This window comes from Lissotriton vulgaris, chromosome 3_1, assembly GCF_964263255.1.
Source record: "Lissotriton vulgaris chromosome 3_1, aLisVul1.2, whole genome shotgun sequence".
In the NCBI taxonomy this organism is placed as follows: domain Eukaryota; kingdom Metazoa; phylum Chordata; class Amphibia; order Caudata; family Salamandridae; genus Lissotriton; species Lissotriton vulgaris.
Window position 1 is genome coordinate 594,139,351 of NC_141689.1, and position 72,089 is coordinate 594,211,439.

Sequence of the window (72,089 nt, forward strand, 5' to 3'; positions counted from 1 at the left end):
GATCTCAACAGTATCTTGTCGAGGACTATAATGAAGTAGATGAGGGTTTTCAACAAAATGGGTACTAGGACAGCCATGGACAAAGAGAGGGAGTAGTATCAGTTCCAGTGGATCAGAGTGGGCCTTATGTCGCAGTAGCAACATCAGGTGTAGTCGAACCGTTTCTGTTGGATACTGGTGCCGCAAAAAGTTCTATCATTCATGCGAAACTCCCTGGCGCACCTTTGTCTGGCTCAACAAATGTTTCCGTAGGTTTTTCAGGCGCCCCTGTTTACAACCCGATATCTGGTCCTTTGTCTATTTCTGTTGGACCGTGCCAATTGAAAGCACCCCTGATTTTGACGACAGGTTGTAATGAAAATCTGCTTGGTTTAGATTTGTTAAAACGACTATATGCGACATTGTACTGTTCTCCGGAAGGAGTACAACTTACGTTGGGTAAAAATATCATCTCTCCGATGTACTTGTCAATGGATGCACTCCCGCCGGAGCTACATTCACTCCCTGATTCTCTTTGGGCGACTGGTCCTAATGATGTAGGCCTCCTAGAAATTCCACCGTATGTGGTAACTTTGAAAGCGAATGTGAAATTTCCAAGAATTCCCCAATATAAAATATCTAGTGAAGGAGAGCGTGCACTTTTATTGATTGTGCAAGATTTGATTAAGAAAGGTGTGGTTGAAGAAACTAGAGGAAATGTCTGTAACAGTCCTGTATTGCCGATTCTGAAACGAACTGATCCTACAAAACCTCCAGTGTATAGGTTTGTCATAGACCTTAGAGAAGTTAATAAGATTGTAGTCCCGCAGTTTCCTGTAGTGCCAGACATTACTGCCTTGTTAACATTGATTCCTGCCACAGCCACATGGTTCTCAGTTATTGACCTAAAGAATGCCTTTTTCAGCATTCCGATAGCTGAAGAAAGTAGGGATATTTTCGGCTTCTGTCTAGGAGGTCGCAGTTTCAGATTTAAACGCGCTCCACAAGGCTATTGTGAGAGCCCATCAATTTATAGCCAAGCATTAAAAAGCCAGTTAGATTCTTTTGTCCTTCCTCCAGGTTCTGCCCTAATACAGTACGTAGACGATCTTTTAGTGGCTGCCGATGACAAGGAAACTTGCAAAGCAGCTACAATTTCCCTATTGCATCATTTGTCTAATTTGAATCACAAGGTGTCTCCTTCGAAAATGCAATACTGCTGCCAAGAAGTGACCTACTTAGGTCATCTCTTGTCAAAGGAGGGAAGGAAGTTGACCCCAGAGAGAATAAAAGCAATTACGCAGATGAGTGTTCCACGCACACAGAGAGAAGTACGTGCCTTCCTAGGTATTACCTCTTACTGTAGGCAGTGGATTCCAAATTTTTCTCTTTTAGCGAAACCATTGGTAGCTTTGACTGGGAAAAATGTTCCGAGTCCGGTGCCATGGTCTGATGAATGCCAAGAGAGTTTTTCTGAATTACGAAAAGCATTGTGTTCAGCTCCTGTATTGGGTACACCTGATTACAGTAAACCATTCACGCTCTACGTTCACGAAAGAGAAGGTTGCGCGTTGAGTGTTCTGACACAGAAGTTTGGTGATAAACAACGCCCTTGTGCGTATTTTTCATCAACATTAGATCCGGTAGCTAGAGCGTTACCTAGTTGTTTGAGAGCTACAGCGGCAGCTGCGGCTTCCATTCGACAATCTGCTGGTTTGGTGATGAACAATATGCTAGTGGTCATGGTTCCTCATGCAGTGGATACACTCATGAACCGAACGAAGACTCAACACCTTACTAGTGCGAGATTATCTGGTTACGAGCTGACATTACTAGCGAGTCATATTCAGATCAAAAGATGCAATGTATTGAATCCGGCAACATTGTTGCCGACTGATCAAGAGTCGAGTGATTCCGAGCCACATGATTGCTATTTCAAAACGGAGGAAGAGACAAAAGGACGCATCGATTTGAAAGATACTCCCCTATCAGATCCGGATGGTACACTGTATGTGGATGGGTCATGTTTTAAATTGGAGAATGGTGATGTGACTGCTGCTTACGCAGTAACGACTTTGAAGACGATTGTGGAGACTGCAAGAGTGAGTCAGAATTCTGCCCAAGCTGCAGAATTAATAGCTCTAACGAGAGCGTGTGTTTTAGCTGAGGGAAAGAGAGTGAATGTGTTTACAGATAGTCAGTACGCATTTGGCGTGGCCCATAGTTTTGGCCGGTTGTGGAGAGAAAGAGGGTTCATTACGTCCCATGGGACTAAGATCCAGCATGGTCAGCTAGTTAACGACTTGTTGGAATCTCTAACCTTGCCGACTGAAGTTGCGATTGTGAAGTGCAGTGCTCATAAAGCAATCACGGATGATGTTGGTCGTGGGAATGCCTTTGCTGACGAAATCGCTAAACAGACAGCTAGAGACACAGTGAGCAGAATGTATGTTGCTACGTCTGCAAGATGGATTGCTGAGTCTGGAATGTGTGAGGATACTATGGAAAGTGTGAAAGAGATCCAGAAAGAAGCGACTGAGGAAGAGAAACGTGTATGGAGAGAAAGTACGGGCAAGTTGGACTCGAATGGATGTTGGATTGATTTGACAGAACAGCAGCGTTGGATGTTGCCCGATGCATATGTGCTTGCAGTAGTGACGATGGCGCATGGAGTAGCGCATATAAGTTCTAAAGGGATATGCAAGATGTTAGCTCCGGTCTGGAAGAATGAGGGAATCAGTAAGTGTGCAGAGAGAGTGGTGAAAAATTGTATGGTGTGCTTGATGCATAACCCTGGCAAGGGAACTCCAACTCCAGCTGGCCATTTCGCACCTCCTTCCTGCCCCTTTGAAGTAATTCAGTTAGACTTCATTCACATGGAACGCTGCAACAATTTGAAATATGTCCTGGTGGTAGTTTGTGCTTTTTCCAGGTGGATAGAAGCATACCCACTAAAGGACAACACTGCCCTATCTACTGCCAAAATTCTTCTCAAGGAATTTTTCCCTAGGTATGGAATGCCACGGATTGTATGGTCAGATAACGGAAGTGAGTTTATAGGGAAAGTTATGCAGAGTGTGTGTGCCGGTTTAGGATTGAAACAGAAATTTCACAGTGCAAACCATCCCCAGTCTGCTGGTTTAGTCGAGGGTTACAATGGCACCCTCAAGCTGAAAATAGCCAAAATACAAGCATCCACAGGTTTAGCTTGGCCAGACGCACTTCCCTTGGCCTTGTTATCAACGAGAGCGACAGTACATTCTAGAATAGGACTTAGTCCGTACGAGATAGTCTTTGGTCGCCCGGCAAATATCTGGGGTGTGCCAAGGCCTAAAGAATTTTGCTCCATTGAATATCCTATGTTGATAGACTACCTTTACGACTTGACTGCTAAATTGAGTCTTATTCATCAACAGGTTTTCGATGCTTTTCCAAAACCTCCGGAGAGTCCAGGGCACCAGCTGAAACCGGGTGACTTCATTGTAATCAAGAACTTCGCGAGGACGAAGAACCTTCAGCCAAGATTTGTGGGGCCTTTTCAGATCTTACTGGCAACGAGGACAGCAGTTCGTGTAGCTGGCCGCAAGCACTGGATACACGCTTCTCATGTTAAGCGTGTTCCTTTGCCGCTCCCTTATGACGACTGGGTGAAAAAGGGAATTGGTGCCTCCGAATCTGAAATCACACCGAAATTCATCTCTTTCAGCGATGCCGAATTGATTACTGACACTTCAAAACCTGACTCTCCTCCTGAAAAAACTCCTTTGAACATTAAACATTTGTCTCCAGCATCAGAAGAAATTTCGTTATCTGCGAACTTAAACTCTGCAACAGCTGCTAGTGATACGCTATTTTCCGATCAAACAGTACCAGCGAAGCAGAGATACAACCTAAGAAGCCATAAAATGGACAAATAAAGCAGGCAACTGCATATTGTGATTTTGATATATATATATTGAACTTTTGCCTTCAGCCAGGAAGTTTGCTATTGTTTATTGTTTTTCAAATTGCCTTGCCGTCTGGGTAGCCGTAGGGTCGTGGCTGTGTGCCTAGTTTGAATTTGCAGGGGTCTGACACAAGGTCGATCTTTCTGTTGGTTCTGGGAACTCCCAGGGCTGATAGAGGCATTTTCATCTACGTACACATCATCAGTGGTCGCGAGCGGATTGTAGAAGATGGAGCTTCCTGCGCTGCAACGAGAAAATATGATTTATGTTCGCAGAAACAGACTTAATAGAATCCTTCATAGCAAATGCTTTCTGATGCAATGTGCCATTACATTTTTGATTGTTTTAGCAACATTGGTGGGTGGAATCGTATTTAGTATAAATTTGATTTTTGTACCAGTTACTACAGTACCTCCCCTTGATCCTGCTATTTCTACTGTTTCTTCTATACACTCTTTTCACTCGTTTCCAGAACATGAGCAAGCCCGACGCTCAGAATTCACCAACAACACTTTTGTACAGCTCTTGCACCAACACCAACTGGTAGTTAACACTACAAACTGCTGGGTGTGTGGCTTGATACCCCACACTATGGATAAAGGTATTCCATATCTGGTTTTGCCTTACAGCTATAATGGATCATTTCAGGCCTTCCAAACCATCTTTGCTTATGCCCTTGAAACCTATCCTCCACGTCCACCGCGTTCCGCTAAATATAACTCTGCCAACAAAGCCTTAGTCCAGGGAATTATTGACATGGTCAAGGACGTCAATAATACTCCATCTTACCCTAGAGACGAATTGCGAGTATATTTAAGTTGGAATACTTCAGAGTATCGCCTTAGTTTAGGAGAAAGCAAGCGTAAAAGCTCAACTCCAATCTGGGTCGTACCTCACCGAGGTCAGGTCTGTTTGCAAGGTAATGGGAGAAATCCGAGAGCTCAGCTAGGGAGGAGTGAGTGCGTAGAGACTTACGTGTTTCCGGCTAACTCTTCCCCTGCCTTCCTTACTGCTAGGGGTACCTACTTCATTTGTCGAGACAGAGCTTATACATGGTTGCCTGCCGACTTTTCAGGATCATGTTATATTGCTCGATTGTTGCCTCCGACATACACTGCTTCATCTGATTACCACAGAACCAGAGTAGCGAGAGGTGTCTTCAGCAAGGAAGATACCGCTGGTCAGGAAGCTGGAGACTTCTTCAAAGGCTTCCTTCCGTTCTGGGGGCCTATGGCCAATAGTAGAAACATACGTCAGCTAACACGGGTAGTTGAATCTACTATTACCGAAACTGCTGGTGCCCTTAGCAATCTGACAGCTGAGCTTCAGGCGGATAGGCTCATGACGTTGCAGAACCGTATGGTTCTAGACGTTATACTTGCAGACCGAGGTGGGGTATGCAGAATGATCCAATCGAGCTGCTGTGTCTTTATTCCTAATAATGCTCCAACAGTCTATGAGGCGATCTCTAAGTTGCACAAGATTTCAGATTCCATACATATAGACAAGGGAAGCTGGTCCTTCATGGAATGGTTTTGGACTCTGATATCAGCGTGGGGATGGAAGGTTCTGATGGTCATTGGTGTCATCTTAGTATTCCTATTCTCATGTTGTCTGATTATCCAGTGTGGTCCTGCTCTGTGTAGTCTTTGTGCTGCAACTTGTCTCAGAAAACCACCTGCGTTTGGAGAAAAGACACGAGAAAGGATGATGATACAACAGCATGTCACTGACCTGATGAGCATAGAACTAGATTCTGACATAGACTGAGTAATTGCCTATGTAAGGGCAAAAGGAGGGTCTGAGGTTCCGTGACGACTTGAACCCGTGTTTTCAAGTTTGACGGAAATACATAATATTGGTATCAGTGAACCGCAAATGATCCATTTAGTATATCCTGGTGTTTTCGCTACGCTACGAGCAAGAGCACTCCTTCTATTGACATATTTCTAATCTACCCACGGCATCCATCTTAGATCATGGCCGCCATTTTGTGATTCTTGCCCTCACATATGCAATAGCCTCTGATCACTCCATTTCAATTAAGGACACGTAACCTTAGCCGGAGATTCACCTCTTTCATGACACGTGCACCTTAAACCAGATCACGCTGTAGCTGCATGACTCGACAAAGGCTACCTCCTCTGCCCGAGGCCAGCCCTGCCAAACTGGTCTTCGTGTCCATTGTACCTGATCATGATTAGGCGGCCGAAGCCGGTAGCCTTGCCCATTTACAACCCACAAACATCCCTTATCCCACTTTTCTATCTTCCACACCTGGCTCTGTTTCTTTCTTTCTGAATCTTTATTAGGGGGAGGTAACGAACTTTACGATGAGGCGGTCCGGGTCCTGAATGCAATATTGACAGGGAATTGTGACAAACTAGTGGGAACCCCTCCTTTCGCAATATTTGGCCTCAGATATTATCGACGGTTCCTGTGTAACACCAAATATTTATTGTTTTAGACACAAAGGTTTTGGGAATGTATTACATGTAAAGAATTCGCCCCCAGCTTAAAATTTCGTATATAAGGAGCAACCCGCTTTGTACAATTTGAACAGGCTCCTAGTTACTGCCCGTGTGTAGTATCTGTGACTTCTGTGTCTCTGCAGTAATAAACCTTTGGTCTTTGACGCCACCATCGAGAAGCCCGTGTTTCTGTTCATTTGTGCACCAAGGCAGGTGGGACTCCGGGGTCTTTGGGTGTTGTTCCCTGACACCTCTGGACGGAACCAAAAAGTCCAGAACTCCACCCCCCATCAAGAATCATCCTACAGTCATCTGTTGCTGCTATAACGGTGGCATCTGTGCTGTGATTGGGTCTAAGAGCATGAGAAACTGGTGTTTGGTAAGGTGGTCAGAGAGACATTGGTGATGGCTTCCACCACATGGTAATCTATCACCAGTAATATTTTCACTATACATGTTAGATCCAGTGCACGTTTCAGTAATTTTATCCTGAGCTCATCTCTGGTAGCAATGGCAAAGGGCAGACATTTTAACTTAAGACAATATGTGCAGCATTTTGAAGTACCAAAACAGGTAAAAAGTTGAAAACATACCCCAATAAAAATCTCATTCCAATTTTGAAGTCTAGAGAATAACCTAATGAATAAAATGACACCAAAAATATGATTTAAAAAAAGTTTAAATAAAAATAGCGACAAAAGCATTAAGGGCCAACCGCTGTCTTCTGATCGCTCTTCACTGGCACTTAGGCGCGATATAAAGCTGACTGCGATGGCATTTTTACCTTAAATCCAAAAATCTTCACTGGGCCAAAGCAGAAGGCTGTGATTGAGAAGCCTGATAGCCATTGGGCGAGGTGCCAATAAAGCCATCGATTTTTTGTGGTAAAGTGCAGAGCAGGACAAATTCAGAATTCACACCCAAGCAAGGCCAATCACGGCCAGATACTTTTGGCATCTTCGCCTAGTGAAGATTTCTACATTCGGATGTAGTCACTTTTTTTTGGAGCAGGGCAGGCCTGCAAGCTGTAGCTGAACAGGGCTCCACGAACTGGGAACTATTTCCGCAATATCCTGATGAAATGGATTTTTTAAGGTGGAAAATCTCCGACCATGAAAAACCTGAATCATTGGCCCAAGAGCATTGCCTCTTCACAGGATAGAATTGTTAGGTTTGTCCTAATCTTCCAGAAGCCTGTGGAGCCAAAACATTTCCAGATTTCTATTTCCAAACCTTTAGGAGAAGTACACTTTGACACAAGCAAGGGTCCCAGGACATCAGGAACATGATTTGGGGGTCACAACGTAATCCAATAGAGGCCACCACCAGGGTCAAGGGCAGGACCAGTTAGAACTGGTCAGCTGTGCTCTTCAGAAATTGGACTTATAGCAGCTTATGAGTCCCTGTAACTTAACATAAGGTCAGCTAACCAGCCCTTGGAATCCACTTCTTTGTTATGGGCATAGGTGGGAGCAGGTTCAGCTTTTCAGGTCTCTTCACTAGTCGCAATGCAGTCCTTTTATCTTCTACAGGGCCAGTAGTATTCTGAAGAGGGGGCCTAATAGTGACACATTTATGTCTGGCACTGGCGTCTGGGTGGGGGTGTCTCCGAGTTACTCACTAGCCAATAGGGACAAAGTTCTTAGGAGTTGCGGTGTCCACTTTTGCAGCAGTTTCTGGATGGTCCTCCTGTAAACAATGCAATATTGCCCCTTACTACCTAAATCAAACATGGCAGAACCTTTCTTGCCCTGTGAAGAGCTCCTGTGCCCACCCCGAGGTGTAGCCAGGGATATGAGAAAACCCTCCTTTATGGTAGCTTCAAACAAGTTCTAGGGGAGGTTCCTCTCCCGTAGGATTGGTGCCTGGCTGATTAGGTGCATAAAGGAGGGATCACCCAGATGTCAGATAACATTTGCCTTTAAAGCTAAGCCTCTTTGAAATTATTTAATTTCCTGGGCACAACCCAGCAGGCCCTCCTTGCAGAGGAACAGACTACCGCCCCACACTGAAGGACTTTGTCTCACACCTCATCAAGGGGGCTATTCAGCTCTTGGGTGACAGCTGGAAAGCTCAGGGGAATGGGCATCTATGGGCTTTAGAAACGGAAAAGTGTGACTTTTTAAAAGTCCCCTGTCTAAAATCAAAATTTACCAGTGGTTTGTGTTTATAATAAATATTTGAAAAAGCCCAAGGATTAACTTTGTAGCTGTTTCCTGGGCAGAGATAACATTTTAAAATTATGTATCCCAATGATTTCCTTTGCAACAGCTAATCCTTCTACAATGAAAATAGCTTTGGGACCTTGCCACTGTAGCACATGTTTAGCATTAAACGTTTCCATGTCATCCTTTTAAGTACCATGCACCCTCCCTTATGGGCACTAAGGATTACTTATGGGTATCTCATTATTATTTTAGGGTTCAGGCCTGTCACATGTGATTATTTCCAAAGGTCGAAGTTGCAGTTTTAAAACTGCACGGACAGGCTGCAGTTATAGGCATGCAGACAAGTTTTCACTGTCATTGTAGTGGGTGGCACAATAGATGTTGCAGTCCACTAGTAATATTTAATATGAAGACCCAGGTTACACTTGCAATAGTAGGGACTTATAGGTAAGTTAAATATGCCATTTATATATGCCAGAGTGAAACAACCAGCAGCATCAGTCCAAAAGAATGAGGGTGAAAATGTAAAAAGAGGTATTTACCTACACTGTTGATTCCTGTTTTTTGGATCATTGGGCCACGCATTTCCATAGAGAGATTAGATAAATATGCACATAATGTAGAATCCAGAGGCAGTTCAAACATTAGAAATATCGTTGGTGTTCTGAATGAGTAATATTTTTTTAACTGGGTGCTGCTAAGAAGGATGAAAACCATTTCCTGTCTCCACTTGATATTTAACTACCCTTGCTTCCTGAGAATTTTCACATTATTGTTTAGGCTCATTCCATCAGACATGTATGATGTGTGGCAACACCCCTTCTTGTAAAGAACATCAAATGATTTCTGCCAGCTGCTGTTTTGAGTCTTGGTGAGTCACAGGTCTACTGCAGAACAGGCATTTTTAAATCACATTCCTTTTGTCTGGCAGGAAGTCTGACCATTACATTGCAATTCACGTAGAGGTGAAGGCAATACTGTTTTTGGGTTGCTCCTTGTGCTTTGCTTCTATTAATACTTGAAAGTCAATTTATGGATCTTCAGCATTCTATATATGCTGTGAATTGCGTTGATTATGTGTAATGGGACATTATGTTAATGGTGGCATACAGGATATTACTGATGTTTTGCACCTGTTCTCTTTGTGTCAGAATTCAGACTTTCTTGTGGTGTATACTAAGTAAATTTCCCTTTGACATAGTACTTTATGGTAAACTGGAGTGGGGTTTTAGCTTGGTCACTCCAATGCGAATAAGTGTCCCGAGTTATTTTATTGATTGGTACTGACCACCTGAGAAGAATTTCATTGTCGTCAGTGACTCGTTTTACCTTGGGTGAGCACAGCAACATTCCATCAAACAGAGGTGAGCATGTAGCAGGTTAGACATTTTCTATCGGTCTTATAGGCATGGAAACATTTCTGACAGTAATGCTCTTCATATTCTGGTATGTGGATGTGATATAAGTGGCAATTGCTGCTAATGGATGAATGATGGATATATAAGCAAATCACTTTAGTAAATCAGGTTTTGTTGTGAAAATGTAACCATTGTCATAACCTCCATAACAACATCAAATAATAATGTTATAAAAATGCACTCAGTCATTTGTTTGTAGCAGATACATGTGTAATATGTTTGTCACAAGCTCCAAACACAAAACAGGAGAGACAATGCTTAATCCGTCAGATGTTTATGCATTTAGTGGAACTCAGTTGGGTTGTTGTAACTGTTGGAGCTGGCCCTTTTTGCAGGGTTATCCCCACATTTTTTGCCTTCTTTCTCCTATATTTTTGGACCTGTTTTTGTTAGCTTTAGGACTCTGAGGACTTTATCACTGCTTACCCGTGCTAAAGTGCATATGGTCTCTGTCTATATTGTATTGGAAATTGGTTTATCCATATTTGCACACCAGGTTTCTCAAGGCCTGTAAATCAAGTGCTACTAATGGGCCTGCAGCACGGATTGTACCACTCATGTGAGTATCCCTGTAAAGATATATGTGAACTGCCACTGTAGTGTCTGTGAGTGCAGTTTCAAACTGCCATTTCGACCTGGCAAATTCCTCCACTTGCCAGGCCTAACCCTTCCCTTTTAATACATGTAAGGCACCCCTAAGGTAGGCCCAAGGCAGCAGCCCCATGGGCAGGGTGCAGTGTATGTAAAAGGTAGGACGTGTACTGTTGTGTTTTACATGTCCTAATAGTAAAATAGTGCTAAGTTCATTTTTCGCTATTACAAGGCGTATATCTTATATAGGTTAACATGGGGATTGCCTTGAAATATCTTTTTAGTGTCATTTCCCATTGGGAGCAGATAGAGAGTTAGAGTTTGGGGTCGCTGAACAAAGCAGCTTGAAGTTTGATCTCCAGGCAACCGGTAACCAATGTAGGGCCCTGAAGGCAAGTTCTGAGACTTTAATGATAAAGAAGCCATGTGCCTGGAGTCATTGATGGCTGTCTTTCAGATTTCTTCAGGAAACGCATGCTGAGAATGACACTCAATTTAGAGAAAAAGGTCTGGGCAAAAGAATAAGCAGATCAACAAGCTGCAGATATGGAAGCAGGAACCGCCTGTAATGAATCAGCGTTGATCATAAAAAGCAAGCAAACCCACTATTGATCGCCAACGAATTCCGCTCTGCTGGAGTTCACAGAGTAGTGCCTACTCTGCTTTCCACGTAGAGCAGCGTTTCCCAAACTGGGGTCCACGGACCCCCAGTGGTCCGTGACACATTCCCAGGGGGTCCGTAGGCAGCAGTTTTAAATGCACAACAAAGTTTCTTGTATAATTAGCAGCTTTCGAGCAACAATAAAAGTGTCAAGATAATGCCAGTGATTAATGTACCTGCTGGAGAGAGATGAGTTTTGTTCAATGGCAGCTTTGACTTAACTAATGTAGCACAAAATGTTAATAGGCCTACTGCAAGGAACGTTTAACATGCATTTTAAAAAGCAGTATTTTATGTGCATAGGTCCGTGGTTACTGCTTTTGTCACAGAGATTATTTTGTTACTTCGCACTTCATAAGTGACAATCGTTATATAGCAGAGGGACCTGTAAACTGTGATCAAAGAGCTACTTGAAAACTGCATGGTACCAGTTAGTAGCGTATGCTTTTTTCCTCAAGTCATTCATTATCCTGATGCTGCTAAAAAGTTTTTTTTGGGCGGAAATACATTTTTAATGTTAAAGTCAGTGCTAGCCACTGTGTTATGTTCTGAATCCTGAGTGGGTGCTTTTCCAGACCAAGCACTCTTTTAAAATGCCTACCAGTATGAATGACATGTGAATACTACACCTTGTAGTCCCCTTTACCGTATGTAACATTTTCTTTACACTGATTTACATGTATGATTCATTGTCTCTATATGTGTGTGATGTAAATTGCTCTGACATCCTACAATGGTATGAGAGATGCTATAAAACAAATGAAATACATGTGACAGGTGGCTATGGAGAGATGAGAGGCACTGTTGGAGGGTGATAATAATGGAATCATTAAAGAACCCCAAAAAAGATTGTCGCAACCTGGTGCATAGTAAGGCCTTCATTTACTATTCATTAAAAGTTAATACAATTCAATATATAATGACAAATGTTTTGTAGCATGCACCATTGTTTCCTAAATATTTTGAGGGGGAGAGCCTCCCAAAGCCCTCTTTGTAGTGGTCAGGCTCACTCCCCGCACTTGGGTGCACCGTGTGGGGACTGGTTTGATAACATTTGCCAGGGCTGCTTTGGGTTTCCAATATGGCCCTGGCAGGAGCAGGAGCCTCTTACTGCACAATAAAACCAACAATTTTAAAAGTTAGTCACAGAGATGCAACACCATCCTTCCCATTAAATGTTTTCCTTTTTTGCAAATTCCTTCAATATAAAATACTAAGGGCCCGATGTACGACCCGTCGCAATTTTTTTGGGACTTGCTAAATAGGTTTTGTGACTCGCTATTTGGAAGGGACATTCCCTTCCAAATAGCGAGTCTCAAACCCATGTACAAATGTTTTGGGACCGCAAAACCCTCCCAATTACCACTTCCTTCAAGTAGATGGTAATGCATTCACAAATGGGAAGACACCGAGAAGAAGATAGAACAAGTCGAAAGGAGCTTCGAGAGGGAACACGAGAGTGAGATTTTACCAACCGGAGGTTCACGTGGAGATCTCAACCTGCAAGCAAACGTACAGATGGTAACCCTGTCCAAAGAAAGAAGTCCAGAAACAGCAAAAAACACAGATCGGATTGATGACAATAATCCCAACACAAACGAAGCTGTCTCAGGATCGGAACCATCCCTACGAATAGTAACACCTGTGGCTACAATGGGGGAAACCATACAGAATAACCCGGAAATCCAAGTGGATGCTCCTCCACCAGCCGATTGCATTATTAATCTCTCCAACCATCAGATGTCTCCTGCAGAAAGAAGTGTCCTCAACAAAGGTCTCTCATTTGTGCCTAGCCACCGACCAGATGCCTTCACAACTAAATTGGAACTGCAGAAATTCTTCCGCAAAGTGAGGCTGCAATATTACTTTGGAAGGAATGAATATACCCCGAAAATGGCTGCCACGCCATTCAAACCACCATCTACTTTCACTCCGGGTTCATACTGTATGAGCCAACGGATCTTGGCATTTGAACAGATTGTAATGCAAGAAGTGATGAAGAGCATCGAAGAGAGGCATTACATACGATATAACCTCACCAAGGAAGAGGCACATGCACTCAAAGAACTCAGCAATAACACCTCCATCATCGTCAAAGCAGCGGACAAGGGTGGTGCTGTTGTCCTACAGAATACGGAAGACTACGTGGCTGAAATCAAACGCCAGCTGTCTATCACGGAAAGCTACCAGCCGATACCCAGGGACCCTACTACCAGCATAAAAGCGCTGATTGAAGCATTGGCAGAGGATCGGGTCAACAAAGGTTTCCTGAGCCAACCAGAAAGAGACATCTTGATCAAGAAGGAGCCCCGGATCCCAACAATTTATACCTTACCAAAGGTACACAAGAGGTTGAATAACCCACTTGGAAGACTAATAATATCTGGCTGTGGTTCAGTGTTAGAACCAGTAAATCAATTTATTGATCACTTTCTACAACCACTTATACCTGAAACTAAATCCTATGTGCGGGACTCAATGCACATCATTCAACTTCTGGAAGGGCAACCTTATGACGAAGCCACGCAGTTCATGGTTACACTTGATGTTTCTTCGCTGTATACATCGATACCACAAGACCATGCAATCAAAGGCATCCATGACATATTGGAGAAACGTCCTGCTCCCCACTGGATACCTACATCCTTCCTGATCGACCTCCTTGAAATTGCCATGAAGCGTAACTACTTTGTGTTCCAGCAACAATTCTATCTACAAAGCAAAGGGGTAGCGATGGGAGCGACTTATGCCCCGAGCCTGGCAAACTTATACATGGATCAGTACGAGGAACGTCACTTATATACAGAAGAAAATCCATTCATTGATTGCATTGCGATATGGAAACGTTACATCGACGATGTGATAATGATTTGGAATGGATCAGAAACTTACCTACAAGATTTTTACCTCTTGCTCAATGCGAGAAGTAAAGACATACAATTCACTATGAACTATGACAAAAAAAGCATTGCATTTCTGGATCTTGTCTTCAAATCGGAAGAAGGTGTAATAATCTGTGATCTTTACAGGAAACCCATGGAGAAAACACTTTGCTGAAATATGACTCCCATCACCCACGCAACCTACGAGACAATTTGCCGTTTGGTCAGTACCTGCGGATTAGACGCAATTGCACCAGGAAAACGGACTTCTTTAATGAATGTGAGACCCTCACTGAACGCCTACGTGAACGTGGCTATCCAGTAGGACTCCTAAAACGGGCGAAGAAAAGAGCTTGGTACTGCCCGAGAGAAGAACTTTTGACCCCAAAAAACAAAAGTCCAGATTCTGTTGGCTTGGTCTGTGTCACGACTTTCCATTCAAAGAGCAATGTGATAAAAAAGACAATAAAGAAATATTGGAACTTGGTGGCATCTGAACTAAACACTGAAACTACTCCACTTTTTGCATTCAAATGAGGGAGAAATATAAAGGATAATGTAGTCAAAGCCTTCTTGGAACCACCTAGACCATTGACTCTCAGAGACCATTTAGGCTTACCACCCATAAAAGGACACGTCAGATGTGGAACCTGTAAGGCGTGTCCAATGTGTATGGATGGACCATCGTTGGTGTACAATAATAAAACCTATAATTTGCCCATCCTGACAAACTGCAACACCTCTAACGTCGTGTATATCATCCTCTGTCCCTGCAACAGACCCTATGTAGGACAAACGACACAAAAAGTAAAAACACGCATATTGCAACATATGAGCAGGATTCGTTGTAAAGTACAGGGCGCACCAATGGTAGATCACTTCCTCACCAGTAATCATGACCCCACAAGCTTGCGCTGGCGCATCTTAGAAAAAATCATTGTGAATCCGAGGGGTGGTTCTCTAACCACCACACTGAGCAGAAAAGAATGTAAATGGATCCACATTTTGAATTCTGTAAGCCAGGGACTGAATGAACATGAGGAAATCTCGAAACAGATGGCACTGCTTTAATCTGTAAATGTCTAATTAGCCCCGTTTTTGCTGTCACATACATGTTTCCATGTGATAACACACAAATGTCGATGTTTTTACTCTAAATATGTAATCAATATGTAAAACCATGAACCGTGTGTTGTTTTGTATGTAATACCCTAAATAAAGGGTTCTCTATAGCCGGGGAGAATACCATCAGCTTTCCCGCAATTTACCCTGTCATGAGAGACTACGCCCCCTTCACACCAAGCGTATGGCCTTTCTGTTGCTTAGCAACCAGACGCACATTGCGTCCTCGAGGAGATAGGCTTCATGTCGTCTCAGGCTACGCCTCCACTTTGATTGGCCACGCCGACTCTAGTCTAACTTCCGGTTTTTGGGTTGCCTGGATACGAGTATACTTAATGTTCCAGTTCTAGCCCCTCAGTACGAGCCTTTCCCACGGACAGCTCGGTTGGCGTTCAGATCCAGATCGCCTTTGGCTACATCGCGGATTTTGATCGCTGATGCTACTATATCAAGGGTAAGCCCATGTTACTGGATACCGAGCCACTTCCCATGTTACAGGACTCCGTCTGCAATCCATTTGTTCGGAATTGCGGCGGTTTTTAAGAATCACTTAGGCACGTCCATAGGTTAACGCTTGTCACCTAGGCACTTTAATGACCTAAATTTTGTTTGTTTGGATCGGACAACACTTGGTCCTAAAACAAGCCTTTTTAAATTCTTTTAGGTTGACCAACGGGCTACCCTCTGGAAGAAATCACCTCCTGACCGATCCCCTTGTAAGTAACCTTGAGCGACTCTCGTCAATTTTTTGACGGTTTGTACAAGCATCTCTCTGATACCTATTCCTTTCCTTCCATCCCCCCCCTGTCTTGATAAAGACCCGCCGCGACTACCAACTGGGGCGCAACCTGGGTCGAAACGTCGACGCTCTCACTTTTGGCCAAGTTAACTCCAGGAATATGGACACTAACCACTTATCTTCCTTGGAACATTTACTTATATAAGACTGGCCACATAAACGATAGAAATCACATCGTTTTAAACCTCCCCCGGTCCCCTTTCTTTGTAATTTTATTGTATATAAATGTTTTTGTAAATGAGTGTCACTAATAAATATTGCACTTGTCACTTGAATCACCACAGTCACTACTCACGTAATTGCCAAGTAATTGTCAGTAATGTAGTGGAATGAAGTAATTCCAATTATATTGCTTCTTTCTTCCTGTTTTTTTAAAAATATAAAAACTTTGACTATCAGAGAGTTTTGCTTGTTTGTGTACTTTGGAGCTGCCCACAGCCCACCTGAAAGAGATTATCAATACCCAACAGAACCACTTGTTTGTGAATTACATATACCCAGGTTCTGAGGGACACAGGGTCACCCCATTTTGTTAAAACATCCCCATACCCAGGCATTCTCCATTCTGCCTTCTCAAAACCATCTCACCTGTTTGACTCTTCCCCATTCACTCGATAACCTCCTTCCTTTCCCCATTCTCACCTTCACTTGCCCTCCAAGCATCCTCTGTTGACTTTGCCTTCATTGCTCATTGCCTCCCGTGCCCCGCTATCAGTCACCTGTGTACCGTTCTCCCCCCACTCGAGGGGTGGATCCGCCCGTATGTGACTCCCCACCCCTCCAAAGTACCGCCAACCAGGGAACCCCCGTAGGGCGGTTACCTTCCCCCCCCACTGTCCTGGGCACCTTTCGCCTCCTGCCCGCCGAACCTGCAGCTTCCTAGTGAACTACCATCCACCACCTCACCCTGTGTCCTGCAGCAAAGCACCATTCACGGTACCCACGGGAATCGCGAAAGGTGCCCATCCAATGGGCCCACGTGCCCACCAGTCCTGTGCGCCTAAAGGCTGCCCCACTCTGCCCCACTCTGCAGCACCCGGCGAACGACAATCCACCCAAACATGCGTCCCCTAAAGTCAGGAACGTTCCCGGGACAATACCTGCATGCCGAGTAAGCAAATAACATCCCACGGGGCCTCTCGCCGCCGCAACTGGCGCCCCAACGTGGTGGACGACCATCCACCACCAATACAAATGCCCGTATAAACCAGCAAAATGTCCGGGCCCAATCATTCGACCGCAAAGTGGCCCCCTCCATGGATAACAGCCATCCACCACCTGGCCTGCATCCCGTGGAAACAGTAATCTTGCAGGGCCAAAAACCCTGTCTGCAAAAACCACCCCCTCGCCGTGAACAAACAGTCACCGCCTGGACCTGTGCCCCATGTACATGCAAAGTTCAGTCAGGGCCAATCCTCGCGGCGAACGACCATCCACCACTTGTACCTGTGCCCCAGCAAAACAAGCAAACCTCTCCGGACCAATCTAATGGCTACCCAAAGCGCCCCCTCTCACCAAGGTGAACGACTATCCACCCCTAGTACCACCATCCTTTGCATCTCTCGATAAACAAATGCAGGCTGGTGACCACTCCTGGTCCAGAAAGGTGCCACCCCCCAGCTCCGTGTAGCATGCCAGTTCTGCTTCCCTTCCATATGTGATGGCACACCCTCTGCTAGGAATGATTAACCTTAGAAGTTCCCGATGACCAGGAAGAAATCTAGAGCATGACGTGGCCCAACAGGCGATCATAGGACTCCAATGTAAACAGCTTTTGGTCTCAATCTAAGCATCAACTCCTGCATGTACCTCCTCACTTCATCTCTTATATCATCGTGCATTGTATAATTGCACCCCTCTTGCGGCAAACGACTGTTCACCACTTGTACTGTTGCTCAGCAAAACAAGCAAACCGTCCCGGACCAACTATTGGCCCTCCACGGTGCCCCCCCACATTCGAGGTGAACGACCATCCACCCCTTGTACCTCCGTTCTTGCCATCTCTCGATAAACAATGCAGGTTTGTGGCCACTCCTGGCCCAGAAAGGTGCCCCCCCCCAACTCAGTGTAGCATGCCAGTTCTGTTCCCCTTACATATGTAATGCACCACCTCTGTCAGGAATGATTAACCTTAGAAGTTCCTGGTGACCAAGAAGCATTCTAGGGCGTGACGTGCTCCGCAGATGATCATAGGACCCCAATGTGAACAAACGTTGGTCCTAATTAAGCATCAACTCCTTCCTTTACCCCCTCCCTTCCTCTCATATATCCGTGCATTGTATAATTGCACCCCCCCCTCGCGGCAAACAACAGTTCACCATTTGTACTGTTGCTCAGCAAAACAAGCAAAGCGCCCCGGGCCAATCCATTGGTCCTCCAATGTGCCCCCCCCAATTCGAGGTGAATGACCATCCACCCCTTGTACATCCGTCCTCTACATCCCCTGATACAATAAGATGTGTAGCCTGCTCCTGATCCATAAAACAGTGCCCCCCACCCAGCACCGTAGGGTGTAAGTCCGTTCGCCCTCCCTATGTGATTGCACCGTACCTTTAAGGAATATTTAACCTTAGGATTCCTGATGCCCAAGAAGCACTCCAAAGCATGATGTTCTCTTCAGATGAACATATATGCTCACCGTGAACAATTCTTGGTCTATGATAAGAATCAAGACGCCTGCATAGTCATCCCCACCTCGTCTCTCACAACTCAGAGCATCAGATGTTTCACAGAGGATCCCACTACAGGTAGTGAACGACTATTCACCACCATGGCCTGTTTCCCGCACACAGAACGATTGTCGGGCCAAACTCCCGCCAGGCGAGGTGCCCCCCCCCATGGACGACCATCCACTCTCTGTACCACTGTCCTAGTGTAGGTGAATAACCATTCCCCACCATCCATGTACCGGGACAGGTGCCTCCCCGTGACAAAAGGGGGCCCCACCTTCAATCTCCCCCAAACAGGCCCATTACCAGGGCGCCATGGCCTGGACCTCCAAATCCTCAAACCCCCCAGGCCGTCATCCCCCAAGCACCAACCATGCGTTTGACCAGGGTACCCCCTGCCCCAGTCACCATGAACATATCCCCCGCCAGCATCCCCGGGATAACGCCAGACCTGACATATCCCAGTAACAGTTCTCCCCCTCCTGTATCCTCAAATCAGGGCATGCATATTTCTTGTGACCCAACGGCCATCATACTGGCACAAATGTCCCCGTTAACACATCCCCCTGCCAGCTCCCCCGAGATAACGCCAGACCTGACATATCCCAGTAACAGTTCTCCCCCTCCTGTATCCCCAAAGCAGGGCAACCATATTTCTTGTGACCCAACTGCCATCGTACTGGCACAAACGTCACCGTTAACACATCCCCCACCAGCATACCCGGGATAACTCCAGACCTGACATATCCCAGTAACAGTTCTCCCCCTCCTGTATCCACAAATCAGGGCAACCATATGTCTTGTGACCCAACAGCCATCGTACTGCCACAAACGTTATTGGTAACACATCCCCCTGCCAGCAACCCCGGGATAACGCCAGCCCTGACATATCCCAGGAAAAATTCTCCCCCTCCTGTATCCCCAAATCAGGGCAACCAACACATCCCCCGTACAGGCACAAACTCACCCCCCCATCCAAATGCAGTGAGAAAAACACACCCGATCAAGGCGACTACCCGGTTCCCACTCAACTTCCAGATCCTGATGATAGAAAAGGAAAATGAGCCCGCAAGACCTGCCTCGTGGTCCCTATCCCTCGTACGCAGTCATCCTAACACCTCTGCAAAAAACCCATGCCCCAAGTACCTTTCCCGCCACAGACCCATAATGTCCTCCCGGCACCCCGAGTCAGCAGCCCCCCATCTCCCCCCAGGACCCCCAGAAACCATACGCCTCCGCAGATAACCCTGCCACAAACACAGCCTGCCAACACCCTAGGCCAATAAAATCAGGAGAAAACGCCTCTCCCCTTTTGAATGAAAAAACACAGACCCCCCCCAATGTCCTTTACCCTCCATACATGATGTTCGACACACACCCCCATTGCCCCCCAAACACACCAACACTAATATGGCCGCTGCCCAGGCCCCACTGCCAACGTCCGGGCACACCTTTGTCACAACTGTAACGCACCGCCGCTCTCCGCTCGAAGTGCGTGCGCCCCAACTGGGCGCCGTCCAGCGCAACCCCACCTGCCGCAACGGAAAAACTCCTACACTGTCTAACACTGCAGGCAATGCGACACATCCAAGAAACTAAGACCTATAAACCATCCGTTATAGCCCTTCACAATCGGCTCAACACCCTGGTGTGGCTAGCCCAACCCCCCAAGGCCACCTACCACGCACAATCAAAATCAGGCTGCTTCCCAGTAAGCCCCATTGCCACGACCCCCGGTTAGCCAGCCGCAGCAAAACCCACTCAGCCCCAGCCCTTCTCACACGACAACCATTCCACACGCAATCCCTTTCACACACCCCTTCACACATTGCCTTCAAACTCCATACCCACACTCGTGCATTTTATACATAACATTATATGTGACATTGTCCGAGTAAGAAGCTGTTTTGGTCACTGCGCGATCCCCCGACGGAGGGCAGGCCGCCGCGGACCCCCCCTACTGCTTCTGGCCAGCGTTAGGAGGCTGTTATGCACCCCACTGGCATCGCACCTACTGCCGGGCTCGACCACCAGCTTCGTTTCGCCCCCCAACCGGCTCGTCATGAACAGGCGGGTCCAAGCACCACCGGGCCTCGTGCCGTGCTAGCAGTCCCTCACCCCTGACCCCCATACCCCACACCGTGCCACTTGCAAACTCCGACAAGAAAAAACCCGATGCCCGACCTCCCCCCCAAGCCACTCATGCCCCAAACCCCAAGCTACCTCCAGTGCCCCTAGCCAACTAACTGGCGCATGTTACAAAGCTGGATGGGCCCATGCCTCAACCTCGCTGCTATAAAAGGAGAGTCCTTGAGGGAACCGGTGTCAGCCCCCAAGCATCATCGGTAACCGATGCCCCACAGCCCACCGCCTAACCACACCCGTAAAAAACCCGCTACACAATCGATGTGCCCTTGCCTGTAGCAGGGGATGGGCTTCGACTGCAAATCAGGAGAAACAACCGCCATCAAAATGCAATCCCGGGGCCAGAGGGCCCCCAAACGCCCCCCCCCCACTAGGGAGAAACCCCGGCCCCACCCCCAGGCCAGAAAGCGGCCCGCCGCACCAAAGGTCCCACACAGCCGTGCGTTCAGTCCGAAACTCCCAGCCCCCCGCCGGCCGAAGGCACGCTTGCAGCAGCCCCCACCGCCCGCCCCCAGAACAGGGTGCCCCCCCTGCCTACAAGCTCCGGCGCGTCCAGCAGCGGGTCCCGACATGTCCCATTGCTGCCTGCCTGTATGCATTGCCGTCATTCACCCTTGAAGAGCGAGTGGCTTAGAGTCAGCCCTCGTGTTCACCCACTAACCTCACTGAGCTTGCTGGCGGTTGTCAAGGAATTTCCCCGTCCACGGATGCAGTCCGAACCCCCCCCCCCGCCGAAGGCGCACGCGCAGCAGGCTCCACCGCCCGCCCAGCGGCGAGTCTCCCACGCGCAAAACCACCACCGCTGCAGCACACCTCTCTGGGGACACCGCAAATGAAGACGATCTCCCCGGCCTTGCCGCGCCACGCAGCAGGCCCACAAAATTCATAAAACCTCCACAAACTTTCTCAACCCTCCCGGTGGTGCTCAGGTGTCAGGAAGAGGCCGGATCTTCCTCTCCTGACACCTTATATGGCCTCCCAATCCCACCCCTTCCTTTGACCCCTATAGCCCCGCCCCCTCACCTTGTCCTTCCGCTATAGCGCGAAAACCCCAGGGGAAGAGTGGTCTGCGACCTTCACTTCCCCCGGGGGCCGCATGAAACACTAGAACGCAAAGCATTCTAGTGCCAGATCGAGGGAGTTCTATACTTCTCTGCCATGGCCCATAGCGGGCCACCGCAACCATCACAATTATCAAGTGTTAGCTAAGAAGACAAATGTGCGTTGATGATATCGACCAAAGAATGACATACATATGTAGATTAGCTGCTTGTAAGGAATATCAAAAATCAAAGAAGAATTACCAAACGAAGGACAAAATGCATTTGGACATTGTCCTAAAATTACAATAAAGGTGAACGGTCGGCCCATAACCTTCATTATGAACAGTGGGGCATTAATTAACATCATGCAAGAAGAAAAGTTCAACAGCCTATCTCTTGTGCCACCTTTGTAACTGTTTATCCCCAAAGTGACACAGCATCCATTGACATTGTCTGACCTTCCTGCTCATGCCTGGGAGAGAGTTGCATTTGATTTCTTTGGGCCTCTACATAATGAACATCAGCTCATTATAATTGTTAATGAATACTTGTGTTTTCCTTTGGTGGAAGTCTTATCATCAAAAATCCATGACAAAATCATTGAGCAGCTTGATGACATCTTTGTAGCGTGGGGCATTCCTGCTATTCTCAAATATGATAATGACCGGCCTTTCAATAGCAAAGAATTCAAGTTGTTTCTCATTAGACTCAATGTCAAGCATCAAAAGAGTACACCTCTCGGGTCCCAACCCAATAGTGTTCTTGAAATATTTATCGACACCCTCAAGAGGGTAATTCAGCGAGCATCGATGAAGGGAATTGATCTAAACCAAGATATATGTCAAGCCTTTCATGACTCACCCAAAACTGGTGAGAGTCCTGCCACCTTGCTATTTGGGAGAGCCATAGGAATCAAACTACCACTATGGCGATCGGACCGATCAATGAATGGCGATAAGGTTTGTGTCGCAGACACATCTCAAAAGTGCAAAGTGAAAACATATGTTGAACAGAGCTGACACGCCCAGGAAACAGTCTTGGACGAAGGAGACTGGGTAATGGTCAAACAGAAACAGAAGTGGAAAACAAACACTCCGTTTGCTGTCGACCCTTTGGCGGTAGTAAAGTGCAAAGGACAAATGGTGACAGCGCATTGTCCCGGAAAGTCCATCACATGGAAATCGTCACACTTTAAACACCTACCTTAACGTTCGCCAGCTCTTGAGATCACGAGCAAGCTGACCCAGCCTGAATGTCCAGATCACACACCTGAGCCTATTTCATCTTTGAATAATCAAGTTGCATCTGAACTACCTCATATCACCCGTTCTGACAGACCAGTGCGAGCGCCTCAGTGATTCTTTGAGTAAATACGATGCTAATATTCTTTGTACTTATTATTTAACTAAGGGGAGATGTTGTGTCTTTGATAATTAGCGTGCAAGGACCTTCGAAGTCTGAGCGGACTCTACACAGGAATATGTAATCTGCTGGGAGGTGTTCAGGTGTGGTTATGACGCAATGCGTGCAGAGCGTTATCGTATATTGAAGAAGAAAGATGCCTGTTATAGAGCTCTGTATTCAGCATGTTCATTTGTGTACTTTCCAGCTGGGGTAGACGCTACAGAGCATACATGCCAACCCTCCCCATTCAGGTGGGAGACTATCGATTTATAAATAAAATGTTGATGGCTGTTATGTCGCTCCCCCCTCCAAAAATTACCTCTAACATCAAAGGTTAACACTTTGTCTTTATTCTTGGAGGGGGAGATTAAAGCATGTGAGAGGCCTCAACATTTTTGACAGTTTTACATAGCAAAAAAAAAAAAAAAACAGAGTTTATAACTCTGTTTTTGTTTTTGCTATGTTATTAAACTGCCAAAAATAAAATAGTGATTGCCTGTCACCGTACAGATCAATAGACCCAATTCTGGAAGATTGCCTCTGCCTTAATGTGTCAGTATGAAAAATACATTCTCCAGGATATTTCTTTCTTTTTAAATCTCCCTCTTAACTCCTCTAAAATGTTGGCATGCATGCCGGAGCACACTGCAGTAGTTGCCAGTTTCTCAACTGCTGCCCCAACACACTGCAGCTCAAGAGGCCAAGCCTCCCGGGTTTAAGTCAGTGGGTGTGGCTTCTGGCAAGGGCCAGTATGGTCAGACAGGTCACTTTTTCTTCCCTCCTTCCGGGGGTCTGGTTGCATGGTATTCTCAACTCCATTCTCCTTTGGTCTCTGGAATGACAGACAGAGATTCCTTGATCATTTCGCTGCCAGACTTCCCGGAACCGAGATAGCAGCTTTGACATCACTGGATGCAGTGCTAGCATTCCCAATGTCGAAGTTTGCCTTGTTCAGGGTCTGCTCCCCGACCCCTTGTTGTTTGGTCTGCAGGCCTCTCTGACCATTGTAGGGCTGATGGGTGCTACTTGTAATTGCTATTGCATGTATATAGCGCTTACTATCCCTGACGAATTGTTGAAGCGCTCTTTTGGCAAGTAGCACACTACTCCGGAACCCAAAAAGGATTAGTGGTAAATTAGTCTAGAGAAATATGTAATTAATTTGGCATGTTAATCTGCTATTTGCGCGCTACTCAAGAATCCAAACAGGATTAGTGGGAATTAATATAGGGAAATATTAAATTAATTTGAGCGGTGGACAGGTTACTCTGTTATTTGGATTGAAAAGGAATAGTGGAGGGATAGAAGAGGGAAAGGTCTAGAAAGGTTTTTGTTTTGTTTTGGAGTTCATAGCAGTAAGAGGAGGTTTGGGATGAGTAAAAAGAATGTGAAGGGGAAGAGTAAAAGGAATGGTTTAAAATGGCTTGTTTGGAAGATCTGAACAGTATAAGAGGTATGAGTTTATGCAAGGAGGGGTAGAGGAGGAAAGAGTTTGGAAAGGGGTATTTTAGGGATCATAGTAGTGGAATGGGGTTTGGGATGAGTGAGAGAGTGGGGGTAGAGGCTATATTGAGAGTGGTAAAGGGTGAGAAATAGGTAGTGCATTGGAAAGAGTAGTAGAATGTGATACTGTCTTGGCCAGGCCGTCAATCTATAATTTGTACTATGTGTAGGATTCCATGTACATATTAAAACACTGCTGGCTATGTCAAGATCTAGAATACAGAATTATCAACATGTTTCCCATACATGTTACAGTGACCTGTTGCTGTGAATATGCTACTGACAAATCCATGAAGGTGGAGGCGGCAGATAGTTGCATCCTGCTTACACGTACGTATTCTAGAACCTTGACAGCTATGGCTCCTTTGGGAGCATAAGCAAAAGGTCATTGTGTGTGCTCCATGTTCATACTAGTTTGTGTAAGGGATACTTGCACTTCTGCTGCCAGTTATGCAATTGTGTTGAATGTGTACGGAAGACTGGTATTCTGCCATCTGTGCCGCAGGAAAGCTGGCACTCCTAGTGTCCTGCCCAGTTCATTCTGTTACATGTACAAAGCACCTAAACCAAAATCCATCTAAGAAATGTGAATGAGTTGTGTCTGTATGTATGTGTGTAAGAAGCTGTATCTTGTCTTGCTGTATCGTGGCTGTACCTGTTCTTTATGTCTGTGCCTGTGTGTGTGAGAGAGAGAGAGTGTAAACAAAGCTTGCGCCAGTGCTGGCTGTGCTGTACCTGTTCTTGAAGCAAAGGAAGCTCACATCACTGCTGCCCAGATAGTACCTTTTCTGTGAGTGTGGAGGAGAAGGATGTTTGGGTTAATGCAGTTTTTTTTTCACAGATTTCTTTGTGGGAGCGAATCATCTGCCGATACTTTGTCGTATCTGACCTGTGTGATCGTGCACAGCAGTACTTGTGCTGCACTGGTCCGAGTCTGCGCTATTGCTCATGCTGTACATGATTTCTGTATGCGTGTGATAGTAGCTTACACTTCTTACGTACTTGTCTTGAGTATAAAGAGGATGTATTGCCTGGACTGTGGATGGTGTATATGTGTGAGGTAAGCTTTCATTGCTCCTGTCTGGTCAGCAGCTGCTCTATGTGAGAAAAGGTTGCACTGCTGCTGACAACACTTTACATGACATGTCTCTAAGTAAGGAAGATTGAAGTCCTGCTCCTGGAGCACCAACTAAATATTGAGGGACTCTTTTACGAGAAAGTGCCACAGCACGGCAGGGCAAACCCTTTGGCTGCACCACACTGCTGCACTTTCAAAGCACAGGGAAGTGACATATTTACAATAATATGTCGCATCCCTGTACTTTCCCCTGTGCTGTCGCACAATTGTCTGCTATGCACTACGCAGGCGCCCTTGCACCATGGTGCAAGGATGCCAGCATCATGGGGATGATTGCTTATGTGCAGGAAGGCGTCCCTTCCTGCACATAAACAATCTGAAATGTCATTTGTTGGCTTCTATGTGTGCTGTATTAGCCCACTTAGAAATTACAAAATATCATTTTTTAAATGATTGTTTATGTGCAGGAAGGGACACCTATTTAGTAAAATGCGCCGCAGGTGCGTCACAAAAAGTTACACACCAATGGCGCAAGCGGCTTGTAAATAAGCCCCTTTGTATGAAGGGACCTCACAAAGCTGCAGGTTGTGCTGTATCTGTGTGTGAAGTAATCTTTCACTAATGTTTGTACCATTGATTTATGTGTGTGAGAAGCTGGCAGGGCTGCCAATTACCCTGTACTGGGTTTAAAAGAGTAAAAACTTTCAAACTTGGACTGCTTTCATTTGTGTTATAACTGCTGTCCTAAGTGTGAGGAAAGCTTTCCAGTACAGCTACCAGCATCTTACCTTTCGTGCATGCCGCTGTCTGTGCAAAAATCACTGGGGATAGATTCTGTTTAGGTAATCAGAGGCAGGAATCTGAATCAATATTGTTAAATGTACAAAGCCTCTGACACCATAGATTACACAGGTTATTTTTTGTTCAAGTCCTATTTATTGACTGTGAACGCTATTTGTCTTAGCACATTATTTTAGGGTTCAAACAGGTACACATGGGGTGTGAACAGCTCAGCTTAGAGTATCTCCTTATGTCATAAAGTGCATTCACTATTTACAACAACATGTAAAAAACACAATTGCAAAATTACAATGAAAAAATTAATAAATTCAAACGATCCACAAAAAAGAAAAGTGAGTTAATGTGACAGCAAAATCCTATTTACAAATGGTATTTCAAGGTCCTACCATAAATCTAAGAGATATTATGTTAGTGTCCCAGGGGAATATTATCAATTTGTCCCTCAAAGGGAAAAGTTAGTTGTCCTGTGTCTTGCCAGGGACAGTCATATATTCAAAATTATTAGATGCCTGATTGTGAGATACGTCTCTCACTATATGTCCCAAGTATTTAATTGGATCATATGGCTTGTGTCTCTCCTGGCACTGGAGTTGAGCCTACGCGTTTCGACCTGGATAGAAATCTTGACAGGATGGGAAATTTTAGGCAGGTCTTCATCAGGGCTCACAGTAGGTGTTGGGGATCATCATGTCACACCTAGGGGAGATTTATAAGGGGCAAGTTTTAGTGATTGAATATGGGACATAGGACCAATTACAGTGCTTATAGGTGATATTTACAAGTCAGTGTGAATGTTAGTTATTTGAGATCACGTACCCGAGTGTGGAAAAATCGGTACTGCATTCGTTGAGTACTGGTGAGTATCAGGAGGCGGGGTTTCTCACTAGCCGGAGTGGCTGTGTGTCCGCAGTCTTTAGTTACTGTGGAGGGAAGTAGGAAGATAAATTCAAAACTTCATGTGGATCAATTAGGTCCTGGGGGCTTATCTGCGTTTGGAGCCTATAGCATGATGCATGCGTGAGCGCGGCATGTTGCCGATCTAAATTGATGTTGCGCTGGCATAAAGCATTTGAGCTATGTTTTTATTTCTAGAATTACAGTTAGCCATGCTTAGTTTGTTGGGAGCCGGTGCATCTCGTACCTGGGGAGATCTGGGAACTTCCTTTATAGCGCCACAGCGTCGTCGTTGCCGGACGGGTTCTCCGCAAGGTGGAGGAGCAAGGGGTCATTACATTCCCGGCGTCTCCTCGTTAGCGTGTTGCTTCTCTCTCCGCCACCGCTGTGATGAGTTTACGCAGCGTTCCGAAGGCTGGGAGTCTTACGTCTTGTTCGCGGTTGAGAGCGGAGCTCTCATTGGCTAGTGCGCCGGTTTAGATGTTTGAGCGCTGCTGGTTGGACGGCATATCGCGTCGTGGGCACATGCGCTTGTTGCTAGGCGATCAGGACGCTTATTTCTTCGCCGAAAGCTTCTGGCAGCGCGCTGGAGTTTGTGTTATGATTCACATGAAGTTGGATATTTCTGATAATTCATTGAGTCCGTGGTTGACTGTATCAAGATACATAATTGTCTTGCCTTCTTGCTTGGACAAGTTCTCAGCCACATTTTTCCCTTTCACTTGTTTCACCACAGTCCATTTCAGGTCATCTGGTCCGTGCTGTTTTTCAATGCAATGGGAGACCATGGGTGCATTTTCCTTTTTGCATCGAATTCTGGAACGATGTTGTGATATTCTTGTTTTTACGGGCTGGCTGGTTTTTCCAACGTACGCAAGCCCGCAAGGGCATATGGCACAGTAGATAACGTTGCAGGTATTACAGTTTGTAAATACCTCGTGTTTAATTTTTTTCAGGCCATAGGAGAAGACTGTTCCTTCTATAGTGCTACTACAGGAAATGCAATTGCCGCATTTATGGTGTCCTTTGACTGGCGGAAGGTGCAGAAGTGACTGGATTGAACTTTCTTGCCTCGGTAATGTAGTGTCAGCTCTAACCAATTTGTTTCTTACACTCTCGTTCTTTTTGAGTGCGAAAATGGGTGGACCTTCAAATGGTTTTAGGCTCCGGACTGTATTCCAATTTTTTGTGACTATTTTCTTGATTTCTGCGGTTGCTCCTGAGAAGGTTGTCACACATACCATTGGGGTGTCTTCCTTGTTTTTGTCTTTGGGAGTCAAAAGGGTGTCTCTCGGGATGTACCATGCTCTCTTCATGCTTCTCTTTAGTAGTTTCCTGGGATATCCTCTTTCGATCAGTTTACATAGCAACTCTTGGGCATGGTGGAAATAGTCAGTTTTCTTCGTGCAATTCCTGCGCAGTCTCATGAATTGGCTAAATGGTAAGTTTTCACGGAGGTTGCGTTGGTGAAAACTAGAGAAATGTAAAAAAGTGTTGCGGTCCGTCTCTTTGGTGTATAGCGTGGTATACATGTTGCCCTCTTCATGTTTGACCATTAAATCCAAGAAATTTATTTGTGTTTTGTTATATGTCAGCGTGAACTGGATGTTGGGATTACAGTCATTGAGCCAGACAGCAAATTCGTTCAATGTTATTTCATCACCTCGCCACAGCATGAAGACGTCGTCTATATAACGTCGCCAAACTTTTATATGTCCTTCGTATGGATTGTTATTGTAGATCCAAGTGGCTTCATATAGGGCCATGTACATTATAGCCATTTCCGGCGCGAAGGGACATCCCATGGCCGTCCCCATCGTTTGGAGATATTGTACGTTGTTGAATTTAAAGAAATTGAATTTCAAACAAATTTCCGCTAGTTTGATTAGGAAATCTGTGGGGACATTATGTGGCCTTTCTCTCTTTTCCAGAAAAAATTCTAGTGCTTCCAAGCCGTCTTCTTGCGGAATGTTCGAATATAGACTCACGATGTCCATGGTGACTAGAAATTCCATTGGTTCATCAAAGGGTTGGCCATCTAGAAAGTTTATCGCTTCCATCGTGTCCTTAATGAAGCTTGCAGTCTGGCCCACAAGGGGTTTTAGAAATGTGCGAACGTATTTGGCCGGTCGTTCCAGAATGGAGTTCACCCCCGATATGATCGGGCGGCCAGGAGGGGAACTTGTCCAAGCAAGAAGCCAAGACAATTATGTATCTTGATACAGTCAACCACGGACTCAATGAATTATCAGAAATATCCAACTTCATGTGAATCATAACACAAACTCCAGCGCGCTGCCAGAAGCTTTCGGCGAAGAAATAAGCGTCCTGATCGCCTAGCAACAAGCGCATGTGCCCACGACGCGATATGCCGTCCAACCAGCAGCGCTCAAACATCTAAACCGGCGCACTAGCCAATGAGAGCTCCGCTCTCAACCGCGAACAAGACGTAAGACTCCCAGCCTTCGGAACGCTGCGTAAACTCATCACAGCGGTGGCGGAGAGAGAAGCAACACGCTAACGAGGAGACGCTGGGAATGTAATGACCCCTTGCTCCTCCACCTTGCGGAGAACCCGTCCGGCAACGACGACGCTGTGGCGCTATAAAGGAAGTTCCCAGATCTCCCCAGGTACGAGATGCACCGGCTCCCAACAAACTAAGCATGGCTAACTGTAATTCTAGAAATAAAAACATAGCTCAAATGCTTTATGCCAGCGCAACATCAATTTAGATCGGCAACATGCCGCGCTCACGCAGGCATCATGCTATAGGCTCCAAACGCAGATAAGCCCCCAGGACCTAATTGATCCACATGAAGTTTTGAATTCATCTTCCTACTTCCCTCCACAGTAACTAAAGACTGCGGACACACAGCCACTCCGGCTAGTGAGAAACCCCGCCTCCTGATACTCACCAGTACTCAACGAATGCAGTACCGATTTTTCCACACTCGGGTACGTGATCTCAAATAACTAACATTCACACTGACTTGTAAATATCACCTATAAGCACTGTAATTGGTCCTATGTCCCATATTCAATCCCTAAAACTTGCCCCTTATAAATCTCCCCTAGGTGTGACATGATGATCCCCAACACCTACTGTGAGCCCTGATGAAGACCTGCCTAAAATTTCCCATCCTGTCAAGATTTATATCCAGGTCGAAACGCGTAGGCTCAACTCCAGTGCCAGGAGAGACACAAGCCATATGATCCAATTAAATACTTGGGACATATAGTGAGAGACGTATCTCACAATCAGGCATCTAATAATTTTGAATATATGACTGTCCCTGGCAAGACACAGGACAACTAACTTTTCTCTTTGAGGGACAAATTGATAATATTCCCCTGGGACACTAACATAATCTCTCTTAGATTTATGGTAGGACCTTGAAATACCATTTGTAAATAGGATTTTGCTGTCACATTAACTCACTTTTCTTTTTTGTGGATCGTTTGAATTTATTAATTTTTTCATTGTAATTTTGCAATTGTGTTTTTTACATGTTGTTGTAAATAGTGAATGCACTTTATGACATAAGGAGATACTCTAAGCTGAGCTGTTCACACCCCATGTGTACCTGTTTGAACCCTAAAATAATGTGCTAAGACAAATAGCGTTCACAGTCAATAAATAGGACTTGAACAAAAAATAACCTGTGTAATCTATGGTGTCAGAGGCTTTGTACATTTAACAATGCCGCTGTCTGTGTGCACAAGCAAAACAGTGTGTAAAGAAGTATGGTGTTAATGCAGTACCTGTTATTTGTGTGAAGGGAGTTGCGCCAGTACCGGACTGGGTACCCAAAGCATCCCTGGTAATTTTGTAGGACCAGCCCCTTGAGTAGTGGTAAGGGGCAAGTGCAAGTGTGAAGCACTGCAGCTTTTGTTACAAGTGGCCGCTGGAAAACCAGCTCCCAGTAAAAAAAAAAACACTGGCCCCAACTGCTGCAAAAATGGTACCCACACTTCCAACCTTCTGGGGAAACTCTTGATGCCCTCAACAGCCTGTCTGGCTATATGTTGCACTGCAGTTAATATGCTGTAAAAGGTGTGATGGAAAATTGGCAAGATGAGTCCATACTACATAAAGTGCCCCGGGGGCACAATGGGCATTTGGGCCTGCTTTACATGATCCCCGGCCACTTTGGTTTTCCAGAAGGGGCCACAGACGCCTGTGCAGCCCCTTTTGTAGTACAATTAGCACTGGCAAGCAAAGCACCAGCGCTATATTCAAGGGGACATTCTCTCATTCGCCTGAGTGCCAGCACCAGGCAAATGAGGTAATGCTTTTGCCTCTACACCCATGGCATATTACTGATGCGGGCGCAAAGGCAAAGATGCCCTCAGGAGGCACACGGACAGTGCACCACCTAAAAGTTGGTGTACTGTCAGTGCGCCTCCTGAGAGCAGCCCTCTGAAGATGGTACCAGACATCCTCTTGCAGGCGGGTTCAGTCATTGACTGCACCCACCTGCCGGGGGCTCTCTATTCCCTTTTAAATGTACAGGTGGGTGCATCCTGCACAGTTAAACACGGAGTGGCTGTAGCAGCCTCTCCGTATTTCCCGTGAATGTCTGTCCACAGGGTAGCATGAGTTCCGGCTGCCCTGGGGGCAGCGCAATCCCCATAGTGAGGCACACATTCCTTCTTTGTGCTGGGTGCACCGTGCAATGAATGAAAATGCACCGCATGTGTAATGCAGCCCAGGGGCGTAGGAGGCACTACATTTCAAGGGGGGGGGACAATGACAACTTTTGGACTTTTCAGTGACCTTACAAAAATCGGCCATTGTCTGAGAGCCGTACACTCGTTAAATGTATACAATCGTATTGTTTTGTAGTGAAACATTGATAAAGGCAGACATATAGTCCCAGTTTGCAAGTATGCTATAATTGTTATTTACATTCACAAAGTAAATAGACCAAATGTGAAAAAACATGTCCTTGAATTTTACATCTTCATTCACCAAGCAAACAAAGGTGGGACAACAAATTGAAGAATCAACTGAATGCTCTTCGTGACATTCCTAAACCTCAAAATGCAATTGGACTCATATTGGAGTATATGGGCAACAGGTTACAGGCACACAGATCTGTAAGAGAAGAGAAATGTCCACTTTGTAAAAGTGGCATATCTAAAAGAGTAATATGAAATCCAACCTTACCAGTAGAGAGGATTTATCACTACCATTCCAACGATGTAAAACATGATACAGCTATTCCTTTCTAACCAGGAATTACAGCTTAAAAGAATGTATTGAGAACTTCCTAATGTTAATCTATGAGAGGAGTAGGCCTCACCGTAGTGAAAAATGAATGTAGGTGTTTGTCACTGCAAGGACATTCAAAACTTAAACGTACATGTCCTTCCTTTTAGTAACATAGGGCCAGATGTAGGTGTCCATTTACCGACCGGTAACGGCCGATTTCGGCCATTACAGTATGGTAAATGGTCATTTGAGATGTAGGGGCCCATTTTTACCGATTCGGTAAATTTACCGAATCGGTAAAATACCGAATCAGTATTTTTACCGATTCGGTAATTTTGAAATGTAGGTGAGACTCTTCTGAGTCCCACAGGCCTTACCGAATCGGTATTTTACCACCCAATCCAATTGGGTGGTAAAATACTGATTCCAGGTGTGCATGCACATGTGTGCATGCACACCTATGGCATGTGACAGACGGACATGCCCTTAGGGCATGTCTGTGTGCCAGATGTCACACATGCCTTAAATCGGGGTGCCAGAGGGTGTCAAAGTGACACCCCCTGCACCCTTGCAAACATCGGTATTTACCGAATCGGTAAATACTGATTCGGTAATGCCCATTGATTCCTATGGGCATTGAAGCCCATAGGGAATCAATGGGCATTACCGAATCAGTATTTATCGATTCGGTAAATACCGATTCTTACAGAATCGGTAATTCTATTACCGAATCTTTCTACATCTCCCCCCATCAATTTTACCGATTCATAAATACCGAATCGGTAAAATTCGGTATTTATGAATCGGTAAAATTAACTTACCTACATCTGGCCCATGGTACCCTGCCCTATGTGCTACCTAGGGCCTACCTTAGGGGTGACTTATGTGTAATAAAAGAGAGGTTTAATGCTTGGCAAGGGTTTCCTAATACCAAGTCGACATGGCAGTAAAACTACACACACGGGCTCTGCGGTAGCAGGCCTGAGACATGTTTAAAGGGTTACTTGTGTGGGTGGTACAATCAGTGCTACAGACCCACTAGCAGCATTTAATTTACAGGCCCTGGGTATATCGTATACCACTGTACAAAATACTTACAAGAAAATAAAATATGCCAGTTGTGTATACACAAGTGTTAACATGTTTAGCGGAGAAGCACATGCACTTTAGCACTGGTCATCAGTAGTAAAGTGCTCAGAATCCTAAGGCCAACAAAAAGAAACAGCAAAAAGAGGAGGTAAGCAGGCAAAACGTTTGTGGGAAGTCCACCCCAAGGCTGGGAGGTCCATTAGTATGATTCAGAATTCTGTTTGTCTGTTTGAGTATTGAAGTCAGTTAGGTCTATTTTGGAAATCCCTGGTTTAGCAGAGCACAAGAAGGAGAACTAGAATAGTTTCTCAAACACTGGAAGTTTATCACCTGCATTCCTGTGGCTGGAGGGTGGAGAAACCCTAATGCATTGCAAAGTAAACAGCACAATACAGAAACTTGTGTTGTCTAATCTATGAGAAGCATTACTGTAGAGGGATGTAGAGTGCCCCTAATCTGCATTTTCTGTCACAAAATATATAAGAAGCCCTATGAGATAAATTTGCAATTAGAATTAGCCTTATGAGATGTACAGTGTTTGTGTGGAAGAGAGATGCTTACCAATGCAAAAGAGCCTGCTGTGAGAGACACATATGAGATGCTCACTGACGATAGGTATAGTTAGATATGCAGAATGAGGTTTGTGGCAAAGCTCAGATATGAGGTGGAAGGTCATAAATGAGTAGTGCATGGGATGCACTAAAGCACAAACACTTTGTTATATGGAGACTCACAAAAACGATAAAATTAAAACTAGCAAATATGCCTCGGGCTAGGATTATTCGAGCCAAAATATTGAGCATTTAATTGAAACAATGATTGAAGGCATGGAGGCCTTGCTTAAGACTATGATGATTTATTTACAAGTTACATTTGGAGAGTTGCGTATTAACACTGAAGTAATCTTTGGGGAATAGTTATTGCTACCAAGAAAAAAGGTCAGATGGGCAGCATAGCTTGGATATGGGTAGTGCTGCTCCAGAAGATGAGCCAGGGGTGCCCAACACCCATGACACTGCTTCATAGCATGTCCAGGAGGAGTCTGAAGACTCCTTACTGGAGACCTCTAGTCCCCCAGGGAATAGTTCTAGTGACACAGTGGGATGCCCTAGAATTAGAACCCCATTTATTCCTCCTGGTTCAGGGGAGTTCCAGACCCACCTCAGTTAATTCTACCTCCTCTGTCACTTCAATAGGGTCCTCCATCTCTAGCAAGAGGGAGGATTCTTTAGAAGGGAATACCACCTGTTCAAACTTGAGAGCCAAGCTCAGAATCAATAAGGAACAGTTTGCCCTAGATAAGGAAACCCTAGTAGTCCAGTGGGCTAGGAAGAATTTCAGAATATAATCCCTTAGTGGTGGCACTCGAGATCCTAGAGTTAGGGAACACTCCTTTGACACTGGAAATTTGAGCATGATAGCCACTCCTTACCAAGAGGGTGATCACATCTCTAAGTGGATTACTGCTTTAAAGAGGGCCTGTAAAGTTCAGAAGGTTCCAAAGGGTCTTTGGGCAGCTTTCTTATGGCTCTCCTTTGCTAACAAAGGTAGAGACAAACTCTTGGCTGTGAAGGAGGAAGATGCAGACAATTACAAGGTCTTGAAGAGTGCCGTCATTGATGGGTTTGGGTTAACTACTGAGCAATACGGGGTCACCTTCTGGGGCATAACAGAAGGCACAGAAGGATCTTGTAGATGCTGCTGTTAAGGCTCTAAAAGGGTGGCTTAATAGAAGTAATGTGCATAATTATGAAGGACTGTACAATTTACTTGTGAGGGAGCACATCCTTAACCCCTTGCATGCTGCTGCGATTCTGCGCCTGTGCGGCAAAATCGCGAGTGGGTGGGTTTATTACGGCCCCCAGTCGTCATCAGTACACGAGTACACGTAGTGCATGACGGATGGGGGCCGTCCTCAGCATGCAAGGGGTTAATAACTGTCAAAATCAGCAACTGCACAAGTATCTGGTGGACTTGTATCTGACCTTTTCCCAGGAATTGGGAAAGAAGGCAGACAAATGGGTCTGCATCAGGGTCAAACATGTCTCATGGTGATGGTGACCAGAAGAAGCAAGATTATTCCAAGGCCCAAGAGAAAGGTAGAGGGAAATCTAAAGAAAAGAAAAAGCCTTCTGAAGGTCTCCAAAAATCTTCCTCTAGGGGTAGGTCCCAATCCTCTTCCTCCTCAAACAAGAAATCTTGGTGCTATTTGTGTAAGGAAAACGGCCATAGGACAAATGTACCCTAATGTTTTAAGTGTAGCATCAATGCTGCTAATACTGTTCCTAAACCTCCTAGTGTTCCTAGCAATAGCACTGATAGTAGTTGTGCACCCACAAGTTTAGCTGGGTTAACCATGGGTACTGAAGTGGGATCTGGCCTAGTCAGGACACCCACTCAGGCTGTTTTACTCTGTGATGGTGGCACTGAGCTTGCCACCCTATTACAAGTCCATCTAACTTGGGCAAATACAGACATCAGCTTCTCATCAATGGTCAGGAAGCTGTAGCTTACAGGGATGCAGGTGCCAGTGTCTATATGGTGACAGAGAAATATGTGTCTCCTAAGCACATTCTACTTGGTCAGATTTACCAAGTGACCAATGATAGCAATGTCAGGATATATCATTCCATGGCAGTTGTTGATCTCAGCTGGGGAAGGGTAAAAGGCCCAAAGGGAGTTGTGATATCCTCAGACCTACATGTGGACTGTCTGCTGGACAATGATTTGGAAACTTCAGCCTGGTCTGAAGTGGAATTCGGGACTCATGCAGAAATGTTGGGAATTTCAGCCAGTGTCTCTGCTGTCACTAGGGATCAGGCCAAAAAGTTAAGCACCAAGTGAGCCCTGGCTCCTGAAAAAAGAGACCAGCCAGCTCCCAAAGGAAGGAGCAGGAAGGGCAAAGACGTATCCTCCTCTTAGACTCCCGGTGAGAATCAGACTCATGAAGGAGATGATCTCAGTACCTTTGGAGGAATTGTCCCAAAGGAGATTGGGCCTGACAATGCAGGGGTTCTTTCAGAGAGGACTTGAGTCTGGAGCAGAAGGTCTGCCCTTCTCCTGAACAACTCAGACAGCAAGCTTTTACTGAGGAGCAGGAAATGCCAGTGGGTCCTACATGACTTATTGGGAAGATGGGCTCCTGTTTTCTGAAAGTAGAGACCCCAAGCCTAGTGCCACCAGGAGGTTGGTTATACCTCAGAAGTTCAGGGTTTCTATTGACCTTGGCACATGACATTTCCCCTGCAGGACATGTTGGGCAAAGCAAGACCTGGGGCAGTCTTGTCCCTCAATATTACTGGTCCCACATGTCTGAAGGCACCAAGGAGTTTAGTCGCTCCTGAGTCACTTGCCAAGTCAGTGGAAAGTCAGGTGGAACTACAAAGGCCCCCTTAATCCCACTACCAATGGTTCAGTTTCCCTTTGAGAGGGTAGGGATAGACACTGCATGTCCCTTAAACCCTCCAACAGCATCTGGATATAGTTTTATCTTAGTGGTGGTGGACAATGCCGCTAGATATCCAGAGGCTATTCACCTTAGGACCACTACAGCTCCTGTAGTGGTGAGCTACATCACTGCTATGTGGAAAGAGTATGATTTTAACTGTAAATGCATCACACCCTACCATTGAAAGGTCAATAGGCTTGTTGAAGGGTTCTACAAGACCCTCAATGGTATGATCATGGGACTCCCAGAAAAATTGAGGCACAAATGGGATGTCTTATTACCTTGGTTTCTCTTTGCCTACAGAGAGGCTACCTCGGAAGGGGCGGGCTATTATCCATTTAAACATCTGTTTGGACATCCAGTTAGGGGTCCATTAAGTCTAGTCAAAGTATTTTGAGAGCAGCCTCTCAAGCCTCCTAAACAGTACATAGTAGACTATGTTATGGGCCTGCATTTTCACATGGCTGAGCACATGAAGAAGGCCAGCAAAAACCTTTAGGCCAGCCAGGAGCTTGAGAAACATTTGGCATGACCAAAAGGCTGTACTGATTGTTTACCAGCCAGGACAGAAAGTGTGGGTGTTGTAGCCTGTGGGCCCAGCAGCTCTACAAGACAAGTGAAGTGGCCCCCACACTATACTAGAAAAGAAAAGTGAGGTCACCTACTTAGTTGACTTGGTACTCTTAGAAGCCCCCACAGGGTACTTCTTGTGAATCGCCTGAAACATTTTGTTGACAGGACTGACATGAGCTTGCTCGTGGCCACTGATGAGGAACAGGAGGAAGAGAGTGACCTTCTTCCTTCCCTGATTTCCTCCCTTTGGACCCTGTTGATGGATCAGTTGAAGGTGTAGTCTTAGCAGACAACCTCGCTGATCAACAGCAAGCGGATTGCAGAGAGGTTCTCAGTCAGTTTCCTGGTCTCTTTTCTCTCAAACCACCTAGTGTACCCATGAAGTGGACACAGGTGACAGCCTGTCTTTGAAGAGCAAAATTTACAGACAGCCTGACCATGTCAGAGATTGCATCAGGATAGAGGTCTAAAAGATGCTGGAGTTGGGGTCATTGAGCCTTCAGATAGTCTTTGGGCTAGTCCTGTAGTCCTTGTGTATAAACCACACACCCAGGATGGTAAGAGAGGAATGAGGGTTTGTGTTAACTATAGAGGCCTTCATGCAGTCACTAGATCTGATGGGCATCCAATTCCAAGGGCAGTTGAACTGATAGATACTTTGGCCTCTGCCAAATATCTCAGTACATTTGACCTGACTGTTGGTTATCAGCAAGTCCGACTCTATGGGGATGCAAACCTAAAATAGCATTTTCAACTCCCAGTGGGCATTATCAATTTATTGTGATGCCTTTTGGTTTGCAAAATGCACCACCACATTTCAGAGGCTGGTGAATAAAGTCTTAACAGATCTGGAAGCCTATTGTGCAGCATATCTAGAGGATCTAGCTGTCTTTAGCGCCACCCGGGAGGATCACCATGTCCACCTCAGAAATGTACTTGAGGCCCTGCACAAGGCAGGCCTCCCTATCAAGACCACAAAGTGCCAGATAAGGCAGAGCAAGATTGAGTACTTGTGCCACCTTGTAGGTGGAGACCAAGTTTAACCATTGGAGAGCAAAATTGAGACAATCATGGACTGGATTGCTGCCACAACCCAGACTCAGTTCGAAGCTTTCTTTGGCCTGACTGGGTATTACAGAAGATTTGTTAAGGGTTATGGATCCGTAGTGACACCCCTTATTGAACTCACCTTCAAAAGAATGTTCAGTGAACATTTAGCTGTCAGAAGGCATTTGATGACCTGAAGCAAGTCATGTGCTCTGCTCCAATTCTGCAAAGCCCTGACTACTCCAAACCATTCATTGTCCAGACAGATGATTCTGAGATAGGTATAGGTGCAGTATTGTCACAGCTTAATGCAGAGGGCCAGAATCAACCAGTAGCAGAAGGTTGATCTTCCAGGAAGACGTTTTGGTCAGCTCTTGAGAGGGAGATCTTTGCTGTGATCTGGACCTTGAAGAAGTTGAAGCCACACCTATTTGGCACTCACTTCATTGTTCACACAGACCATACGCCCCTCCTATGGCTTAAACAGATGAAGGGTGAAAACCCTGAACTTTTGAAGTGGTCCTTTTCACTAGAGGGGATGGACTTTTCAGTGGAACATTGACCTGGGCTGCAGCATGTATTGTGCCACCCATCGGAGTGCACTTAAATTCTGACTACAAGCTTGTCATTGTAGCCTGTGTGAGATAGTGCTTGCACCTCTCACGACCGATATAAGTTTAGTTATATCTAAGGTCACTCCACTTAAAACCTATAAGTCACCCCTGTGCTAGGCAGGGTGCTTGGTTACAAGTGTGAGAGTGCCCTAGCATGAGCAGGACACTCCTACAAAACCCAGAATATGTTCTCCAGGCTTTGTAATTGCAGTCAGTCATTTTAAGGAATATAGTGGACATCAGTCACTACAAAGTGTCTAAGTACATAATAGCTACACTGAACCTGGTCATGTTTGGTATCAAACTTGTTGACATCACACCCCAACATGGATTTCAGTGCTGGAACTATGGTCACATGTACTGTGGGGCTCCTTAGGGGGCCCCTTTGTACTCCTGCTAACAGCCTTTCAGGGTCTGCCAGCAGGCTAGTGCTGCTGCCGCCCACAGACACGATTCTGCCCTCCTCCTGCTGAGCTGAGCTTGAGCAGGTGAAGGTAGAACAATAGGTTTCCTTTCACAGGGAGCTGTGACAACCTCCCAGACAGCACTTAGTGAATTGGGCTAGGGTGGGGTTGCATTCCAATAGCAGCAGACTGCTTTGAAGGGAAAATGTGGTGCCCTCCTTGCATACTCTGGTTTGAGCCAGTTCAGAAACCCTTGGTTTCCGCTCTGGCGCGAAAACTGACAAAGGACAGAGCAGCATCATTCCCTCTGTCCAGCCCTTCCTCTGGGAGGGATCCCCGAGTCATTCCAGCCCTTTCCCTAGGGTACTTAAGGCCTCTCCTGTGGGTGGGTACTCATATTCGTCCTGGAACAAGACTCACCTCTGAAACCAAGACACTCTTCGACCATCTGGACACTTCGACTTCGTCGGACTTCAACTGGAACCAAGACAGCATCGAGGAAGACTGCTGCTGCTCGTGCTCTCGCTGTTCTTCAAGTCATCTGTGTCGTCTGTGTCATCTGTGTCTGTGCTTCATACAGGTTCTCTAGAAGGCCTGTGGGCATCAACGACATCTGAAGTAATTTCCATTGGACAGAAGTCACTCCCCTGCATCTGCAGACACTGCAACTAAGCTAACCAGTCTGCTGCTCCTTTCGTCCTATGGACTTCCCAAGGCCCAGTACCACAGGTGGTGGTTCTGCAGCTCCCTAGAGGTCTAACTGGTCTTCTCTGCAGTTTTGAGGACAGTATCCCTCATTGAAACCGCTGGGACCAAATCCCTGTGCAGCTCACTGACTTTTCGTTGCCAAGGCTTGTTGGTTCTCCACTTCAGATATCTTCCGTCTACAAGAAGCTCCAACCTCTAGCATCCTATTCCTCGAAGATCAGCATCCTCACTGCATATTCTGCAACATGGGTCTCCTTCTTTGGTGAGCTGACAGGTCCTCTTGCGATGTCCTTCAGCATGTGGGTCCTCTCGGGGTTCTTCCTTTGCTTTAGTGGGCTCGCCTGCTTGCTCAGGGCCTGCTCTGACTCTCCTGCACTTGGTGAGTTCCTTGGACCGTACTGGTCCCAATTGTTGCATCTTTTCACTTTCCACGCCAGTTGCAACTATCAAGGCTTGTTGGGGCTCCCGCAAGGCACCAACTACCTGAACACCAACACCCAATATGGGACAGCTTGTGCAAAGCTCCTGGTCTTCCTCAGCATTGCCTGGTCATCACAGCTGCAGCGACAAGGTCACCATCTACACTCTTGAACCTCCCGACATATGTGGGCATTGTGCTTCTGTGCCTCCTGGTCACTTCAGTGTGGCATAGACTCTGTTCCCTCTGCTTGCAGGTTCTCTTCTTCAAGAACCCGCTCTTGGATTCCACTGGACTCCTTTACAGGCTTCTCCAAAGTTCTCCTTTGTGGTCTACTGCAGGTTCTGACGTCACTTCAGCTCTGTGCAACCGGCTTCTCTGGTGCAGGTGACCTTGGGCATCCCGGGGTGGGGTGGCTCTCCAACCTCCCTTCTTCCAAAAGGTTGCTTAATGGTCCTAAAGGAAACGTCCTTCTTCTTTAATACCTCAACTGCGACTTCTCCATTGACTTCAATAGGGCACGCAGCTGTGTTTCCACTCTGCACACAGCCTCCCTGGAGTTAATAGGTAATTACCTTGTGTTCCCAGCTCCTCTGAGTCTTCTGTTCCTGGCCCGTTCTCCTGTGCATTTCGTATTCCACTTTCTACATGGCTTGGTCTCTCCCTGGCAACCAGTGTTTATTTGTGCACGTACCTCATTTTTTGAAATATTCTTGTGTGAATTGTAGACATCTCCGGGTAGGAGATACACCAATATATTAGTGATTGTGTTGCATAATAAATAGACTTACTTTTATAAACACTGTGTGGTTCTTTTTTCATCTAACCTACACTGCCAATTAAATGTGGTAAAATAAGCTGCTTTACACTCCTTTAATATAAACCTGAAGGCTGCTCTCCACGGCTACCATTTGAGAGCTTTGTATGATTACCAAAGACCACTAAAATCACCATACGGGTTGGCTGGATTAGCGCAAGGCGCATCACTCCTGAGAGTATGCACCATATACTAAGTCAGCCTCCTACACCAGTTTTCCATTATACTCCTACCACCAGGGCACAAATCCTAAGAAAAGAAGTTTGGCACTAACCAAGTCAGGCAGTATGTAAGTGACATCACAGCATGTGACATTGCACGTGACTCCACAGGAAGTGATATCACAAAAATGACATCAGATTCTAAGACATCACAGATGTTACGCAGGACTATCATGAGTACATTTGAGCACATTACAATATTTAACAAATTAGATTTTACATCGGAGTTGTGCCAAAAGAGTGATGCAACCCCAGTGCAAGATCTAGGTTTCCACGTATACATTTAATCAAAAAGACCCTGCCAGAAAGAAATTGACAACAAGGAGAAACGTGACAGTATATCAGTTCTGCTTAATTGGTTTCAAAGTCTGCATTTTAAAATATCTTATGGGGTTAAGGCATCTGCTGCATGGATCTTTATGTACCCAGTAAATCTCAGGAAATAATAATAATGGTAAGATTACTCTGGAGGTTAATGCACTTGCTGGAGAGACAGTTTTTGTCTACTACCAGTTTTGAATCAAAGTAGCATAGAGGATTAATATGTCTCCCACAAAGCACATCATGTGACACACAGATGACAGATTTTTATTTTATGTAGATGGGTAAGTGGGTTATTGCTTTTAATACAGAGATCCTTTAGTTACTTGCAGTTCATAAATTGTAATCCTTCTTATATATCACAGTGAACTATGAAGGAAACACCATGTGACTCCAACACTTTATAACCCTCACTGTCTTATGTACCACGTCCTGTAAATTGATCTACACACACAATTTATTGTCAATGTATAATGTGTATGTGTGATGTAAAACATCCGACACCCTAGATTGGGTTGAGTAGCGCTATAAAAGAAATAAGATAAAATAGTGGTATTTATATTGTTATTTGTGTAAAGTTTAGGACAGACCAACACATCTGACACAATGTACCCGCAAGTTGTGTGCTTAGACTATGTCTGATGCTATTTGTTCTCATGCGCCAGGGTGAGGTTCAACTGCTCAAAATAAACATTTTAACAGAACATTAAGGGTTTGAGTGGCTGGATTGCGCTGTGTGAAACAGTCAAATAAGGTAGGGTCAGGACTGAGGAAAACTAATGGGATTGTCAATGCCTGCTTTTTTAACTGATAGTTGCACTCTAAAAAGCATTGAACTGAGCATGCTTTGTCCACAACCGTCTTCAGTTAGTCATTGTGACACAATGTACAGGCCACTGAATAGATTTCTGAAAATACGCACAAGAACATTTTGACATAATGGAATAGACCAAAACAGAGTCGACTAACATTAAACTCAGAGTTTCAGTTGTGAAAATATTTAGCTACAGTTCAATTCTTAATAAGTGGGAGCATTTTTTTTTTTTGCAGAGTTTTATACTAGACCCAAACCGAATCGGGTATCAGAGCGCTTTACATAGCACCAGTTACGTTATATGAGGACACACTTTCATTTTAGGCACGGAGGGATTAAGGGCCAGATGTAGGTAATCCCAATTTACCTATTCTTAAATACCGAATCGGTAAGATTCGGTATTTACTGAATCAGTATTTTTTGATTCGGTAATTGCCATTCATTCATATGGGCCTGGAGGCCCATAGGAATGAATGGCAATTACCGAATCGGTAAATACCGATTCGGTAAAATGGTGCCAGGGTGTCACTTTGACACCCTCTTGCACCCCTGAAACGTGCTTGTGTGCAGATGTGGCACACATACATGCCCTAAGGGCATGTATGTCTGCCACGAGGCACAGTTGAAAATGCACAGATTTGCATTTTCAAAGGTATTCCCTATTTATCACCAACTTATAGTTGGTGGTAAATAACGAATCCTAAAATGGGAAAAGCACTTATTTGAGTGCTCCCTACATTGCAAATTCGGTAATTTACCGATTCGGTATTTTAAGGAATCGGTAATTTACCGATTCCTTAAAATACCGAACCGGTAAATTACCGAATTTGCAATTTAGACCACCTACATCCCAAATGCCCAATACCGGTCGGTAAACACCGAAATTCAGTAAATTCGGCCGTTGCGGACCGGTATTGGGCCACCTACATCTGGCCCTAAGTGATTTGCCCTGAATCACAGGAGGTTTTGGCGTCGTTACCGAGACTCGAACCCAGATCCCCAGGTCCGAGGTCGAGCGCCCTAGGCCTACCTCAAAGCAAAACATTCATCATGGTCAGTAAGCTGTACCTAAACTTGAGTTACAGGATTTTAAAAAATAACGTTTTGTGCTAATGGAACATTGATACCACTAGGTTAATAATGGATTAAGGGCCAGATGTAGGTGGCCATTTACCGGCCGGTAACGTCCGAATTTGGCCGTTACCGACCGGTAAATGGGTTTTTGGGATGTAGGGGGCCAATTTTACCGATTCGGTAAATTTACTGAATCAGTAAATGTATCGAATCGGTAAAATACAGAATCGTTATTTTTACCGATCGGTAACTTCTAGATGTAGGTGGGACTCTTCTGAGTCCCAAAGGCCTTTCAGATTCGGTATTTTACCACCCAATCCAATTGAGTGGTAAAATACCGAATCCAGGTGTGCATGCACATATGTGCATGCACACCTATGCCATGTGACAGACAGACATGTCCATAGGGCATGTCTGTGTGCCACATGGAACACATGCCTGTATTTGGGGTGCTAGAGGGTGTCAAAGTGACACCCCCTGCACCCTTGCTGGAATCGGTATTTACCGAATCGGTAAATACCGATTCTGTAATGCCCATTGATTCCTATGGGCTTCAATGCCCATAGGAATCAATGGGCATTACCGAATCGGTATTTACAGAATCGGTAAATACCGAATCTTAACGATTCATTATTTACCGATTCTGTAATACCTACACCCACCCCCCTCTATTTTACCACTTCTTAAATACCGAATCGGAAAAATTCGGTATTTAAGAAGTGGTAAAATAAAATGACCTACATATAGCCCATAGGCTTTTATAACAATCAAACATGTTCAGCACATGAGTGCCCAGAACTGTTCAAATATGAAAGATATTGCTTTAACATATAAACTGTTCAAACCAACAGGTATACAGGCCAAATAAAGCTAGAGAATGAATACAATTGTTCAAGGCTCAAGGACCTTAACATGTTTATGAAAAAACTCTTCATTTGCACAATCGCTTGCTTCTCGATCAGTCAAATTCAACTTTTTATTTTTTTATTTGAGGAATGGCAGGAAAAGCACTGTTTCTAAAAAACAATAACTTGTAAGAAAAAGCATTTAAAATACAATCTTTATTAATTTTAGTTTTAGAATGCACAACAAATAGAGAATGAATTTTAACATAGAACACCAATAGAGTAGCAAACTTGCGATACATAAGTTATCAAAAAGGCAAAAGTATACATCGAAAAGATCACCCCATAGAGGGAGAAATTCGGGGTAAGACATCCAGTCGCTGTTTTTCTGCGCATCCCCTGGATTTATAAACGTGTTTGTCTGCTTTAGCAGCGAAGTTCATACCCTTGTAATTCGAGAAAGATCAGAGCATGTTTAGATTTTCGAGGTAATGAAGCCTACCCTCCTGTGTCCAGCAGGCCAAAAAGAATCCGTTTCGGGTCCAGGGAACTGGTCTGTGTATGACTTGAGAAACGGTAGTGCAAATGCGTGCCCAGTATGTTTGGATGGTAGAGCTGTCCCATACCATATGGAAAAAAAAAGCCTGTTGGGTGGTACTTTGCCCCCATGTATTGCAGCCATGAAGGACTGTCATATACATGGTGGAGATATTTCAGTTGGATGAGGTGAAGCCTCATCGACGTTGCTAGCAATCTAGGGGCCATTTTGACCTCAACGCAATCATGATCATCTAAAGTGCCCAGGTCTCCAACCCCAGCGTTTCCTGAGGGTAATCACAGGGTCCGGAGTATTGTTTACCAACGAGCGATAAAGGCAGGATATGCCCTTCTTGACAAAGTGTGAGGCCAGCAGGTGTGCTTCCAGGGTATTAAATTGGGGATGGTGCTTTAAGGGGTCTAGGGTGCCATCAAGCGTGTGTCGTAACTGCAGAAAGCAGTAAAATTGTAACTTATGCTCGTGAAGGTGATGTTGAGGTGGTGAAATGTGCACGTGGCTGTGCCCTGCCATACATACCCTAGGGTTGCGATGCAGATAGAATTGAACACCCTGACGCCCTCCAGTGTGGCAGAGTGGGAAAGCCAAGAATCAGACCAAAGCGGTGTCATTGCCATCATCAGCACCTCATGACATCTAATCTACCTCAGAGATTGGTGCCAGTAAAGCAGAATCGAGTGAGTGTGCGGGGGTGGGGTCATGGGGATGGTGGTGCCATAGAGTAAATTGAGGGTACAGTGTTGTTCCAATTCTACAAGTGTGCCACAATGGCGGGGTCCTGACATTCAGCAAATAACCCCTCAGTGATAGGGAGAAGGTGGCTAACCCAAAAATATAAGTGAAGGTCGGAGAACCACAATCTTTTCTCAGATGGGTTTGAAATACATGTATGGAAAGAGTTGTAAGGCATGCCTCGGGCCCAAATAAAGGGTGTCATTTCAGTTTGTAGAGTACGGAAGAAAGGGGAGTTGGATAAGGGTAGTTCTACAGGGTGTAGAGGAATCTCGGTAACATTATCATTTTGAATAATGCACCTCTGCTGACCACAATAAGGTGAGAAGTGGCCCAGTGGGATATATCCCTTCTGGATGCAGCAACCAGAAGTGTGATATTAAAGTTCCATGCCTGCCGCTGTGAGAAGGTGATCTATATCCCCAGGTAGCAGAAGCGTTCGGTAGACCATTGGAATAGGGTTTTAGCCCACATGTCATCATGGGGGCCCCAGAGGGGGATATAAGAGGATTTGGGCCAGTTCACCGTGATACCAGAAGGATTGGCATAAACTTGTAGCATGTGTAAGAGACAGGGGTTCAAGGTCTCGGGGTCACTCACATAAACAAGTCATCAGAATAGAGCAAGACTTGGTCCTTGCGGCTGACAGGCCAAAGAAAGTCGTATAGTTGTGAGACCCCCGCTGAATCCTTTCTGCCAATTGTTCAATGGTGAGTGCAAATAAAAGGGGTTAGAGGGGGCAGCCCTGTTAAATATCCTGCCCAACATGGATTATTGGGGAGGTCACCCCATTGACCTGGGCTCTTGCAAAGGAGTCCAAATAGAGGGTACGGACCCAGCGGCAAAAGAAGGGACCAAAGTGTATCCACTCCAGCAAGCGAAACAAGAATTGTCATCGAACCAAGTCAAAAGCCTTCTCAAAGTTAATTGAGGTGAGGGCCCGATGATCTGTCGTGCCCACAGAGTGAGAAATTGTATTGTGCACCCTCCGAAGGCAGTGTTGAGTGCTGCAGCTTGGTGTAAAGTTGTTTTGGTTCAGCTGAACACCTGACAACATTTATAAGTACGTTTGTCAGGGCTTTGGCCAGGATCTTAGATTCCATATGGAGAATGGATATAGGTCTGTAGGATCCACAGTCCCTGAGCGGCTTCCATGGTTTAAGGATGACAAAGATCGTAATGCCATGAAGATCATAAGGGAGTTCGCTGACCCTCGGTGCTTCATCACACACTGCAATTATAGGGGGAGATTTTTATACATTTCCAATGGAAAGTCAATGGGACCTGGCGTTTTCCCTGTACAAGGTGACCCTATGGCTGCTGTGATTTCAGCTGCTGGGATGGGTTCACTCAGTTTTTGCCTAACATTGTCAGCTAGAAGAGGAAGAATATTATATCTTCCACAATAGGATGGCGGCGTTCAGCCTCAGGTAGTGGGCGGTTAACGTAGAGGTGTGTGAAATAGCAGGTGAACTCCTGCGCTGTTGAGCACGGGTCAGCTACCTCGTGACCAAACTCTGTGACAATGGAAGGGATCAGGCGGAGGGCCAGGTCGTGGCTCATTAGCTAATGCAAAAGTTTCCCAGCCTTAAACCTAACCTCATAAATCCGACACTGCAAGGCAAGGTGAGCAGAGGTCACAGTGTTCAACTGTTTCTGCAGAAGAGTCTGCCATTTTAAATCTGCCATATGTTTCCAATTGGCAGCAGGGTTAGCAGAATAGGCCTCGTCAGCTATGCAGAGATCATGTTCAAGGGCCAAGACCTCCTGGAGTCGGCGGGAGTGGGCAGCTGAATGGTAGGCGATTATCTGGTGGATAATGTTGCCTTCAGGGCCTCCCATACTATAGTAAGAGAGGTGACTGAATGTGTATTAATGTTGAAGTAGTGCAAGATTTGTGTCCAAAGGAAATCAGCAAAATCAGTGAGCCACCATGCACTGAGGCACCAGTGGCTGAGTTGCAGATATCTTGAGGACCTGAGGGCCAAGTTGACAGAGCATAGTTCGTCAGTGCACATGGGAGGATATAAGCATCAACCAGTCTGACAGTGTCAGTGGTTGAATCATCATTGTTCTTGAGCGCCATGCCACTAACAGAAATCTGTCATATCGGCTATTTTATCTGAACTGAGTAGTCGCAAGGCGGCCTTCGAGGCGATACTGCGGAAGTCACCTTTTTTGATAGTCAGCATGTTAAGAAAGGTGAAGGTTGTTTAGTCGCTTGGACCATTGGGCGTGCCACATATAGTACGCTTGTTCCCTGGGTGTGACAAAGGGTTGAGGACTCACCGCTTGGACCACTGGGCATGAAACAGAAGGTACGCATAGGCCTAGGGAATGATATAAGGCCAACAGCTCGATCCTATTTTTATGTCTAATAGAGTTTCCTCAGTGCTGCCGGTTTCTTAACACTGGTAGTATCAGAAAGAAGTGAGAGGTGTTAATCGCTTTGACCACTGGACTTGACACAGCTGGTACACATGACACCTGGGTGTGACATAGGGTGTGATCTGGATGTAAGGGAAAGTTTGGATCTTGGAGATTAGGTGTAGTTTGTGCTTGGTCAAGAAGGGCCTGTGGTTGTAGAGTTGTTCCTTCTTCTTCCCGAAAATTGTTGCTAACTTAGGATAGTTTGACCCGAGAAGTTAGAATATATTCATCCCTTGAAAAGTTCCCAACAAAATCATGGAGTCAGCTATAGACCACATACAAACTTGGTTCCCCACGCAGGCTAAAAACAAGGTAAGATTTGCCATAAACGCCAATCATACACTAAATCCCATGCATTCCCCTGGCCAGAAGGGGGGAATCTTCATCATCAACATAATAGAGCACAAGATGACACACAAAAGGACAAAATATGTAGGGCAAAAGAAGGCTAGAGGAGAGGCACTACTAGAACTGTGGGCCATCTTTGAGGTGACCCAGACTAGCAATCCTGTCCCAGATCTTTCAGGCAAGGTGCCTGCACCTCCCCCACCATATACAGGAATGGAGGTGCTCTCTCTGATGCATGCCACCTCAGCCACTCCTGTAATAGAATACACCAACCTGCCACTACGAACAACACCAGGGAATTCCACCGCTGGATCTCCTACTGTGCAGACACACTCGCACCCCTCCGCCCTCTGCCAAACAACGCCCGCTAAAATCTGCCTGGTTCACCACAGAACTTCAAGAGGCCAGACATTCCTGCAGACGCCTCGAAAAAAACTGGCGAAACCTGAAAACCACGGAAGCACGGAACAACCACAGGAGAGCCCTGAAGGTATACCAACGCATAAGAGACACTAAACGGACCTTCATAAGAGACAAGGTCCAGATCAACGCGACCAATGCCAAGGAATTATTCAACATCATACAGCAGTTTGCCAACCCACCTGCAAAGCCACGGATGTCACACCCACCAAGGAACTCTGCAAAAAGCTCAGCTCCTACTTCCATCTAAATGTCAAGGCCCTCTACGAAAACTTCAACAAATCAACAACAAACACACCCCCCTACCGACCACCGCCAATAAGCATACCATCACGTCCTGGGACCCCGCCACCATCAAACCCATCACTGCGACCATGAAAAAAACCCAATCAGGAGCCCCGATGGACCCCTGACCACCTCACACATTCCACAGGGCCTCCACCATCATCGCAGCCAAACTAGGAAGAACAATCAATGCCTCCCTCAGATCAGGCATCTGCCCAGACGATTGGAAACAGGCTGAGGTAAAACCCCTCCTCAAGAAACCTACGGCGGACCCTACAGACCTGAAAAGTCACTGGCCCATCTCTCCCCTCCCCTTCGCGGCCAAAGTCACAGAGAGAATCATAAACACCCAGCTGACCGTCTTCATAGAAGCAAACTCCATCCTGGACGCGTCCCAAATTGGATTCTGCAGCAACCACAGCACCAAAACCGCCCTCCTCGCCACCACCGACGACATCGGCATGCTGCTGGATCAAGGACACACCACGGCCCTTTTCCTTCTAGACCTCTCTGCAGCTTTCGACATTGTCTCACACCGCACGCTCACAGCCAGACTAACCGGCGCGCTAATTCAAGGAGCCACTCTCAACTGGATTCAATCCTTCCCCTCCTACAGATCCCAGAGAATCTGACTCCCTCCCTTCCTCTCCAAACCCATGGAAATCAGCTGCGGAGTACCCCAGGGATCATCACTCAGCCCTTCAACGTTTTTATGGCCCTTCTCGCCGCCATCGTCAGACAGCATGGGCTCAGCATTGCATCCTACACCAATAACACTCAGCTCATCCTCTCGCTCATGAACAATCCTGAAGACGCCAGACTATGCTTCCAGGAAGGAATGAAGAACATGGCAGGCTGGATGAAGGACAGCTGCATGAAGCTTAACTCTGAGAAAACTGAGGTCCTCATCCTCGGACCCTGCACCACACCTGGTGGCCCTCAGGAGCCCACCAACCCTTACAGACCACGCTCGGAACCTCTGCATCATCCTGGACTCCTCGCTCTCCATGAACTGCCAGATCAACGCCATTGCCTCCACCAGCATCACCTGCCTCTGCATCCTCTGCAAGACCTTCAAATGGATCCCCCAGACTGCAGAAAGACCGTCACCCCCGCACTCATCACCAGCAGACTACGGCAACGCCCTCTATGCCGGAATCAACAAAATTCTTCTGCACAAACTCCAAACCATCTAGAATGCCGCAGCCAGACTCTTCCTTGGGACACCACGCCACGAGCACATGACCGAAAACTTCTGAGGCCTCCTCTGGCTCCCCGTCGAAAAGAGGGTCACCTCCGAACTCCTCACCCATGCCTACAAATCCCTCAACATTTTTGGACCCAAATACCTCAATGAAAGACTATCCTTCCACGTACCCAAGAGGAACCTCCGCTCCACTGACCTCGCCCTGGCAGCGGTTCCCCACATTCGCAGAAGCAGAACCGGCGGGAGGGCCTTCTCCTACATCGCAGCGAAGGCCTCGAACGAGCTCCCTGTGAACATCAGACGCTCCCGACTCTGTACGTGTTCAGGATGAACCTCAAGACCTGGTTCTTTGACTGACCCGGAGCCACTGCTCCCCTGGCCAACGCCAGGCTCCCGGGGTCCAACATAGAGGGGGAATCCACAGTGTATAATCCCTCAGGGTATGCTTAGCCAGCAGAAGTGACAACAGAAAGTGAGTCCAAGGGCAAATTCCCACCAAGGAGAACCACGTACAGTACCAAACAAAGAAGGCAGCACAGGCGGAGTTACAGGAGAGGCACCAGTTAAGGATGGAAAGAGAGAGAGCTTTTGCCATGGGAAAGTCAGGAGAGAACAGTGCAGCAGTCCTTCCCCTGGGGGAGAGAGGGGCCAGTCGCATAGCTCCAAGCGGAGAGGAGAAGAGAGGAGACCCCTATTGGGCACTCAAACCTCACCAGATTGTAAGCGTAGGAGAGAGGCCTACGAGGAAATAAGAGATCAAGGTAAACTAGTTCAAACCCAATTAAGATGAAGGATAAATAATATGTCTCCTTTACGTGCGCACAAAGGGAGCAGCAACGAAGACCTCTGCTGCTCCCCCCAAACGTGCCGGTCAGACACACTGACCCTCAGAGAGGTAGTGACTAGAGAAACAGGTGAGGTCTCTGTGCAACAATTCTGCAACCTGCTAGCCAGTTGGACCAAAAAGAAGAGTTAATATGATAGACCCTGGCCAGAAGAGGGATTCTTTGAACCAGAGGACATGGCTATCGTGGAAGACTGCATCTGGCAGGGAGAGGAAGATCCCAAGTGTAACTTCCCCTACATGCAGAATTGCCTGCAAATATGGGAATGCTAGGCTGGGCAAAAACCAGCAGAGCTGCTCCAAGCCAAAATATGCCCATTATAGCAGAAGGGCATGTCAGGGACCATATGTGCCATTGGCTCAGATGGGTAAAGAAGGGCTCAGGAAATAACTGCCCCTATTGATGGACTGGGCAGGAAAATGGATCTTGTGTTTTGATAAAAACACCATGTGAATAAATCTGTCAAGAGTCTGCTCAGCAACGTGGTCGGAGAGCAGACCAACACAGTGTTCATCCAAGCCAGCATCGCAGCAGTCATGCTGCCAATACTGAGCATGACGGGCGCATTAGGGAAATATTCCCTGGCTGCCCAGAAGTAGGCCGATTGATGGCAGTAAGCATGAAACCTAGGGAGGCTGTAACCGATTTTCTAGACAGAATGAGGAAATGATGGGGACAAGAGACAGGACATCCAAGGACCACCACAGGCCCCCAGCTCGCATTCATCAATAACATCCTCAAAAAGGTGCTGCTCACCAAAATACAGAGTGGACTCGACAGCGTAGTAATAATAGGCACCAAACCCTGGCCATAAAAACAGACCGACATACAACACTACTACAGAAAGAAACAGAAAAAGAGCAGGGAAATCAGGAGCAAGCCCAGTGAGATACTGCTAAGCTGGTCCAACACAAATTGAAAAAGACCGTCCTTAAGGGGGCTGTGTTGACTGCAAGCATGCAAATGGCACCAGTCTTGATGGGAGCCCTGACTCAGAACACTAGAGAATTTCCACTGAATTCTAATGGCATAGGTCAGGGAGGCTGGCAGGAGCCAAAACTCAGAGAATGTTTCTATTCCCACAGAATGGGCCACATGCCTACCGATGTCAGTTAAAGACATATCATGAGCATAGATCGATAAGCCTAGGCCAGTCCCAGCAAAATACTCATATACAAAATCAATCCCAGACCAACCCGAATACAACTTACATTCAGCCGCAGGGCAATCAGTCAGTATCTACATCACATCATCAAGGACCAGGTGGGTATAAAGAGACAATCAACCGTACTGTGGGACTTGTGAGGGTGGGAATAGAAAATGTATTCTCTTACCTAGGGATAAAGCAGGCGCCAGGAGTCGGAGACCACCAATGAGGTGGCCCAAGTGGGTAAGTCATATGTAAGATGAGCAGAAGGGCTGCTCAAGTCGAGCTGCGACACCATTTCAGAGTTAAAGTCATCCCCCAGAAGAGTGGGACCAGGGAGAGATTGTAGGAGTAGGGGAGCAAGGGCCTGTAGTGTAAATGACAACAGCATGGAGGGGGTAGGTAAATTGACGCAATTGTTCAGTGGACACCCTCTATGTCAACCTATGCCATAAAAGAATCATTGAGGGCGTCGGAGTGTGATTTTGTTACACGTAGTGGGAGCCACTTTTGTAGGAGAATGGCAGTGCATTGAGTGCTGGCTGTGTACCAGAGCATGGTAGACTCAGGTGTAATCCTCTCCATTGTAGCGTAGGGCAGTGGTCACCAAGGAGGTGAGTTTCTTGAAGGAGTACCATTAGTGGGGAGTGTTGTTTGAGGTATTAAATGATGACACACATTTAATTATTTTGTGATTGAGGCTGTTTGATTCCAGGAGAGAGTGGTGAGCAGTGTCTCAATATATGTAACGGTGGATGTGTGAAAAAGGAGCAGCCGAGGAAAGGTGGGCTTGGAGTGAGGTGATAAACTGAAATAGAAAACATGACAATAGGAAAAAAAAGAACACCATCAAACTTTGAAAATACCCCAACAAAACTCCCCATGCCCACACATCCTCCCCAGAAGGATCTGCCTCCCTTACAAATAACATCTTGTAACATGATAAAAGAAGAGCCCACGTAGTCCCGATCCATCACAATCAAACCGGAGCTGAGTAAAGGTTATAATGGTGCTGGCGTGTAAAGTCAAGGGGCAGGACAAACATCCCCCAGGAGGGCCCAGTCATCCGCTAGGACAGTGAATAAGGTTGGTGAAGCAGAATGGTGGGAGGGAGAGGGGTGTTGTAGCGATTCCAGCTATTTTCGACCCTATAGGGTACAGGGAAGGGTGTCTTCGGGTGTGTTCACAGTCACCGTGTGTTGATCTCATGCATTTTCTGTGGAGAGGACCAGGTGCCTTCCCTCCTGTGTCAGAGGCGCCCCACAGGGGTGGGGTGGTACATTTCAAGGGGATTTATTCAGTAGCCCATGAAAGTGCCACCTCAGGGGAATGGAAACATTATGGAGTAATTTGAGACTTGGAGCACCTTGAGCAGTGAGGCAAAGAGGAATCCATATCGGAGTCCCATTGAGTTGAGCTGTTGCTTGACTCGATCATACACCCTGCACCTTTATTGCACAGCATGGGTGTCATCTGGAAAGATCATCACAAAGGTGCACTGATAATGGTGGTCATTCATGTTACGGTCCTCCTGAACAATAGTGGCTCTATCCTGCTAATTCAGGAATTTTACTTTCAAAGGATGAGGTAGAGCCCCGGAAGGGGTTACTGAGCAAGGGAATGGTTACCCCTCCACCACAAAGCAGGTAGACAAAGAGGAGGTGGGCAGCCAGGAGGTCACCCAGGTCTCAAGGAAGTTTTCAGGGGATTGTTCCTCAAAGCAAGCCTTCAGGGAATCCCGCAAAGCACAGGTTGCAGCTTCGGCCTGCCGTCAGGGTCCTTTGCCCGGGCCTCCAATTCCGTGGACTTTGTCACAAGTTGATGTACTGTTGACTTGAGTTCTTTGATGGCGTGCTCCAGCTCCGACACTCGTTCATCTCTCTTAGTAACTCTGTCCACCACTTCCCTGAGGTCCTGGCACAAAAAGATCTCCACATCCACCTCACCTATTTTGGTTCCCAATACAGAGCAAGTGGCTTGAATAGCTTGAAGGATGGCATCAGTGCTATTGAGTTTCAAGGACAGTAATTAGTACAGTTCCATCTCCCTCTGCTCAAGCATGCAGAATGCCTCTAGGTCCTGCAGCTGGCTGTCTGAAACCCACAGCTTCTACAGTGTGCTTGCCGTCTCCAACTCAGGTGCCTGCTGCTTGCCTCCCTGCACAGCAGTCTTCCTCCTACAGCTAAAGCAGCATGCATTCCTCTCCCATGTACTGTGCTTCCTTTCTCACCCAGTTCCTATAGCCCATTCCCACTGTCCTTGTAGTCCATTTAATCAAGCTCCTATACATTGTATCTTTCTCCCCCTGCAGTCTGTTTCCACTTAGCCCTCTTAGCCTACCAATCCCTAGTCTCTGAAGCTTTCCTGCTTAATCTCTTTCTTAGCTTTATCTATTGACCTTGATTGCTACTATGGAAATATCAGTGAGATTAACCTGGACTGTGCCCACGGCCAAGAAATCTGCAATTGTTTCATACTGGTGCACCCAACTTTGTAATAACCCAAACTACAGACCCCACTAATTACATGAAGTGGTCATTGATTGTGTTTAGTGTTGCGATGTGGTGAAGCTATTTGACGTCCAATGTAAGGGCATAGCTATCATTAATACAACAATTACATTTCCACAATAATTGTGGCTGTCTTTTGCTATAAAACTGAGGAGTACGAGGACACGTGTTCTGTGCTTTGCTGAGTGGTCATCATGTTTGTTGCAACCACTTGGCAAGTTTTGTTGTTTTCCAGTGTTGCTTAAACAATGACTTTGTCGTAGTTCGACAAGGTGTGGTTTCCCACCCACTGGTGACATGGGTGAACTTGGCTCAATGCACCAGTGATGAATGTGAATGACATGTTATTGTAGCCCTGCAAAACACTACTCAATGTAAAATTTAAATAGAAGTATTGCTTTTGGGTTGCTAATAATCCCTAGGAAGGGATCAGGGGCACCTTGGTAACAGTAACAAAGGTAAATCATTATTCACAATATCACACATCCACTGTACCAAGAAAAATGAACATTTTTAAGTTAAAAGTATTTATTACGACAGGAACAATCTGTTTCTCAGTACATCTAAAACAGCAACACAAAATATTTAGAAAAGAGCAAGAAGGCACGTTATGAATAACAAGAATAAAGTGAACATTCTAACATGGTGAAAAGTTATCTAGAGTCTAACGCCCTAAAGTCTACTTCTATGCACTACACTAAGAAAGCATATAAGGCAGAGCAACCTGCAATCTAGAGTTTCTTAGGGAACAGAGACACACTGCATACCCTGTTGAAAGCAATGTCTGTCTTTATCAGTGGAGGAGTGAAATATTTCCTGTGAGGGCAAACACATTGTGCGGTCTTCTTCTGGGACACAGCTTTAGGGCTTCAGGTGAAAGGTAACCTCTGCAAAGTGTGAGGCATGCTGGCAGTAGGTGGGACCGTCTCTGGCAGAATATCATTCAATAATTGGTATGAAGGACCTCTCCTGACAAGTGCCTTATATATTAAATCTTATCACAAATTGGAATTTCTATCATAACTTTAGAAATGTCTGACATGGATTATGTGCATCAAGGTTTGTGGACAAGACGTTTCCTTATGAACATATAAGGACAAACACCCAACGACATGCTGTGGACTGCCATCGAACAAATACCAGTCCACCCCACTGATAATGAAAAGACACTCCTAACGAAAGAACAACACTGGATTTACAGGCTGTCAACCCATACCCTGGGACTAAATGATAATATACCATGGAATAGCCTCAGAAGACGACCACCTCCGGATCGCCTGACAAATATGTATCGCTTCTTGACGGGCTCACCATTTCGCCCTATTACTATAGCAACCACATGCTCTATACACAGCAGTAAGCACCACCAGTGTAGGCATGGGCGGAAAATCCGTTCCGCTCGCGGATTTTGCGGATTTTCGGGAAATCCGCAATCCGCGAGATTTGCGAATTTCCTGAAAAATCCGCAAATCCGCGAGCAGCGGATTTTGCTCGCACTGCTCGCACTGTTCGCGTGAGTTCGCGCCCCGCGAATAAGTGCGAAATTGCAGAAATACGATTTTAGCAAAACTGAAAGTAACTACTTACCAGGTTCAAAAGTTCAGGCTCATCATTAGTAGCCATTTCCTGTAGTGCTTCCTGAGGGGCCCCTCCAGAGTTCAGTTGCCAGTTGCAACTATTATGTGACCCTGCTCTGAACCTCAGAATAGTTACACATATGCCACAAAGGTCCTGAATTACAGCTAAGGGAGACAAGCAGGAGCCAGGCTGGAAGTTAAAATCCATTAATCAGCCCCTAATTCATTATTGTCAGTTGGGGCAGGGCAGGTGTTGTAACTAATTTTGCAACAATGAAAGCACTTAGCAAGTGCAAAAGATCACTAATCAGGGCGCACTAAGGAAGCAGGTGCCAGCTAAAAAAATATTCTGTGACACATTAATCAGCCCCAAATTAATTCAGGTCACTTGAGGCAGGGAAGGTGTGCTTTGCTTTGCCAAAAATAATGTACACTGGACAACCAGAGGGTGTGGTGATGAAACAGAGGGTGGCATGGGTGGGCCAGAGGGTGGCATGAGTAGTCAGAGAGTGGCAGTGGTGACAGAGAGTGGCAGTGATGAAGAAGAGTGTCCCAAACAGGTTGGACACGTAGAAACAACAAGTTCGCAAAACTTGCGACCCGACAGGTAAGTTCGCAAATTGCGAAATTGTAAAAACCCCTCGCGAACTGGCAGAAACACGGGCGAACACAAAAAAAAAAAAAAAATCCGCAAATTCGCGGGAATTCGCGGATTTTGCGGATTGCGAGTTTGCAAATCCGCAAATTCGCGGATTGCCAATCCGCAAAATCCGCTCATGCTTACACCAGTGCTACACGCCCCTGTGCCATACTACTACACCATATCGAACACCTATAGACATGAATTATTCACCCCGCCATCTCCTTTGGCGGCAGAATTATCTATCCCATCAAGACTAGTGAGAACACCTCTCCAGATTTGTCTGCGTCACATAACACTGACCTTGCAGTGTTGATTCTCTACCCGTACGTAGTTAACGGGCGCATCTCTTAGAACTATCTTAAATCTCCATTTACACAGAGCCAGCCTTTTCACTTGCTATAATACTGGACAGCCGCCAGTATTCCCTCTGAATTTTTTAATAATAACACCTTTTTAACACACCTTTAGACTAATCATTCCCAGCCTCCTCCCACTGTAGATATGCCAGGGAACATGGCAATGCCTTTTGTGTCCACCATCCTTTTTACTGAGGCATATACAATAACTGAGGTAATATAAATTTTATGGTCATGTTGTGTTCCCTAGCGAGTACCCCACCGACTCCATGTACGAGTTAAAAGTGCATGTAACTTCCCTCCTGTACCAGCTATGAAGACGCAAATACATTTGCGTCCAACGTTAACTTGTCCTCTTTCAGACCCACCATGAATGGGTTTGATGGTCCGTTCCTAAGTATGCTATGCCAACGTCTTTTTGAAGTGTACTCCTACGTTTTTCAGCCTGGCTGAAAGTAGGCCCTGAATCTCTGCCACCGAGCCTCTTTTCTGGCTTCTGACTGCGAGGGCCTCTGCCCAAGCAGCCCCCGTACCCGTGAACTCTGACTTACTTCTAGCGCGGCCCTCCGTGCTCAGCTCAGCCTGCTGCCTGCCAAGATTGACTATAACCTTCGAGTTATCTGTTTTCCTTTCCGAAGATACATTCCAGCCTGCTAGCTTCAGTAAACATCCTTCCTCAGCTACAGGGCTAAAGGGCCGACCTGTCTTTATGCAAGTAATTCATAGCCTCTGTTGCCATGCTTCCATGGAAGGCCCCATGCCCCCACGCTTCTCATACAGACACTCAGGCGCTTATACACGCACTCACAGCAAGTATAGAATAGCTTCTGCTCTAGAGACCTTTCTGCCCAGATAGCTTAGTTCCTAAACATCAGATATCAGATATGATAGAAGCACAAGTTGATCTGACATGCCAGACTTCTGTCTCTTTCCGCCAGTGTAAATGTCAAGTCCCCTGCACCCCGTCTATCACACGTCATGCAGCTGCGCGCGCATCCAAGCTCCCGATTTCTGCTGACATTGCAACATTCTGTTAGCACCACCCCTTGGTGCCACCCACTTGCGTCACCTATCAGTGACGTTTCTAGCACACACGCCTAGTTTACGCCTCTTGATGATGTACTAGCACCACGTGTATACTGTTATCTTGTCTTCTCTCAGCTGTTACGCCTCTTACATTGAACCTTATGATGTAAATCAAGTATATAAGCTATGTATTGTCAATAAACGACGGCGCGCTCATCTATCCCTTCTGACATCCTGTGTGGTGGTCAGAACATGATATCCTGATTCCTTTATGAGGAATAAAACCCTTAGAAACTCTTACACCACGGACTCTGTTTTCCTTCATTTCGATTGAGTTATTATTGATTAAGTACTTACCTGCATAGAAATTAAGAGAGTAAATTAATTATTTACATCATTTTGGCGCCCGAATAGGGACCCCTCCCCCACCTCACGCGCCGGAAGGTGCGTTGCAATCCGTGTCCCCTGCCATCAGTTAGACGGACAACACGTGTACTGGCAGGATTTCCTGCATCCCCCTCTGACACACGGAGGTGACGAAGACTGCGATCAGTGCCCAGACGAGGCGGTGAGGAGTGCGGAGGATCCCGACCAGAGCCCAGCCGAAGGAAGCAAGGTCCGAGGTGTGAAGAGGCCCACCAGTTTTCCGAAGTTTTCCGAAGTTTTCCGAAGTTTTCCGAAGTTTTCCGAAGTTCCGAGTCGAGTCCAGTCGAGTTTTCCGAGGCCTTCTGTTTTCCGTGCTTCCCGGTGAGTACCATTGCTGGGTCGTATCTAGACGGGTTTGGGTACGCAAGTCCGGTCTGCACTGTTTTTTAGGCAGTGTATCTGTACTGTTTAGCAGTATATAAAGTATTCCGAATTTCTGCACTGTTACAGCAGTGTATCTGTATCGTTGAGCGGTACATTCAGAGTAGGGGGAAGTTAGCTATGTCTTTAAATGTTTCATGTGATTAATGTCGTGGTATGAATGTGATTGTTTTTGTGCATTATTGTGTTTTTTTTGTTTAAATAGTTACAGTTGACATTAAGTATCAAGGATCAAGCATTCCAGTATCAAGTAGGCACAATGCCGTTTTTTAACAAATTAAAGCAGATAGGAACTAGGAAAGGGATGTTAGAGGAAGAGATTCCAATCCCCCCTAGGGACACTCCAGGTAATTTCATGTATAATAAGCATGGCATAGACGCCATCTTGTATCTAGAGTTATGGACAGATTATACCAAGCACCTAGAGGAAAGATACCGATGGCCAGTTAACGGAACATGGGATGCCGAGTGCATCATAAAGGTAGAAGAAATATTACGGAAAAAGAAAGCTAGACAATCTCAGAAAGACGCCATAGAATTTTGGCGTAAGGAATCACGTAAGCGTGCTGATAGAGCACTCCGTAGAGAAGACAGGCTTAAAGAATCAGAAAAGGCCCAAGAAAACGAATTAGTTACTGAGGGAATTCGAGTAAAAGTAGAACAAATAGATCGTATCCTAAATGGCAAAGTGAACAACATGTATCTTTTGGCCGATGGTACCCCTGACGCCATTTCAGAAATACCGAAAAATTTGCCGTCACCATTAGTTCCAACTAAAGTAATGCATAAGACTACTAAAGACATATTCCTAAATTCATATCTCGAAGATGTAGCGCCAGCTTACACCAATCTGCCTGTTCGTGCCCTGCCTACTGACAGGGCCGGGGGTGGTACTGCCCCCCAAGATCACTCTCAGCCGACACCGAAAAAGACTAGTTCCGTTCCGCCAGCTCCGCCACTTCCCTCACCTAAAACTGATCTGCCGAAACCACTTCAATCAGATCCTACTAAAAGACAAATTCAGATACTGACTACACACAGAGATAATGCCCAAGTTTCCGCTTCAGGAGGTGCGACCGCGGGTCTCCAGACCCCGCCACCGACTCACAGATTAAATCTCAGAGGTATGCAGAGTCCTCTTACGCACAGATCCCCCCGTTCTTCTAATTCATCCCGTCTTGATGCACTAAAAGAAAATATGTCAGTTTGTAGATATGATCCAGAACCTGGACAGGACGACTTAATGATATTAGCGTCTTTACGGTTAAGATCTGCTACTGATAGTTTGTTATGTTATGCAGGAATGAAGGAGCACCTAGATAGAATATATGAGTTCGTTCAAACGGGAAAGGACCCCGACAGTATTAAGGATGCCCTGGAGAAACAGAAAGTTACCATGCAAGCACTGATACTACGATTTTTCATAAATTGTCTAATAAGAGAACGAGACAGGCCCGGAACAGATCAGAGTGAATTAGATGCATTGAACAAGTGGGGTCAAAATATAGCCGATGGAAAACATGACAGACAAAATTGCATAGAGGCCATGTATAAAAAGATTAAGAAAGCAGTGATAGCAGTACACGAGAAAGAGAAAGAAAAGGCTCCCTCCGAGGAGGAAGAAGAATCTGAAGAACCAGAACCAACTACAAGTACTATAGCATATGTAGGTAGGGGAAACTACCTTAGGAAGGGTATCCGTCCAGAAAGCAAGAGAGTTTTCTTCTCTGCCTTAACGAATCCGAATTCTGCTGAACATCAGTTCCAGGAAACTGATAAACGGCTTCGAGATCGAGTTGGGTACCATGTACTCAATTCTATGGATGAACAAGAATTAGCCCGATCAGCGGTATCATGGGCCGAAAATGCAGACATATATAATGATGACACCGTAGCACAGACATTTCTGAACCTCTCCCCCGACGAACAGAAATTAGCAGGTATATATATGATTCAGCACCTTCTCATTAAGTACAGAAAACATTATTCCGATCCAGGTCCCTTACATGAGACACTAGAAGCACTACTGATGGATAGATGGAGAGGCTTAAGCACTAAATTAGTTCAAATAATTCTAGAACAACGACGCAGATATGACACCTTTGTAAGTCCTGAATATGTTCCCGCCCCACCTCCAGAAAGGAAAATGTACCATATGCAGTGCGGGGGTGGTATTGAAAGTCAGAACCCCTTGCGAGAAGTGCACCCTGTCATGGGTGAGGATAAAATTTTGAAACGCGTGTATGTACACACGCCTCTAACTAAATTAGAACTGTTAGAAATGAAGAAATTAGTACCGTGCCATGATAAAGACCCTGCAGGTTTTCATAGAGAGCTCAAAGACATGTTACTGATGGGGGACTACACATATGATGATATCATGAAAATGTTGAAAGTATTATTGCCTACGGGTATATTCGAGAAATTAAAGGAAAAGGACTGGGAGGTGGGAGACGCAAAGATTGCCTGGGCAGAAATAGAGGATGAAGAAAAGAAACGGGTTCCAGGGTTAGGCCTTGGGGACAAAACTAAAGCATTACCAGGTTTAATAGTACAGGTCCTGCCCAGATTATTGACGACTAGAAAGGAGGATTGGGATGCAATCTCGTCCTGTAAACAGAAACATGATGAAGATACTAGCGACTTTTATTCAAGATTCGAGAAATGTTTTATTATCAATAGTGGCCTCCAGCCAAGTAGCGAGTCGTACCCACATCTTTTTGTATCAAAGTTAGTCGAGAATTCCCTACCGTTAGTTAAAAATAGAGTGTATAAAGTCGAGAGTACATGGCAAGCAAATACGCCATCCCAGATGTTACAAATGTTACAATATCACCAGAATAGAATTAGGGAAGAACAAGATCAGGAACAGAAGCGCATGAAAGACACGAAAATGAAAATGTTAGTAGCCCAGACGGTCCCATCCGACAGTCACAGGAAAGGTACGACCCAGACAAGTCACGCTGCAGCTCCTGTTAAAGGGACATGCAATTATTGCAAGCAGCCAGGTCACTACGTACACGAATGTGCAGTTCTGAAACATAACATAGCGACAGGTAAAACTAAAGAGAGACCGCATCCGCCTAGACAAGACCATAACCAGCATCAGTCTACACAGAATACACAGCCCATGCATGCATCTGCACAGACAGCACAGACCGTAGCAGTACCACAGCCACAGCCCATTGCTGCAACTCAGCAAGTCTCACAACAGATGTACCAGTATGCCCAGTCAGCTTACCCCGAATATTCCCGATATACATGAAACAGCCTAGAGAGGGAAGGTGGCTTGCCTCTTATCGAGATTCCTGTAGATCAAGAAGGTCCTTATGTACACAGTCAGGTATTGGGGAAAGATAGAAAGTTTTTAATTGACACAGGGGCAAGTCGCACTACAATAAGTCATGACGAAGTTCCAGGGGCACCCCTCTCAGGCTCACAAAATGTTTCCCTTGGTTTTTCAGGACAACCTATTGTAAATGAAGTCTCAGAACCAGTTCCCCTGGCTGTGGGTCCATTATCACGCGTTACAGACCTGTTACTAACAAAATCATGTCCGGAAAATCTGTTAGGAATTAAAACACTGAAGGCTCTAGGAGCCATAATATGCTGCTCCCCGGAGGGGGTTAGACTCTTTCTGCGGGATTTCAAGGGTCATTACGTCCTTCGTGAGTTTGACGTCAGATTGAAAAATGTACCTGATTACTTGTGGGCAAAGGGCCCAACTGATGTAGGATGTATGCACATTACACCATACCGCGTTACCCTCAAGGCAGGTGTTGTATTACCCAGAATCAGACAATATAAGTTACCACCCGATGCTGTAGCGGCTTTACTGAAAATCATTGAAGAGCTCATTGCCCAAGGAGTGGTCGTCGAGACCGACTCCAATATCTGTAACTCACCCATCATTCCGATTCTTAAACGTACTGATCCCAATGCACCGCCAGTATATCGGCTGGTGATTGATCTTCGAGAATTGAATAAATGCATTATCCCACAGTATCCTGTGGTCCCCGATATATCATCTCTCTTGACTGCTATTGATTCAGAAGCAACGTTCTTTACTGTAATTGATCTCAAGAACGCCTTCTTCAGCGTGCCTATTGATCCAGAGAGCCAATATCTCTTCGGATTCTGTTTAAATGGACGCAGTTTCAAATTTTCGCGCGCACCTCAAGGATTCACAGAAAGCCCCAGCATCTATAGTCAAGCACTGAAAAGACAACTAGATTGTATTCAAATGCCAGTTAACACCGCTTTACTACAATACGTCGATGATCTGCTGATCACCGCACGAAGTGAGCCCGAATGTGAAAAAGCATCACTGACAGTTTTACATTTCCTGGCCGACAAGGGACACAAGGTGTCTCCTTCGAAGCTACAATTCTGTGTTCAGCAAGTTGTGTACTTGGGTCACTTGCTGTCCAAAGTGGGGAGACAGCTCACTCCCGATCGCATTCAGTTAATTGTGAACATGCCGCAACCCAAGACACAAAAGGAAGTGCGGGCCTTCATAGGCCTCACCTCGTACTGCAGACAATGGATTCCCCAGTATGCATTTCTAGCTAAACCACTCATCCAGTTAACGACACAGGAGGCAGCGACTTCGACTGTCCTCCCTTGGACTCAGGAACACACACAAGCTTTTGAAGAATTAAAGAAAGTTTTATGCCAAGCACCAGTTTTAGCGACACCATGTTACAGCAAACCGTTTACACTTTTTGTTACAGAACGTGATGGCACAGCGTTGTCTGTCCTCACTCAAGACCAAGCAGGTTCACATAAGCCTTGTGCTTATTTTTCTAGTACATTGGATTCAGTAGCTCAAGCACTCCCTGCGTGCTTAAAGTCAGTAGCAGCAACAGCGTTAGCAATAAGACAAAGTGATTCAATTGTTTTAGGTCATCAGTTAACAGTTCAAGTACCACATTCTGTAGAGGTTTTGTTAAACAGAACCCAGACTCAACACTTAACTATAGCACGACTGACAGGTTATGAATTAACACTATTCCAGCCACACATAGAAATCAGACGTTGCAGCATCCTGAACCCCGCAACACTGTTACCTACAGTTATGACAGATCCAGCTCCGCATGATTGTATAGAAATAATTAATGCAGTAACTAAGCCTAGACGAGACTTAACAGATGTCCCATTGACAAATCCAGACCTGACACTTTATGTGGATGGTTCATGCATGAGAACAAGTACAGGAGAATTAGTGGCCGCGTACGCCGTGACCACTGAAACTGAAATTAAAGAAACACATCGTATTGACACCCTGTCTGCTCAAGCAGCAGAGCTCATCGCTCTGACCCGAGCTTGTATTCTAGCCAAGAACAGAAATGTTAACATATACACAGATTCCCGCTATGCCTTCGGAGTTGTACACGACTTCGGAGTCCTCTGGCAAGAACGAGGTTTTCTGACTTCCCACGGGGCCAAGATCCAACATGGCCCCCTCATTCAAGCACTGTTAGAAGCAATACATTTGCCCTCGGGCATATCAGTCATGAAGTGTAAGGCACATACTAAAGTCACAGATTCTGTTTCCCAGGGTAACGACCTGGCAGACCAGACAGCAAAACATACAGCATTGACTTACACCCAGACTACTGATGTGACAAAGACAATAGTACAAACACAGTGTATGACAGTTAGAGATCCCGCCCTAGACGTAATTGACATCCAGACACATGCTACTCCAGAGGAGATAAAGAAATGGACTGAACTAGGAGGGATTCAGACAGATCAAGGTTGGGTGACGAAGGGAAAATCTATATGGTTTCTCCCCGACTCAATGGTTCAAGTCATGATAAATACAGCACATAGTCCTGCCCATCTTGGAGAGAAAGCCATGTTAGACAGTTTACAGAATCTCTGGTACAACAAACACTTACGAGCAGCAGCAAAACAGAAAGTGCGTACTTGCATGATCTGTTGTCAGTTCAATCCAGGTAAAAGTGTCCCTGTTGAGCAAGGTGGATTTCATCCTCCCGATCACCCTTTTGAAGTCCTCCAGATGGATTATATCCAGATGAATAGCTGTAGAGGATTTAAGTATGTCCTTGTAATTGTTTGTGCTCTGTCCCGCTGGACCGAAGCATACCCAGTCCCAGACTACACTGCTCCGACCACTGCCAGACAGTTGGTTCGTGAATTCTTCCCACGGTACGGTTTGCCCCGTGTCGTGTATTCAGATAACGGACAGCCGTTCTCGTCCGAGCTGATGAGACAAGTTTCCCTCTTGCTAGGATATCAGTGGAGGTTCCACTGTGTCCGACATCCCGAAGCAGCTGGCCTTGTAGAAAGGCATAATCAGACACTAAAGATCCGTCTTGCCAAGATCTGTCAGGAAAAAGGGGTCGACTGGATAGTCGCCCTGCCCGTGGCACTATTCTACATGAGAATGGTCGCCCACTCGAGATCAGGGCTATCCCCGTACGAAGTGGTCTTTGGCAGACCGCCGAATATGTGGGGGACGCCCGTTCCGAAAAAGATCACTGATATTGATTGTAACATGTTGACAGATTACCTTGCCTCCTTGATGTCTGCACTCCAATCATGTCGTTCACAGGTTGCCGCAGCCTTCCCTGACAACACCGATGTAAAGGCGCATGAGGTCCGTCCAGGGGACCTGGTAGTCGTCCGGAATTTCGACCGGAAAAGTCCGCTGGAACCCCGCTGGAAGTCTCCAAAGACCGTTCTGCTTACCACCAGGACCGCCGTGAAAATCGAGGGGAGAAAGGGGTGGGTCCACACGAGTCACATCAAACTATGCAATGAACTAAAAAACGGACTGAAACAGGACTCTGACTCGTCCACCCCCACCAAAGACTGTGTTGAAGCACAAGACGTTACTGTGCCTAAAAGAGAAAAGACTCCTCAAGAACTTTACCGTATGAAGCTTCGATCTAGCAAGTCAGACAGTTTAATTGTTTAAGTCCTCCCCTAGGTGAATCGGTTAAATAGTTTCTGACATGTATCCCCTAGATCGAGTTAGAGAGAGAGAGGAAAAGAGAAGAACATATTGCAAATCACTTCGTAGTCACTGCATAGTGACACTAATAATCATGTTTATTCTGAGTATTCTAATTATTATTGCCAGCATTCTGCTTCCTATGTACTGGCCTATTTTCAGGCGTGAACAATCTGCTTACAATGTCTCTGCTGAACACACTTTTAGTGAACTTCCCGCACATGAACTCTCTTACAGACTTGCGCTGCGCAACAATACATTCATTAGTATGTTACACCATTCCCATCAGACAAATAATGCTACAGACTGTTGGATATGTGGCCGACTCCCTCCCTACCAGAATTACAAGGGAGCTCTGCCCCTCTTTCCGTACCCATTCACTCACAATGGCTCCTGTGGAGCATGGTTTAAAATAATTAATTCTTTAGATCCTGATATTGCTGTTTTCGATGGGGGCTGGGTTTGGGGAAACTTGAACTTAGTCCTGCTCAACGTCTGTTATCCTGATCAAGAAGGACTTCCCACTCGAATAGGAACTGATCTAGAAAATGAAGTATATGGATTAGGTAATTACACAATTAGCCTTATGATCCTCACTGTTGAATCTGAAACTGCTCCAGTTCTGCCCCATATGTTAGTACTACCAGTCACAGGTGAATTATGTGTTAGCAAGAAAGGTTCAGTACACGTAGGTCATAGTAAATGCACTACTGTGGTCGAGTTCAGTGACCATGGTAAATCGTCTTTTAAAACTACCAGTCATTCCTACTTTGTTTGTGGTCATACCGCATACATACGTTTGCCCCCAGATTGGGATGGTACCTGTTACATTGCATTCCTTCTGCCACCTGTTTTCCTAGCTCCTCCTGATTACCATAGAAATACGAATCTAGCACCGAATAGACCCAAAAGAGATATTCCCCTTGTCGACTACACAGAAACGGCATGGGAACAGTACACTGATTTCAATAAAGGATTCTTTTTCTTCCTAGGACCTGTCCAAAACAGTAAATTAATACGCAGATTAACGAGAACACTCGAAGCAGTAGTGAACGAAACTGCCTCCGCTCTAGGTAACTTAACAGAGGAGCAGTCTGCTATACGGACTGTTGTCCTTCAAAATCGTCTTGTGATTGACGTCATCTTGGCAGATAGAGGTGGAGCTTGTAAGGTCATCGGGTCAAGTTGCTGTGTTTTCATTCCACAAAACGCACCATCTGTCTATCAAGCTATCACCCGTTTACATAAAATTGCAAATCAGATACATCAGAATCCAGGCACCTGGACTTGGTCCGGTTGGTTCTGGACTACGTTAACAGCTTGGGGATGGAAGATCTTATCGTTCCTAGGCATTGGCCTTGTTATAGTATTCAGTTGTTGCCTGTGCCTGCAGTGTGGGCCAGCGATATGTGGACTGTGTGCCACATCCTGCATTGAGCATTCCAGTTGCCTCTCAAACAGTCAAAGAAAGAAAGACGAACATATAATGTTACAAGAACAAACTGATCGATTTATGAGGATCGATATATCATGAAGGGTCCGTAGGGAACAAGGAGGGAATGAGGTAATATAAATTTTATGGTCATGTTGTGTTCCCTAGCGAGTACCCCACCGACTCCATGTACGAGTTAAAAGTGCATGTAACTTCCCTCCTGTACCAGCTATGAAGACGCAAATACATTTGCGTCCAACGTTAACTTGTCCTCTTTCAGACCCACCATGAATGGGTTTGATGGTCCGTTCCTAAGTATGCTATGCCAACGTCTTTTTGAAGTGTACTCCTACGTTTTTCAGCCTGGCTGAAAGTAGGCCCTGAATCTCTGCCACCGAGCCTCTTTTCTGGCTTCTGACTGCGAGGGCCTCTGCCCAAGCAGCCCCCGTACCCGTGAACTCTGACTTACTTCTAGCGCGGCCCTCCGTGCTCAGCTCAGCCTGCTGCCTGCCAAGATTGACTATAACCTTCGAGTTATCTGTTTTCCTTTCCGAAGATACATTCCAGCCTGCTAGCTTCAGTAAACATCCTTCCTCAGCTACAGGGCTAAAGGGCCGACCTGTCTTTATGCAAGTAATTCATAGCCTCTGTTGCCATGCTTCCATGGAAGGCCCCATGCCCCCACGCTTCTCATACAGACACTCAGGCGCTTATACACGCACTCACAGCAAGTATAGAATAGCTTCTGCTCTAGAGACCTTTCTGCCCAGATAGCTTAGTTCCTAAACATCAGATATCAGATATGATAGAAGCACAAGTTGATCTGACATGCCAGACTTCTGTCTCTTTCCGCCAGTGTAAATGTCAAGTCCCCTGCACCCCGTCTATCACACGTCATGCAGCTGCGCGCGCATCCAAGCTCCCGATTTCTGCTGACATTGCAACATTCTGTTAGCACCACCCCTTGGTGCCACCCACTTGCGTCACCTATCAGTGACGTTTCTAGCACACACGCCTAGTTTACGCCTCTTGATGATGTACTAGCACCACGTGTATACTGTTATCTTGTCTTCTCTCAGCTGTTACGCCTCTTACATTGAACCTTATGATGTAAATCAAGTATATAAGCTATGTATTGTCAATAAACGACGGCGCGCTCATCTATCCCTTCTGACATCCTGTGTGGTGGTCAGAACATGATATCCTGATTCCTTTATGAGGAATAAAACCCTTAGAAACTCTTACACCACGGACTCTGTTTTCCTTCATTTCGATTGAGTTATTATTGATTAAGTACTTACCTGCATAGAAATTAAGAGAGTAAATTAATTATTTACATCATAACGCTGCTCACATAAGAGCCTCCGGCCATCTAAACTAGTGTTTTAGATAGAGCACGCAGGGCACACAAGTATGTCTTTTTGTGTTTTCTTTACAGATGCTACTGGATGATGCTACTCGCTTAGGAGCCCCGCCTGCCTAAACGAGCACCAGCTGCGGCACCAAGCCTGTATATATTACACCGGCTCCAGGCACCCACATCCAATGGAGCTCCTGACCGGACCATAGGTGTTTCAGTGGAACCGAAGACTACGCCAAGTAAGTGTGGAGACCGGGTCTCGCTCGCAGTACCGCCACCTGGTTGTTGCCTTCGGCTACACCTAAGTGTGCATTCTTTACCATTTGCAGCGACGATCAGTCCCCAACTGCTCACATGTTTTTTCTCCCTTTTAAACCCAGAGTGCATAGGAATCTTGGACCACCGGCAGAGACCCTTGGATTTTGTCCTTTGTAGTTAGGAGTAAGCCCTCACATTGTAAATATTTTTTTCCTCAATCAACACAGAATTTTGCTCTTTCCACCCACAGGTACTAACACCTCTAACGTATAAATACCACATATCGGCAAATGCCACGAACCGTCACCACTGCCTGATCACTGTTGGTTTACCCGCTCACACATTAGGCACCAGGCTCCGCCTCACATACGATGTGCCTAAACTAACGTGTTCTAAATGATATGCGTCCTTGTGCTTGTCCTGTAATGTCCGCTTTTTCTACAGGTACAAACTGAGAGGAAACACCTCTCACATTTCAGCACCTTAGTGTGTGCTACACATACAGGGTACTGATAACATAAGTCCCCTGTACCACCCCCACACATAAAGGTCCTGACGAAAGCCAGTTTAAGAAAAAAGGACTGGCTGAAACTAGTAGACCACACTGGATGTGGGAGACCATAAGTCCCTCCCTACACATCCTAAAGCTTTTGTTTTTAACCCTGCCTAGGACCCATCAATAAAGTAATCTTTTGGGACCTCTAGGACAGTATTTTAAAATCCCACTCAACACACCAGCACCGCACAGTCATGTAACATAACCTGCTCCACTGTTACCAGGTATCGTAGCACACCTTAGGCACACTCGGCGCCTCGGGTGGGGCCCGATGATGAAGCATGTCACCAACTAGATTGGTGGGTGAGGGCCTTCATAAAAAACCAATAGGTTTTTCCATGCAGACACATACTATACGTATATTGTCCCAGTAGCTAGTTTATTTTGTTTTTCATAATCCCTTGGGGATATGAACTAGCTACTCTAGTACCTCACTCTCTCCTTTGATTACAAGTCCGTGATATGTCAGACATTCCATTACGTGTGTGGCAATAAGGTATTGTTTATCATTAGATTTGACTGCTTTCATATGCTCCCCACCTTTTCTTTCAGGCATCTGATTGTACTGCCCACATATGTTCGATCACATTTGTTAAAGATGAGGTACACAACATATTTGGTGTTACATGTGATGTTGTGTACAATGTCAAAATTTCCCACATCTTTAACCATAAATTGCCTGGTTTTGTGCATAGAAAGTCTGCAGATTCTGCAATGTCCACATTTGTAGAAGCCAGACGTGTGTTGTGAGCCAATTCTCTTTAGTTTTATGTTCGGGATAGCTCGGACTGAGGAGATTTCTGAGTTCTCCCCCTCTGAAAGGTGATGTTTGGTTTTACAGAGATTTAGTATTTGAGCAGCCGACCCGTAGTGAGTAAGTGCAATGTTTTTGTAGGTTCTTCCTGAATTGAGAAGAGAGTCTGCTGTAGTCCGTTATTAGTCTCACTTCATTCTGTCCTGCATGTTTCCGTTGTTTAGTGGAAAGTGTCACTGATTTACTTTTTTTTTACGATACATTTTCATTCAGCGTTCACCACCTGAGATTGATATCCTTGCCGAAGGAACCTAATTTCAATTTCATTGAGAACTGTCTCACATTCCTTGTCTTTGCTGCAGTTCTGTCTAGCTCTGGTCATCTCCCCAAAGGGGATAACATCAATTTGGCATTTTGGATGTGTACTCAAAGTGTCTAGTATCGAGTTGCAAGATGTTGGTTTGCGATAAAGTCGGCTTGCAAGAATACATCCAAATATTCTGAAATGCATTCTGTAAGAGCCCCGATGCCTGAGATGATCGGTCTACCCATAGGAAAAGGTATGTTTCCATGTAACTTCAGTAGTGTGTATAAGCATGGGTGCCTTGGTTGATCCGCATGTAGAAATATAAATTCATCCTCATTTAGTTGACAATTATCATCATGCCATTTCTT